General features: G+C 49.1%; 1 protein-coding gene and 1 non-coding gene across 4 annotated transcripts; one reads left to right on the forward strand and one right to left on the reverse strand.

The window, feature by feature from the left end:
* The first annotated feature begins 3,259 nt into the window (after positions 1 to 3,259).
* Positions 3,260 to 54,439, forward strand: LOC119966413 (glial fibrillary acidic protein-like). 3 transcript variants are annotated; one of them, XM_038798030.1, is made up of 9 exons: positions 3,260 to 3,839; positions 14,532 to 14,592; positions 21,278 to 21,373; positions 28,289 to 28,450; positions 35,535 to 35,660; positions 52,429 to 52,649; positions 53,385 to 53,431; positions 54,093 to 54,181; positions 54,301 to 54,439. In XM_038798030.1, exons 1-9 carry the CDS (start codon positions 3,373 to 3,375, stop codon positions 54,370 to 54,372), a joined length of 1,341 nt encoding a protein of 446 aa, XP_038653958.1. In that variant the 5' UTR covers positions 3,260 to 3,372; the 3' UTR covers positions 54,373 to 54,439. The 3 variants fall into 3 exon arrangements, with proteins under 3 accessions (XP_038653958.1, XP_038653960.1, XP_038653959.1); XM_038798032.1 differs by lacking the exons at positions 54,093 to 54,181; positions 54,301 to 54,439 and adding an exon at positions 53,528 to 53,940; XM_038798031.1 differs by lacking the exons at positions 54,093 to 54,181; positions 54,301 to 54,439 and adding an exon at positions 53,548 to 53,940.
* On the reverse strand, positions 16,929 to 17,001 carry trnav-uac. Its single transcript has one exon. It is a non-coding gene; the product is annotated as a tRNA-Val (tRNA).
* Positions 54,440 to 72,089: the final 17,650 nt, after the last annotated feature.

The following is a 72,089-nucleotide window of genomic DNA, read 5'->3' on the forward strand; positions in this document are numbered from 1 at the left end:
CCGTCTCCGATGCCACCACCCAATCACTGTGGTCCAACATTACCCTCTCAGTCTCTCGGATCTGCAACAGCTGTGCCTCTAAGCATTTCTCCACCCTCCCCATTGATCCCTTCAGGAGCATTATACCCCCTTGAATGGCCTTCAAGGCATCCCCCTGCATCACCTTCCTCTGCTGGTAGAACTCTTCCTTGATAAAGGCCATTAACTGTTCCATCTGGGGCTTTGCTACTTGCACTAGCCCTTCCCCCTCTGCCATCCTTGCACTAGCTGCTGTGCCAAAGGTCTCTTCCAACTCCTTGGCCAAGTCCTTCACCTACTTCTGCCGGGTTTGACAACCAGCAGACATAACACTCCCGGGGAGAACTTCTCCTCCGGCCTTCAGTTACACTTTTCCGTCAATGTTGCCCCTGATTTTGGGTAAAAAGAGCTTTTTTTATACGCCTTCAAGTAGGAGCTGCCCTGTGTGCGACTACTCACACCATGGTCGCCACCGGAAGTCCCGGTTTTGCAATTTATTTTGACATTGCTGGCTGGTCCGGATGGTGTTGACCATCTCTGCCACCCGCGTCCAGGCCTGGTGAATGGCGGTGGCTGACAGCCTCATTCCCACCCCAAGGTACAGGTTCCACTTTGGTGAATCTTGCTGTCATAGAACTCCACTAATGCTGCCCTGATGTCAATATTTAATCACAGGAACGGAGAATGCAGCCACATTTTCTTCAATGTGAATATTGCCACATGACATGCCCCCGTCTCTTTCACTTGGTAGTGTATCAGAAAGATCCAAGTGATGCACTTCAGATTCAGCCTCCCAAATTCCAAACCATTAAAATCTCCAGGATTTCCCAAATTTTGAAAACCAGTAACTGCATCAGATTATTTCAGATGACTGCGAGCCAAAGACTGAAGTGGTTAATGTAAGCACAGCAGAAGTGATATCTGTTCACAGCATATTTTCTCCCGACACATGATGTGAGACAATGACTGAAGCTGCTTCTGTAACATGCAGTGTTCCACAAATTGTTTGAACCAGAACAGATACAACATGCTACCGGCTGTTGACTGAATAGCTGGGCTCATGTGTACTTAAGTAGATCTTCGGGAGTGTAGAGTCAGATTGTGATAATGATTCAGTTGGAGCAAGTTTTTAGATATTGGCCATTAAGGTTTGGAACAGACGATTTGTCATGCAACATAAAGAATTTGCAAAGTTATAGCAATCCTTCTATTTTGTCCCTTCAGATGTTTTCACAAACTTTAGAGAAGCGATCTTTGCGTATTCTCATTTAGCCTCTTGACACGTAGAAATTGACCTAATAAGGAAAAAACACTAATTGCGCTGAACAAAATCACCACAGCTAATTTGCAAAAGTACACTGGAAACTGTATCAGAAAGGCAAGAGGGAAGTGTGTGCATACTGCAATATGGCGTAATGTGGTTATCAGGGTTGAATAGTTGTCAGTGTTTGTGAGCTGTCAGCAGTGGCTGCTAATGTACAAGAGTACAAAGTGTTTGTGATGGGGCAAAGTATATGAATTTTAGGATTGCGTACTGGTTGATAGAGATTGTTGGTAGATGGATGACGGGATGTCATGGATCAAGCAGTGCACAAGGCTTGTGGTGCAGTTGGTAGGATTTGCCGTGACACCATTCCAAGACAGTTGACAACTCATACCAGACTGTTGAAATTCTTTGTGCACTGCACCCATGATCTTTGAGCAACACCCCTTGATCTATAGTACTTATTGCCACTGTTTCCTGAGCATGTTTCAGCAGGGCCTCTTGCCTGACCACATCCTAACCCCACCCCCCAACAGCTTCTCGCCATCTTCCCCTGGGGGTTCAGGATAGCTCTCTTTCTTTCAATCTTTTACACCAAGACTTTCAGTACATTTCCTGACAATCTTGCTGCACACTTCCTTGGATCCTGAAAATCTTAGAGACCAGTTAGACATCTGAAAAAACGGCAACAGTTTTTGTTGCCCCAATCCCCCTCCCTGTTAAGAGGTGCAGGTTGCATGGGTTCAATTACGGCCTTGGGTGATTGCCTGTGTGGAGTTTGCACTTTCTCCCCGTGACTGCGAGGGTTTCCTGCGGGTGATCCGGTTTCCTCCCACAGTCCAAAGATGTGCAGATTAGGTGGATTGGCCATGCTAAATTGTCCTTAGTGCCCAAAACGATTAGGTAGGGTTACTGGATTATGGGGATAGGATGGAGGCGTGGGCTTAAGTTTAAGTAGGCTGCTGTTTCCAAGGGCCGGTGTAGACTCAATGGGTCGAATGGACTCCTTCTGCACTGTATGGATCCTATGATTAAAGTAAGGCTAGCCACTCACAACATCAGGCCTCCCGCAGATGTGTGCAGCCAATGAACAGCATAGGAAAGAGCAAGCTACACAAATTAAACACGGTGCCTGTAACACAAGAAAAGGGCATGAGTTAATCCCCCGTCTGTTTTTGAGGGTAATCCCATTTCTCCCCCCTCCCGCTGGTGTCAAGAGCTCAGTAAATTTATTGAGTAACTGTCAAAGAGGCTTCTAGCTGTTTCTCCTCAACTAACTTAAATAAGCTCGAATGTAAAGGCACTGTGTTGACCACAGCCTCCATCACTGTCTGTAAAGAACTTCTAACATAATGCAATCAGTATAGAAGCAGATTATTTAAACTATAGACTTTTCTTTGAGAATATCAGTCTATTATTTCCATCAAATAGCATCTAAAGGGTCATTCAATGCCAGTAGTGACAACATGATCTGGCACAGTTTGGCCCTGAAGTGCATCTGTAGATGAATTTGGTGTTAGTCAGTAGCAAAAATGACAATAAAATGTCCAATTTTGCTCCGACTTGCATTATCTTTTCAGGTACAATGTGGAGCAGGCACAGTGGAGAATCAACAATACTAGTTCAAAGTAGTCACAAAAATTTATTCTTGTTGATGAGCAAATTATTTTGAACATAACTTTTTAACAGATTTGTTTTCTGTCTGTAAATAATTTGAATGGGAATGACTGACTTGTGAAATCTTGTACAGGAAGGCCGATAATAACTGAGGTGGAAGTTAGGCAACAAGTAACGAACTTTTGTTCCACCTCACAAAATTGAATATTCAACATACCAACAGGCATACCAGCCCCCAACCACAATGATTGTCCAAATAAGCTCTGATTGATGGTTGCTCAGAGCCAATTTCAACTCCTGGTTGGTTAGTTCCACGTCAGTCACCTATCAGCTGCCACCTCCTAATCGGAAACCATTTTTGGAGAAGTGTGTCACCTCACTGAAAAATAACAAGCAATTCTTGAGACCTGCCCTGTGTCACTGAGTTAAAGCTTGTGTTCTGGAAGAACCGTTGCAAAGATTATATATATAAAATGGCTTCATACCATAGATTGACTCTACGGTCAAAATCAAGTTCTCAATCTGCCCTTTTCTCACCAACTCATCGCTCCTTCACAAAATCAATATCCCACTCAAGTTGGCTGAACAAGAGTGCTCCTGGAAAAATGTCTGCTAATGATGACCCGTTAGACTTTTCCCTACTGGACGCTGTAAGCGACGAATTCAAAATCAGCCGCACAGATGAGAAAGAAAAACTGATTGACTTGAACAATCGCTTTGTCAGCTACATCGAGAAGGTGAGGTCTGTGGAGCAACAAAACAAGATGCTTAATGCTGAACTGCAAGAATTGAAGGGCAAAGGCAATTCCAAAATTGGCTCCATCTACGAACAGGAGCTGAAGAAACTGCGCCAAGAAGTGGATCAGATCTCTAAGGATAAAACCAAAATTGAAGTTGAACGAGACAATTTGTTGGATGATGTCCACACACTCAAAGCCAAGTATGATTTTTTTTTACTTTCCCTTTTTAATTTAAGTGTGTGTGCACGCGTCTGTGAGTGTATGCCTGTGTGTGTATGGGGGTGGAGTGATGGAGAGGATCGGGTGAGGTGGAAACTAGTTTCTTTCCATTTCAAACGGGTAAAAAAGAATGATATTTTATTAATGATTCTAATTTCTTGTCATTTTCAAATATTTCATACACTTAACAATCTATTTATTCTTTCCTGTTGAAAAGACACTCATAAGGTTCGAAAACAAACAACAAACAGATTCTGAGGCTCATTTTGTTGCCCTGTCCCAACCAGCCTAAATTTTAAAAGCCTGCAAAATAAATACATCACAGTTGTCCCATAAAGCTGACATTGTGGTAACTTGAAAAGTCCACTGGAAGCAGAATATTTTGACAGGTTTAAAATAATCTTGTTCAATATTCTATAAATGTACATGAATAAAATTATAGTGGCTATTCCAGAGTTATTTCATTATTATCTTTTTCCGGCGTATAATATGAATACAGCTTATTAAATTAGATTTGCCTGGCAATCTATTTGCTGTAAGTTTTCTTCTTCTTAAATTCTCTGCCTGTTCCAAATGACCTCCACCACGGGTAGGTCAAAGGGGCAAGCTCTCTATCCCAGCCAACCAGAATGGGGATCAAATCCCATGCTATTGAAACTAATCTAATGCGCTCCGGCCATCCAGCCAAGTAGGCCACTCAAAGTTGTGGCCTGGAGTCATGAATAGTGATGCTGGAGTTTTCAATTTTGATCCATCACACGGCTAACCTGCAGGAATCTTTCCCACTCTAACCACCTGCATTACGGTATGTTAGAAGATTTAACACTTTCTACTCAACCGGTTTGGCCACGTTATCTTATGCAGCTTCTTTGGCTATCATGACCTGGAATGGGACCGGAATCCAGAGCTTAGGTTCAGAGGCAGGGGCGCCTGCCACAAGCGCTCCCTTAGTTTTAAACTTTAATCTGCTCTCTTAAAAAAAATTATCCTGAGAAAAGTAAAACTAAATCCAAAATAGTGACTATTCAGTCCCCTTGACAATTATATTGCTGGAATAAAAATCATAAATGTTTTATATCCAGTGACTGAATCACACCACCACATTAAAGCCATGTTATTGGGTCTATAACAGCTTGTGTGGTGGCCCAGCTGCAAAGGCCATTTTTACGTTCATATTTTGAAAAATGTGGATTTCCTCCGGGTGCTCCGGTTTCTCCCACGGTCCAAAGATTAGGTTAGATGGATTGACCATGCTAAATTGCCCATCATGTTCAAAAATGTGCAGGTCAGGTGGGGTTACAGGGAGTGGGGTGGGAGCGGCCTAGGTAGAGTACTCTTTCAGAGGGTTGGTGCAGCCTCGATGAGCCAAATGCCGTCCTTCTGCACTGTAGGAATTCTATGGTTCTATTCTATTCTACTCCATGTCTGCGTGGGTTTTCCTCTAGATGCTCCGGTTTCCTCCCACAGTCCAAAGAATGATTCCTGGAATGAAAAGCTTGTCATATGAGGAACTGTCGAGGACTCTGCATTTGTACTCGTTGGAGTTTAAAAGGATGAGGGGGATCTTATTAAAAACTTACAGGATACTGCGAGGCCTGGATAGAGTGGACATGGAGAGGATGTTTCCACCTGTTGGAAAAACTAGAACCAGAGGACACCATCTCAGACTGAAGGGATGATCCTTTGAAACTGAGATGAAGAGAAATTTCTTCAGCCAGAAGGTGGTGAATCTATGGAATTCTTTGCCGCAGAAGGCTGTGGAGGCCAAATCACTGAGTGTCTTTAAGACAGAGATAGATAGGTTCCTGAACAATAAGGGGATCAGGAGTTATTGGGAGAAGGGAGGAGAATGGGGATGATAAAAATATCAGTCATGATTGAATGGCAGAGCAAGTGGCTTAATTCTGCTCCTATGTCTTATGGTCTTTATGTGCCGGTTAGACCATGCTGAATTGCTCCTCAGTGTCCAAAGGTTAGGTGGGGTTAGGGGATGGGGCAGGGGAATAGGCCTAGGTAGGATGCTCTTTCAGAGGGTCAGTGTAGATTCGATGGGCCAAACGGCCTCCAACTTCAGTGTCGGGATTCTATGATTCAATAAAGTTGCTTCCTTTTATGGCCTCTTGCGTTTCAGACTGCTGGAATAAGAATGACCAGAAATAAGATGCCAGAGAACCCCCAGTTTCAGAAGATGTTAGTGGCAGATGTGAGGCCAAGGGAGGAACTCACGTTTCCGATCCTTGCTGGAAGAGAGATTTAGGATGCTGTCGAGGCAATACTGCAACTCTCCAGTTGGAAAATCTATTATTTGGAAATGTCAGTGTCCAGAAATTATTGATCAACTCATGGCAACATTTTAGCATCACCTTTTGGGAGCAGAAACATGGAAGATGCAGTATTTGGATAAATTAAATAATTTCTATTACTGTTTCGTAATGTTTTATCATTGTTTTATGGTTCAGGTAAACATTTATAAACCTACGATGTTTCCAGTTCCATTCTTGTGGTTAGCCATTATAATGTCATTCAATAATCCAGAAAATTCTGAAACCCAGAAATAACTTGACTCAGACGTTCTGGACTGAAGAGGTTACATTGTAAAGAAGCATCAGTCACCAGCCCCCCACACTCCCACGGTTTCAATACAGTGTAGAAAATCCTTCAATAGTGTTACTGGAATACTGAAATAGCATTTAGCTCACTCTGCAGAACACACGGCAGCAGTTCTACACTCCCGTAATGAGCAAACTGAATACTACACGGTAGCATGGTGGTTAGCATAAATGCTTCACAGCTCCAGGGTCCCAGGTTCGATTCCCGGCTGGGTCACTGTCTGTGCGGAGTCTGCACGTCCTCCCCGTGTGTGCGTGGGTTTCCTCCGGGTGCTCCGGTTTCCTCCCACAGTCCAAAGATGTGCAGCTTAGGTGGATTGGCCATGCTAAATTGCCCGTAGTGTCCTAAAAAAAAAAGGTAAGGTTAAGGTTAAGGGGGGGTTGTGGGTTACGGGTATAGGGTGGATATGTGGGTTTGAGTAGGGTGATCATTGCTCAGCACAACATCGAGGGCCGAAGGGCCTGTTCTGTGCTGTACTGTTCTATGTTCTATGTTCCCTCCACCAGTTACTTCACAGGTCAGCAAAAGGAGCAGAATAAATGTTTCCCTTAAATATATATTTCATATATCACTGTTTCCCCCTCCTCCTTACCAACCCGTTATAGGGTAAAACCAGTAAGTGTGCTCTGAACAATAAGGTCATAAATTTCTGCAGCAAAGAAAATTGGTGCAGTATAAATTTCACAATGTTTTACCCAGAAAAATCTTTGCACAACATTGCTTTCGGAACTGAACTTTAAGAAGACATATTTGTACAATGCTGATTGCACGATATCCACGGTGCAATCCATGCCACGCGCAAATGCCACACGCAATCATGAGGATGCATAGAATGAGGGAAGCCATTTATCTGATCCTTCCACAAGTATGAGAATGAAGACAAAACTGTAATGATATGTATATTGACTGGGATGTAAAGAGTTAACAAGTTAATGTTAATGCTTCTTACCACTAGAGGGAATCACAGAACAGTCATACATATATCTTGTGACTTCTGGGATTCTGGGAGAAGATGGTGTGGCATGAGAGACTGCACTTGTGTATTTGAGAAGTTCTGTTAGTTAGAGATAGCATCGTTTAACACAGTAACCTTTTACTTTCGGAATATGAACGGATCTTAGTTGTTAGTGTAATAACTTTAGAGCTTTGTTCATTAACAAAGCTTTGTGTTCTTTATTCAACACTACGTATCCAAGCTACCCATGAAAAGCAAAATAGAGAATACAACAAAAACCTCACAGGTTATCCAGTAAAAGTATATATCTCCAAACCAGAGTTTATACTGTGTCTATTGTTAGGGCTACAAGTGTAATACCTTCCATTAAACACAATAAATATACAAGTAACAGATTCCATTCTCTCTCTTCAAGTAAAAATCAGAGTTGCAAATCCAACCAAAATTTCAAATCAAGTACAGGTATTTCCATTTCTATACAAAGCATTCTGTTCTGACACATGCCCTCTTTTTGGGCACCTACCAATTTCTTTGTACTTGCATTTCTTTTTGTAAAACAACCAGAAAGTTGATAACTTGCATCCACCCATCTAATTTAAAAGTTTTCTTTTGTCTCCAGCATTTGTTTCAAGCCAGCAAGGTTAATAAATAATCTCTTCTCACTCACTTTTTTTTTAAGAGTGCATATCATTCCACAATAAATGATTGTCTACATTACATTCATTGGGTACATAATCTTCAATAGGTCCATTAAACAATATGTCACTTGAAAATTTTGAGAAATAAAATCCTGTATCCACAAGAGTCAGTCTTTCAGCAACGAAAAAGCTTTTAACAACCTTTTTTATTTTCTTAGCTTCCCATGTTAAAGGACAACATTTTCACCCATCAGAACTATTATGAAACCAGCTGCATTAAAATAACTATTTGAAAGATTAGCATGTGAAGCATTGCTAAAAATGGCTGATTTAATGTTCTTTGGGTCACCTAAAAAAGGGAACTTGAGTAAGCATTTTGCCAATTTTCATTGTTTCAATTTTTATTTTCCCTTCAAACCTCTCAACTTTAAGGTGTTTCAACATAAGGGGCAGCACGGTAGCACAGTCCAAAGATGTGCAGGTTAGGTGGATTGGCTGTGCTAAAATTGCCCTTAAGTGTCCAAAAAAAAGGTTCGGTGGGGTTACGGGGATAGGGTGGAGGTGTGGGCTTAGGGTGCTCTTTCCAAGGGCCAGTTCAGACTCAATGGGCCAAATGACCTACTTCTGCACTGTAAATTCTATAATATTTAACTCCAACACATCAAAACCAGCATTTAGTCTGGGGTGAGTGCCCTACCAATTCAACTGATCAACTCATTTCACATTTGTTCTATCCATTCCTTAAATATAGCATCATCTTTCTGTTAGGACCTGGGATGGGAGTAACATTCTCTGAATACAATTGTTATTTTAAAGCTCTGTCTAAAGTCTAAACCAATTTATTTAAAAGCCTGACTCCCAATTTTAAATTCTATCCATTCTTGTTAATAGTATCTTCTCATATTCTCTGTCGCAATCCATAAGAAAGCATCCTCATACATCATGAAAATGCCTCCAGGTTTTCCTTTATGATGAAATATTGCGTCCAGTTCTGGGTGTCGTACTTTAGGAAGGATGTGAAGGCACTGGAGAGATTGTAGAGGAGATACATGGGAATGGTATCACAGGTCATAGAATCATCAAAACCTTCCAGTGCAGAAGAAGGCCGTTTGGCCCATCGTGTCTGCACCAACCCTCCGAATGGGCATCCTGTGTTGATATGCCTGTGCGCAGTTTTGCAGATAGTTAGTGATGCGACCTCCAACCAGCTGGTGGCGTGAACCACTCCGACATCGGGCCGCCCGAAGTTGCGGAATCCTCCGCACCTTCAGGGGCTAGGTGGTTTGCGCTGCACTGGCCGACGCAGAAGGGACATGGCACCACGCCAACCGGCGCCAAAGGGCCTCTGCTGGCCGGCGCGAGTTGGCACATTGCATGCTCGGGAGCACCAGCAAGTGCTGGCATCATCCCAGCGCATGCGCGGGGGGGGGGGGGGGGGGTTCATCACCGCACCGGCCATCACGGACCGTTACAGCGGCCGGCGTGGAGGAATAGAGTCCCCCCACGGCACAGGCCCATGCGCAGATTGGTGGGCTCCGATCGCAGGCCAGGCCACCATGGGTGCACCCCCCAGGGCCAGATCCCCCCGAGGACCCGAGAGGCCGCCCGCGGAGCCAGGTCCCGCCAGTAAGTACCTGTCGTAACATATGCCAGCGGGACCGGCCTAAAACAGGCAGCCACTCTGCCCATCGCAGGCTGGAGAATCGCCGGGGGGCCCGCTGCCAGCGGCCGCCAACCGGCGCAGCACAATTCCCGCCCCGCCAAATCCCCGGCGCCGGAGAATTCGGCAGCCAGCGGGGGCGGGATTCACGCCGTCCCCCGGCGATTCTCTGACCCGGCGGGGGGTCGGAGGATCCCGCCCATGGGGAGAAAATATAAACTGCGCACAGACGCGCTTCAGGACTCACTGTCAGCAGGATATTCTGCCTCACTGGCAGCACACCCACGTTTCCTGTGGTGTGGCCCACGATGGGAAACCGCATTGATCGGCTATGGGAACAGAGAATCCCGCTGCCAGCAAGGGGGGAGGGCACCCCGTTGGAAAACGGGCTGGCGGGACGGAGAATCCCACCCCCAAGGTCTGAATTGAACCCGGGTCCCTGGCGCTGTGAGGCAGCAGTGCTAAGGAACTGAGGAATTTCAGGTATGAAGATAGTTTGGAGACGTTAGGACTCTTTTCCTGAGTACCCATTCTAGCTATTTCGCCTTTGGATGTGTGGTGAATGTGATTCACACCGGATTATAATCTGGATATACATGTGTCTGTATTGTATGTGCAGTTGCACTACCTGACCTCTAGGGGGAGTAGCTCTGGGAATGCTCGAGTTGTATGGGGCTTCTCCATTGGCTCTGCCCAGGACTCCTCCCCCGGAAGCTGCTGTATATAAGATCAGTGCCACATGGTCAGCCGGCCAGTTCACCGAAAGTTCAATGGCCAACCGGCTGGCTCTGTTGTGAGTATATTAAAACCACTATTCTAATCCTACAAGCACGTGTCCATAGAATTGTTGGTTCCAACAGGATGTCATAGCTTTGTCCTGTGTATTATGATCACTTACATCACCATTATCCTGCTCTCAATCTATCCATTTAGGGGTCGCCCATATAAGATAGAGATGAGGAATTTCTTCTTTCAGAGGGTAGTAAATCTGTAGAATTCTTTACCACAGAGGTATTTAGAGGCGGAATCATTAAGTATGTCATTAAGGGGCGGCATGGTGGCACAGTGGTTAGAACTACTGCCTCAATTTGTTGTTGTATGTGGCAGACCCGGAGGGGGGAATGCCGGAGGTAATGGGGATACTAGCGGAGTTCGGGGACTTTTCGGGATATAAATTAAATCTGGGGAAAAGTGAGGTCTTTGTAATACACCCGGGAGACCAAGGGGAGGGAATTGGGAGGCTCCCCTTCAAAAGAGCAGTTAAAAGTTTTAGGTATTTGGGGGTGCAGGTGGCAAAGAACTGGGGGACCCTACACAAGTTGAACTTTTCCAGACTGGTGGAGCAGATGGAGGAGGAGTTTAAGAGGTGGGACATGGTGCCGCTGTCGCTGGCAGGGAGGGTGCAGTCAGTTAAAATGACGGTCCTCCCGAGGTTCTTGTTTTTGTTCCAGTGTCTGCCCATCTTCCTCCCCAGGGCCTTTTTCAAGAAGGTAACGAGTAGTATCATGGGGTATGTGTGGGCACATGGCACCCCGAGAGTTAGAAGGGTCTTTTTGGAGCGGAGTAGGGATAGTGGAGGGCTGGCGTTACCCAACCTTTCAGGATATTACTGGGCGGCAAATACATCGATGGTACGAAAGTGGATGATGGAAGGGGAGGGGGCAGCCTGGAAGCGCATGGAGAGGGCGTCCTGCGGCAACATAAGCTTAGGGGCACTGGTAACGGCACCATGGCCGCTCCCTCCCACGAGGTATACCACGAGCCCGGTGGTGGCGGCCACCCTCAAGATCTGGGGGCAGTGGAGGCGACACAGGGGGGAAGTGGGAGGTCTGATAGGGGCACCACTAAGAGGGAACCACAGATTTGCGCCGGGAAACACAGGAGGGGGATTCCAGAGCTGGCAGAGGGCGGGTATTAGACAACTGAGGGACTTGTTTATAGAGGGGAGGTTTGCGAGCCTGGGAGAGCTGGAGGAGAAATTTGGGCTCCCCCCGGGGAACACGTTCAGGTACCTCCAAGTGAAGGCATTTGCCAGACGACAGGTAGCGGGGTTCCCCGCGCTCCCCGACAGGGGGGTGAGTGATAGGGTGCTATCAGGGGTCTGGGTCGGGGAGGGGAAGATCTCGGACATCTATAAGATTATGCAGGAGGTGGAGGAGGTACCAGTAGAGGAGCTGAAAGATAAGTGGGAGTTAGAGCTGGGGGAACAGATAGAGGACGGGACATGGGCAGACGCCCTGGAGAGGGTCAACTCGTCGTCGTCATGTGCGAGACTAAGTCTCATTCAATTTAAGGTACTGCATAGAGCCCACATGACGGGGACAAGGATGAGTCGGTTTTTCGGGGGTGAAGACAGGTGTATTAGATGTTCGGGAAGCCCTGCGAATCATGCACATATGTTTTGGGCATGTCCGGCACTGGAGGAGTTCTGGAAGGGGGTGGCAGGGACGGTGTCGAGAGTGGTGGGGTCCAGGGTCAAGCCAGGATGGGGACTTGCGATCTTCGGGGTTGGGGTGGAACCGGGGGTACAGGAGGCGAGGGAGGCTGGAATATTAGCCTTTGCGTCCTTGGTGGCTCGGAGGAGGATCCTGATTCAGTGGAGGGACGAAAGGCCTCCGAGTGTTAACACCTGGTTAAACGACATGGCAAACTTCATCCAATTGGAAAGAATCAAATTCGCCCTGAGAGGGTCGGTGCAGGGGTTTTCCAGGCGATGGCAACCCTTCCTAGACCTCTTGGATCAGAGATAGAAACTGAGGCCATGACAGCAGCAACCCGGGAGGGGAGGGGAGGGCGGGAGGGGGGGAGGGGGGGGGGGGAGGGGGGACAACGACGAAGGAAGTACGGTAGCGGCGGTGGCACGGGCAAGGCCTGCCCGAGGACGCTGCTAGAAATGATAAGTTGGTCTGACTGTCGGTTCGCCGGCGGGGGGGGGGGGGGGGGGGGGGGGGGGGGGGGGGACGCGCGGGTAGGGGGGGGGGGGGATTTTTTTTTTTCTTTTTCTTGTTAAGTAGGGGGGTTTGACTTTGTTTTGTTATAATTTAAATGTAAATGTAGGGGGGGTTAAAATGTTTGTATTTTGAAAAATTCAATAAAAATTATTTAAAAAAAAAAAAAAAAGAACTACTGCCTCACAGCCCCAGGGACCCAGGTTCAATTCCGGCTTCGGGTGACTATTTGTGTGGTGTTTGCACTTTCTTCATTGTCTGCGTGGGTTTTCTCTGGGTGCTCCGGTTTCCTCCCACAGTCCAAAGATGTGCAGATTAGGTGGATTGATATTGCTAAATTGCCCCTTAATGTCCAAAAGGTTAGGTCGGGTTACTGGGTTACGGGGATATGTTGGAGGCGTGTGCTTAAGTAGGGTGCTCTTTCGGAGGTCTGGTGCAGACTCAATGGGCCGAATGGCCTCCCTCTGCACTGTAAATTCTATGATTCTATGTTCAAGGCTGAGTTTGACAGATTTTTAATCAGTAAGAGAGTCAAGGGTTATGGGGATAAGGCGAGAAAGTGGAATTGTAGATCAACATATCAAATCAGTCATGATCTCGGAATGGTGGAGCTGACGCAACGGCCGAAATACCTACTTCTGCTCCTCCATCTTATGGTATTGTGGTCTCTCATATTCTGTTGTGGAAGCCCTTCACCACAAAACGGGCCCGGGATTCTCCCCTACCCAGCGGGGCGGAGGGTCCCGGCGTGTTGGAGTGGCGTGAACCACTCCGTCGTCGGGCCGCCCCAAAGGTGCGGAGACATCCGCACCTTTAGGGGCCAAGCCCTCACATTGAGGGGCTAGGCCCACGCCGGAGTGGTTCCCGTTCCGCCGGCTGGCGTGAACGGTCTTTGGGACTACGCCAGCTGGGGCCGAAAGGACTTCGCCGGCCGGCGTAAGTCCGCGCATGCGCCGGAGCGTCAGCGGCTGCTGACGTTATCCCGGTGCATGCGCAGGGGAGGGGGTCTCTTCCGCCTCCACAATGGTGATGATCATGGCGAAGGCGGAAGAAAAAGAGTGCCCCCACGGCACAGGCCCGCCCACCAATTGGTGGGCCCTGATCGCGGGCCAGGCCACCATGAGGGCACCCCCCGGGGTCAGATCGCCCCGCGCCCCCACCCCCAGGACCCCGGCGCCCACCCGCGCGCCAATCCCGCTGGTAAGGTAGGTGGTCCACACCACACCGGTGGGAGAGGCTTGTCAGCGGCAGGACTTCGGCCCATCGCGGGCCGGAGAATCGCCGCGGGGGGCCCGCCGACCAGCGCGGCGTGATTCCCGCCCCCGCCAAACCCCGAGTGGCGGAGAATTTGGGACACGGCAGGGGCGGGATTGACGCCGGCCCCGGGCGATTCTCCGACCTGGCGGGGGGCTGGAGAATCCCGCCCTATATGAATAATTGTGAGACTGCTTACAATCAGAGATTATGTTATTATTTCTGATTAATTGTGAGGAATGAATTTTAACAGTTTCATTGCCATGTTTCATCATGATCTCTTACCTTATCGTGGCTTTCCCAAACCTATGACCCTCTCTAATATAATAAACCAAATCTGCTGAATTAAATTACTGTCCCAGATGTTTTTATGCGACACCTCGGAAAAATTTGCGGAAAAAATGTAAAACCTGAATATGCACAAAGAAAATCCAACCAGGCACGCCATGAGGTGCCTGGCTCCAGGAAAATCTGGATTATTAATGCTCAGTAAAACACAACATTTAACAGCAGACACCCGGACTGATGGAACCTGCAGACAGTCTGGTCGTAGTTGTCATGACAATGTTCTGTGATCTTCAACTCATCATGTGAACTGTTCTTTCCAGGTTGAGAAGTGAATTACAACAACGGGAGGAAGCTGAAAGCAATTTGACAGATTTCAGAGAGGTAAAAATAATTAGGAAATGGCAAGAATTATAGTTGTTAAAAAATAAATTGCCAAAATTACAAATTTTGTTGAATTTCCTCCTTGGATCTTTGTAAGTTAATATGTATAACACGTTTGCTATTTTAACAGTCATTAAACAGATTAATGACTGAAATAAAGCAGAACAAATAAAATATACACGCAAACACATTAGAAAGCGTTGAAGACATACTTTGCAAAGGAAGTAAGCAGTGAAGTACTTTTTGAAGTGTTGTAATATAGGAAACACAGCAGCCACTTTGTGCTCAGTAAACTTTCACAAACCAAACATCAATGTGATAATGACCAGATCATATGTTTTTCGTACTTTGGATTGGGGTAAATATTAGCCAGGACATTGGGCACTCCTGCTTTCTTTCAAAATAGTGCCATTGGATTTTTAAAAAACTATTATTCATAGAATGTGGGTGTGGCTGGCTAGGCCAGTGGACATAGTGAGTGTTAGGACAGTCATGATGTCAGAACCCGAATGAGCAGGACAAATGTGGGCGGTGCCAGAGGGACACGGCCAACCACACCCACATGTTTTAAGACCATAAGACCATAAGACATAGGAGTGGAAGTAAGGCCATTCGGCCCATCGAGTCCACTCCGCCATTCAATCATGGCTGATGGGCATTTCAACTCCACCTACCAGCATTCTCCCCGTAGCCCTTAATTCCTCGCGACATCAAGAATTTATCTATCTCTGCCTTGAAGCCATTCAGCGTCCCGGCCTCCACTGCACTCCGCGGCAATGAATTCCACAGGCCCACCACTCTCTGGCTGAAGAAATGTCTCCGCATTTCTGTTCTGAATTTACCCCCTCTAATTCTAAGGCTGTGCCCACGGGTCCTCGTCTCCTCGCCTAACGGAAACAGTTTCTTTGCGTCCACCCTTTCTAAGCCATGTATTATCTTGTAAGTTTCTATTAGATCTCCCCTTAACCTTCTAAACTCCAATGAATACAATCCCAGGATCCTCAGCCGTTCATCATATGTTAGACCCGCCATTCCAGGGATCATCCGTGTGAATCTCCGCTGGACACGCTCCAGTGCCAGTATGTCCTTCCTGAGATGTGGGGCCCAAAACTGGACACAGTACTCCAAATGGGGCCTAACCAGAGCCTTATAAAGGCTCAATAGCACATCGCTGCTTTTATATTCCAACCCTCTTGAGATAAATGACAACATTGCATTCGCTTTCTTAATCCCAGATTCAACCTGCATGTTTACCTTTAGGGAATCCTCGACTAGCACTCCCAGATCCCTTTGTACTTTGGCATTATGAATTTTCTCACCGTTTAGAAAGTAGTCTATGCTTGGATTCTTTTTTCCAAAGTGCAAGACCTCACATTTTCTCACGTTGAATTGCATCAGCCATTTCCTGCACCACTCTCCCAAACTGTCTAGATCCTTCTGCAGCCTCCCCACTTCCTCAGCACTACCTGCCTGACCACCTAACTTCGTATCATCGGCAAACTTCGCTAGAATGCCCCCAGTCCCTTCATCCTGATCATTAATATATATGGTGAATGCTGTGGCCCCAACACTGAACCCTGTGGGACACCGCTGGTCACCGGCTGCCATTCCGAAAAAGAACCTTTTATCCCAACTCTCTGCCTTCTGTCAGACAGCCAATCCTCAACCCATGCCAGTAGCTTACCTCGAACACCATGGGCCCTCACCTTACTCAGCAGCCTCCTGTGTGGCACCTTATCAAAGACCTTTTGGAAATCCAGATAGACCACATCCACTGGGTTTCCCTGGTCTAACCTACTTGTCACCTCCTCAAAGAATTCTAACAGGTTCGTCAGGCACGACCTCCCCTTACTAAATCCATGTTGACTTGTTCTAATCCGACCCTGCTCTTCCAAGAATTTAGAAATCTCATCCTTAACGATCGATTCTAGAATTTTACCAACAACCGAGGTTAGGCTAATTGGCCTATAATTTTCCATCTTTTGTCTTGATCCTTTCTTGAACAAGGGGGTTACAACAGCGATCTTCCAATCGTCCGGGACTTTCCCTGACACCAGTGATTTTTGAAAGATCTCAACCAACGCTTCCGTTATTTCTTCAGCCACCTCTCTCAGAACTCTAGGGTGTAGCCCATCGGGGCCAGGAGATTTGTCAATTTTAAGACCTTTTAGCTTTTTTAGCACCATCTCTTTTGTAATGGCAACCTTACTCAACTCAGCCCCCTGACCCTCTATAATTTTTGGGATATTACTCATGTCTTCCACTGTGAAGACAGACGCAAAGTACTTATTAAGTTCTCCAGCCATTTCCTCGTCTCCCATCACTAAAAGCCGGACTGATTCCACTGGGGCTCGAACCAAGGACCTTCTGCGTGTAAAGCAGACGTGATAACCACTACACCATGAAACCAGCTTTTGGGCTTGCCCCAAGCTTTCTGGGTTCTGGACAGCCTTCGCCGAGGCAATGTCCAAGGTTGTGGGGGTGAGGGTGAAGCCATGCCCAATAGTGGCAATCTTCAGGGTATCGGAGCAGCCAGAGTTACACATGGGGAAGGGGGCCAACCTCCTCCCTTCCGCCATAGACCGATCCAAAGGGCAATGAAATGCACATAGGGTCAGTTAAACAAAGGACAAAATAAACATCTCTGTATAATAAAGGAAATTAGTGCGGGCGAGAAAAATGTGATATACAACTGTTTATAAATATGAGAAATGCCAATAAAAAGATTTTAAAAAAAGAACAGTCATGATCTGATTAAATGGCAGAGCAGACGCGAAGGGATGAATAGCCTACTCCTGTTCTTATTTCTTATGGTCTTATTGCCCATCCCTGATTGCCCTTGAGAAGTGATGGTGCGCTGCCTTTTTGAACCACTGCAGTCCATGTGTCATAAGAACACTCACAGTGCCCTTAGGAAGGGAGTTCCAGGATTTTGATTCAGTGACAATGAAAGAAAGAAGAAATATTTCCATATTAGTTTACATTCACCCGAGCAGATAGATGGGGCCTCAGCTTAATATCTAATCTGAAAGATAACACTTCCAACCAGCCCCCCCCCCCCCCCCCCCCCCCCTCCAGTGCTCCCTCAGTCATAAACTGTCATGTCAGCCTTGATTTTTGTGCTTAAGCCCAGGACTTGAACCCAGGGTCTTCAGGGAATGAGAGAGAATGTGAATCTTTGTCTTTACTGTCTGAACCCTCAGACTCACTTAAAAAGGAACAAATGGTGTGACGTTTTTGAGCCGTGTTTCAATGCTTGGAGACATTGTTGAATCAGGTCTGATGGTTGCTTAACCAATCACGGTAATTTTATAACAGTAAGATACAATGCTCCAAGAGTAATGATTTTTTTGATCCATCTGATAGAGGGCACTGGAGGAAGGAGGAAGAACATCCAATTATGACCAGGACATGTTTCCTCTAATCTCCCTTGTGCTGATGTAACCTGAATTCTCTCTGTTTATTCGGGTGTGTATTTTGGAGCTGTACTGGACCCGAGCACATTACTTTTAGCTCTCTCTTCAGCTATTCTCTCCTGCCTCAAGCCATCTTGTCACCCAGTCATTCCTCCTTTCATTTCTATGCTCTTGGATGCTTTGCCTCCTCAATACCTACCGTTCCTGTCTTCCTCACACTTGCTTCCTCACCAGGTTTAAATCTCCCTGGGGTAAGACCACCATTACCTCTGTGCCTCTCTCCGTGTTCTCTGCAGGATAACCTGTTGCTATCTCCTGACATGCAACATTCCAACTGCCCTATCCTCCTCTCTTGTACTTTCCACCCAGCATGCCTGCTGATGAGTTAAAATGGCCTTGGCATCACGTGGGTGAGCTATGCCATTCTGATGTTGGCCCCCTTAACCCCATTGCTTAACACCTCCCCTCAGTTAAAATCAAAGTATAGAATTGAAACTATCTGATCTGCTGCCTTTGCCACAACACCCACTATCCTTATCTTGAAGTTAATAGAAATGAAAATTCGGATAGTCAGGATGCTGATCCATGATCACCAAATTTAATTGATTGCCGTAAATATGACAGGGTGACAGGATGTGGGGCAAGGGTGGAGGGAGTAGCTGATGAGATAGAAGTGATATGCTTGGGTCCAATATACTCAAAAATACACCAATAAAATGAACATCTTAGTGATGTAGTATGTCTGCACAGCAGTCCTGTTTTTTTCCTGACACCCATTAATGACATGCTTTATTAAATGGTTATAACTGAACAGAGACCTTTCCTAACTAAATATAAATTAGTGTAGTGGTAATTAGTGCTGGCCCTCTATCCAGCTCCACATCCCCTCACAACAGTATAAATCTGACCCTATTTCCAGTTCTTCCCAGCTTTGACAGAGTCATCCAGACACGAAAGGTTAGCTCCCTTCTCTCTCCACAGATGCTGTCAGACCTGCTGCAATTGTCCAGTATTTTCTGTTTTTGTTTCAGATTCCAGCATCCGCAGTAATTTGCTTATGTAAATTAGTGTACTTGAGACAGGGATGGGGAGGTGGGGCTGTCACAAAGGATTTTCTTAAACTGCAAGTTATTCAAGCTTCATTTGTTTTTCTTATGCTTTTCAGAGAATCATAGAAACATAGAAAGTAGCAGTAGGAGCAGGCCATTCGGCCTTTCGAGCATGCTCCACCATTTATTATGATCATGGCTGATCATCCAACTTAATAGCCTAATCCCACGTTCCCCCCATGTTATTTGATTCCCTTTGTCCCAAATGCTATATTCTTGAAAACATACAATGTTTTGGCCTCAACTACTTCCTGTGGAAATGAATTCCACAGCGCACCACTCTCTGAGTGAAGGAATTTCTCCTCAGCTCTGTCCTAAATGGTCTACCCTGTATCCTCAGACTGTGACCGCAGGGCTGGACACTCCCATTATTGGAAACATCCTTCTCATAAGACCATAAGGCCATAAGACACAGGAGCAGAATTCGGCCACTCAGCCCATCGAGCCTGCTCCGCCATTGAATTATGGCTGATAATTTTCTCATCCCCATAATTCCTGATCCCCTTATTAACAAGAACCTATCGAACTCTGTCTTAAAGGGGCTGGTTTAGCACAGTGGGCTAAACAGCTGGCTTGTAATGCAGAACAAGGCAGCAGCGCGGGTTCAATTCCCGAACCGGCCTCCCCAAACAGGCGCCGGAATGTGGTGACTAGGGGCTTTTCACAGTAACTTCATTGAAGCCTACTTGTGACAATAAGCAATTGTTATTATGATTAAAGACACTCAGTGATTTGGCCTCTACAGCCTTCTGCGGCAAAGAGTTTCACAGATTCACCACCCTCTGGCTGAAGAAATTCCTCTTCATCTCTGTTTTAAAGGATTGTCCCTTTAGTCTGACATTGTGGCCTCTGCTTCTAGTTTTTCCGACAAGTGGAAACATTCTCTCCACGTCCACTCTATCCAGGCCTCGCAGTATCCTGTAAGTTTCAATAAGATTTCCCTCATCCTTCTAAACTCCAACGAGTACAGACCCAGAGTCCTCAACCATTCCTCATATGACAAGCTCTTCACTCCAGGAATCATTCTTGTAAAACTCCTCTGGACCGTTTCCTCGTGCAGCACATCCTTCCTTAGATATGGGGCCCAAATCTGCTCACAATACTCCAAATGGGGTCTGACCAGAGCTTTATATAGCCTCAGAATTACATTCCGCTCTTATATTCCAGCCCTCTCGACATGAATGCTAACATTGCATTTGCCTTCCTAACTGCCGACTGAACCTGCACATTAACCTTAAGAGAATCTTAAACAAGGACTCCCAAGTCCCTTTGTGCTTCTGATTTCCTAAGCATTTCCCCATTTAGGGTCTGGTTTAGCACAGTGGGCTTAACAGCTGGCTTGTAATGCAGAACAGTGCAGCAGCGCGGGTTCAATTCCGAACAGGCGCTGGAATGTGGCGACTACGGACTTTTCACAGTAACTTCATTGAAGCCTACTTGTGACAATAAGCAATTTTTTTTTTTTAGATTCATTTTCCAAGGGGCCAATCCTCTATCTAAGCCAGGATGTTACCCTCAACACCATGAGCCCTTAACTTATTTAACAGCCTCCTATGTGGCACCTTGTCAAAGGCCTTGTAGAAATCTAAATAAATCACGTCCACTGGTTCTCCTTTGTCTAACTTCCTTGTTACCTCTTCAAAGAACTCTAGCAGACTTGTCAGACATGACCTCCCCTCGACGAAGCTGTGCTGACTTAATCCTATTTTATCATGCACTTCTAAGTACTCCGCAATCTCATCTTTAATAATGGACTCTAAAATCTTACCAATTACTGAAGTCAGACTAACGGCCTATAATTTACCGTCTTCTGCTTCCCTGCCTTCTTAAACAGCATCTTAAACTTGCATCTACCCTGGCTAGTCCTGTTAGAATTTTATAGGTTTCTATGAGATTCCCCTTCATTCTTCTGAATTCCAGCAAATGCAATCCTAACTGAATCAATCTCTCTCCTCATAACTCCACCGGCCAGTGATACCACCAGGTTATGTTGAGGGATTTGAGATGAAAAGATCTGAGGTAACTTTGCCCAACTTCAAGGACGCTGTATAAGGTTTAAAGTTGCTTTGTGCACTTCTGCAATGGCTTTATGAATAAATTCACAAATATTTTACTCAACCTCTTTTTAAAATTACTTTTTACACAATTCTCTTTCAACAGGATGTGGACGAAGCGACACTGGCATGTGCAGATCTGCAACGTAAAGTTGATGCATTGCAGGATGAAATTATCTTCTTAAAGAAACTTCATGAAGAAGTAAGGATGCATAATTTCAAGTTCCAACAATTCATACACTTGTAATATTTAAATACTTTTTAACTATCTTAGAAACTGGTTGTCAGAGTTGTGCAGGGGACTGAGAGGGTTTTCCACTGTATCTTGGATTTGAAGCCTTTAATTATACCACAGAAGTAATTCTATTGGTCTTGTAATGTGGATTAGCTGTCAAATCTGAGCTTTTTACACACTGAGTGGACACAGCAAGAATGAAATCACCTCATACATAGGAGGTGGTATTTAATGGGATAAGAGTAGGAAACGAAACAAGGTTGAGAAATACATTAGATAGGAGACAAAATCTCAGTTTCCTGACATTGGGTTGAATGTGGGAAATTCATTCGCTGGTGTGTCACCAGCAAAGTTGCCATCACACTGCCAAACTGAATCTTCCAGACCCGCCGCGGTGGAGGCTTTGAACAACAGAAAAACCCATTGACAGCAGTAGAAATTTGAGCAGAAATTCCGCTCACCGGCAAATGGCAAGCCACCTCTTCCGCAACACAACACGCTGCAGGGGGATGGGGTGGGGGGGGGGGGGGGGGGGGGGGGGGGGGCCTAGTGGTGAGGAAAATCCTGCCTGCCCCATGGTTCAACATGCCTACCTGCAGATTCTCCTCCAGGCCATCAGGGAGTGAAAGAGGTGCTCTTTACTGTTTACAACAGCAGAGACCCTCCAGCCTGCCCAAGGTGGTCTGGATGGGTACCGCAGAGAGCTAAGCAACTGTGAGGTCCGTATAAGAACCTGAATGGAGTGGAGGCTACAGGGCATCAAACTCATCAGCCTACCTCCATCAAACTCAGCAGCCTACCACAGTAGCATAGTGGTTAGCCCAGTTGCGCCACAGCTCCAGGGTCGCAGGTTCGATTCTTGGCTTGGGTCACTGTCTGTGCTGAGTCTGCATGTTCTCCCCGTGCCTGCGTGGGTTTATTCCGGGTGCTCTGGTTTCCTCCCACAGTCCAATGATGTGCCGGTTAGGTGGATTGGCCATGCTAAATTGCCCTTAGTATCCAACAACGATTAGGTGCGGTTACTGGGTTACGGGGCTAGGATGGAGGCATGGGCTTGGGTGGGGTACTCTTTCCAAACGCCGGTGCAGACTCGATGGGCCGACTGGCCTCCTTCTGCCCTGTAAATTATGTGATTCTTTGATCTCAGCTGCCGATGTCGGGTTCGCACATAGATGTCATGATAGAAAGAGAAATTTGAAGAATTCATGAGAGTAAGATGGCATGGGTGTTTCAACAAATTCACTTTTGTGACGACTGGAAGATGTTAGGAAATTGGATCGAAGATGCAGTGGGCGATTTCGCAGTTACCCAAGAGCAAAATTGCGAGCACTGAGGCTGAGGTATACGCCCATACCTGGCCTGAGTTGCATTGTCCCATTCAGACTTAATAATTTTAATGGGAATAAACAGGTTACCACTTTTGCCGTTCTATCTGGTAGTTAATACAGGATCCCAAGTTGCTGCTGGGTCTAATCAACTGCACACATGACCATTTGAGTTCTCTTGGAAAAGCCAGCTGCATTTGTCATTCTGAAGGGTTTTCACTCCCTTCATGGTCAAGTTATTTGTTCCCACCGGAAAAAAATATGCAGCTGTGTTCTCGAATTCCACGGAGCTCCCATGACTCATACATCTTATGGACTCTCAGCTGCCACAATTATTTGAGGCCCTGGTTTGGACCCTGGGTGAGAAGGGCTATCTGCTGAGGATGTGATTCATGACACCAGTGCATCACAGCTTCATGGAAAATTGTGGCAGATCAGCCCAGAGATTGGCCAATGCCATAATAAGAGAACAACAGGAGTGGCGTAGTCTGCCACGCATTGTGCAACCTTGCATCACAATGGCATTGGAATTGCCATGCAAGGAACTGCTAAACTCCTCAGATGATGACAAGGGGAAGGAATATGAGGACGAGGACAGAGATATTGCTGCATCTCTCCAGTTCAAAAGATAAGGCTGAAGTATTTGCAACAATCTTCAACATGATGTGCCAGCTTCCTCCAGAAGCTGCCAGTATCACAGATGCCAGTTTTCAACCAATCTGGTTCACTCCACATGATATCAAGAAACAGCTGAAGGCACTGGATGTTGCAAAGGTATGGGCCCTGACAACATTCTGGCAATAGTACTGAAGACTTGTGCTCCAGAACGGAGCATAGAGCAATGCTGGCATCTACCCGACGATGTGGAAAATTGCCCAGGTTTTTCCTATGCACAGAAAGCAACGTAAATCCAACCTGGCAAATTACCACCCCATCAGTCTACTCTTGATTATCATCAAAGTGACTAAAAGTATTGTGAACAATGCTACCCAGCAGTACTTACTGTACTTACCCAGCAATAACCTGTTACTGATACTGACGCTCAGTTTGGTTTCTTTAGGGTCACACAGCTTCTGATATCATTACAATCTTGGTCGAAACATGGAAAAAAGAGCTGAACTCAAGAGGTGAAGTGAAAATGACTGCCCTTGACATGAGGGCAGCATTTGACCAAGTGTGGCATCAAGGAGTTTGAGCAAAATTGAAGTCACTGGGAATGAGAGGGAAAATTCTCCACTGGCTGGAGTCATGCATAGCACAAAGGAAAGTGGATGCAGTTGTTGTAGGACGATATTTTCAGTCCCAGGGCAACACTGCAGGAATTGCTCAGGGCAGTGTCCTCGACCCAACCATGTTCAGCTACTTTGTCAATGACCTTCCTGTCATCATAAGGTCAGATGTGGGAATATTCGTTGATGATTGCACAATGTTCAGCGCCATTTGTGATTCCTCAGATAATGAAGCAGTCCCACTACAACTGCAAAAAGATCTGTACAATATCCAGGCTTGGGCTGATAAATGGCAAGTAACATTCATGCCTCACAAGTGCAAGCAATGACCATCTCCAACAAGAGAGAATCAAACCATCTCACCTTGACATTTAATGGCATTACTATCACTGAATCTCCCATTATCAACCTCTTGAGGGTTACCATTGACCAGAAACTGAACTGAACTAGCCACATAAATACTGTGGCTACAAGAGGAGGTCTGAGGCTGGGAATTCTGCTGAGAGCAACACATCTCCTGATTCTCCAAAACCTTTCCACCATCTACAAGGCACAAGTCAGGAGTGAGAGGAAATACTCTCATCTTGCCTGAATGAGTGCAGTTCCAATAACCCTAGAAACACAACACAAAGCAGGAATAAGCATCCCTCTTGATTGGCACCTCATTCACGACCTTCAACATTCACTCCCTCCACCACCGATGCCTAGTGGCAACAATGTGTGCCACCTACAAGATGCACTGTAGCAATTCACCAAGGCTCCTTCAACAGGACCTTCCAAACCTGTGACCGTTATCACATAGAAGGACAAAGTTAGCAGATGCATGAGAAGTTCCCCTCCAAATCACACACCATCCTAACTTGAAAATATATCACCGTTCCTTCACTATCTCTGGGTTATAATCCTGAACTTCCTCCCTAACAACACTGTGGGTGCCCTATACCATGTGGACTACAGCAGTCCAAGAAGGCAACTCACCACTACCATATCAAGGGCAATTAGGGATGGGCAACAAATGCTGGCCTAGCCAGTGACACCCGGATCACATGTGCGAATAAGAAAAAATGTCAGGGCCATGGAGAAACATGCCAGGCTGTCAGAAGCAACCTTATTTTCAGTCATTTTTTTCCCAAGAATGAGGCACCTAAATGAGCATCAGTATTTCATCTGCAAACCTTTTCCAGCTCTAAATGTGCGCCCACCTCTGCCAGTCTCCATCTGAAGCTACTTCACTATCCACGCCCTCTACCCACTAGAGGACCAAGGGGAGCAGACCTTTACCACACAGAATGAACAGAGATGTCTGGCCTCGAGGATACAGGCTTTGGTTCAGACTGGCACATATTGATTGAAGCTATTATAAGCCATCGTTTTGCTCTTTGCACAAAGTGACATGGCAATGAGTGCAGAAGTAGCACATCATTTATTGTGCTCGTATGTAACCTTGGACAAACTCCTTGGCATGTCATTTATGGGAAAACCACCAGATGCAACACATTCCTTCATGTCGCATTGCCTTGAGAATAGAAAGTTAGCATCCAAAGAACAAAGAACAGACTGGTACAGAAGGTGAAGTCACACGGGATCAGAGGTGAGCTGGCAAGATGGATACAGAACTGGCTCCGGGCATAGAAGACAGAGGGTAGCAGTGGAAGAGTGCTTTTCTGAATGGAGGGCTGTGACTAGTGGTGTTCCACAGGGATCAGTGCTGCGACCGTTGCTGTTTGTAGTGTATAAAAATGATTTGGAGGAGAATGTAACTGGTCTTATTAGTAAATTTGCAGACGACACAAAGGTTGGTGGAATTGCAGATAGCGATGAGGACTGTCAGAGGATACAGCAGGATATAGATCACTTAGAGACTTGGGCGGATAAATGACAGATGGGGTTTAATTCGGACAAATGTGAGGTAATGCATTTTGGAAGGTCCAATAAAGGTGGGAATTATTCAGTAAATGGCAGAACCCTTAAGAGTATTGACAGGCAGAGTAAACTGAAGATGGCTTTGCTAAACGTGACAAAATAACCTGCATTTGGTAATTATCTGCTGGATTTAACTCATAGAGTTATGTAATATTAGATGATGCTTGGGAACAAAGGGGCTTCTCAGAGTTCAGGAAACGTATGTAGTTGGGAACCAATGGATAATTTCATGTAATACCGTGTGTGTATAGCCATCAGTGTAATTAAGTGTATTATAGTCTTTCTTGTCTTGTTTTTTTCTTTTAAGTTAATAAACATTATTTATTAATTGATCACACAACAACGGGACTATTCCTCCCTTGTTCACATATCTTTTCTCACAGTATACCAAATTGAAAATAAACACCACTAAGAACCTGGATTCTGAGTTTCCCTTCTGGGTTTTAGGATACCCTTGCATTTAACTTCAGCAAGGATCTTAACAATAAGTTTATTATGTCTCAACACCCAGACCAGGATTATGCTCTCATAATGTCTTAGTAATTTGTTTATGCTGCCTGTACCATGGTGAAACCCCACTGTCAGTAGCTGATAAAGAGGCAGGATGCTGAGTGAGGTGTCAGACGGCACACAATCACCTTGGCAGACGTCCTCTCGTGGTATGAGGCCTTGAAGGCTTCAACCAACTGAGGGTCTCCTGCATGGATTCAGGGCACCTTCCTCATCCTCACCTGTTGGAGTCTCTGTGGTCACAGACAGAGGGATGTGGAGAGACCGCTCACCCTGGGAGTGCCCTGAGGAGACACTCTGAGGCGGCAACACCTTCCACTCCGTTGCATTAGCACCTCCATGTATCCCTGAAGAGAAGAGGGAGGTCCAGGTATCTTGATCCCCTCTCGCCAAGCCACTGCTTTACTGAGCCCAAGACCAGAACGATGGATTGCATGTCCTCACACATATGGCTCGTAAGATAGACCCAGCTATTCTTGGCAGTTGCATGTGAGCGCATGGAGGAAGCCATGAGCTCACATGCTGGAACTATGGCAGATCTCAAGGCTTGCATGGACTCCTCCACCATCCACACAAGGTTCAACATAGTATCTGGCACCTCCGCCAGATTTTCCATAGCCAGTCTCTGTATCTCCAGCAGGCTTCTTTTGCCTGAGACCACAGGCCAGCCATCAGTCTGGACCTGATTTCCAACAGCCCTCCTGCTGTTAGGGACCTTGGCTTCCACAGCCTCCCTTAACTGCTGGATTATAAAGTGACCATCAGCATGGACCCCCAATTCTATACAGGAACCCTCTGAAATCTGTGTAAATGTAACTGTGCTAGTGGAGGATGAGAGAAAAGCAGGTGAAGGTGCATCTTCTCATTGTTGTTGGTCTTCACCAGAGGTGGAGATTGATGTGTTGGGTACTCTGGATCTGTGGAGACTGCGTTTATCTTAGCAGTAACATAGACAGGCTACCAACACTTGTAGAAGTACAACTCTATTTTATTTAACTATGAGCTGTTAAACATACTTGGACTGTGGGTCAACACTATGTTAGATTGACTGAAGACCTATGCCTAACCTGACCAGCCTATACTGCTAGCACATGGTGGATGTTTGTGCTACTGACTGCGGGTTCTGTCTGTCTCAGAGGCTGCATCCCGAATGAGCGGGAAAACTAGTGCCCTCTGGCTTTATAGTGAGCATGCTCTAACTGGTGATTGGCTGCTGTGCTGTGTGTGTTGATTGGTCTTGCAGTGTGTCAGTCAGTGTGTGTCTCTGCACCATCATATACTGATGTGTATATTATGACAGAGATGTTGATTTCCACTGTGGGCATTGGCCTACCTTGCCTCTGGCGGTAACCTGCAATGATGAACAGCTGGAAAGGGATTAAGGAGAAGCTCAGTGTATTAGGATACCACAGTTTCACATGTATCTCTCTTTACAAGCTCGTTGTTGCTGACAATCCTGCCAAGTAAATGGGTTTTAAACTATTGGAAAGGGTATGTACTCTATTTTGAAATTACAAGGGCTCTAAGTGGAGTACATTTGAGCAGGCAATTTATTTCCTAGTTGGAATCAATATATAACACAAAATTTCCCAGGTACAATTCCAACTACTATTAAATTGTCAATTTAATTCAACTAGATGGATAGTTCGGGAAAAATAAAGATACGACACTTTATCTTGGAGCTCGGCTTAAATTGCTTTATTGAGGCAGTATAAAGCAGTTTCATCCTCCATTTAACTCAAAATATATGTCACAAAAAGCAGTGGGAAAGTAAGCATTCTTTTCCATTCAGGATTTGTAGCACTTAGCTCCTTGAACACGAAATTTCACAAGAAATAAACATCAAATGTCGGAGTTTGAATAAATGGTGACCTGAATTTATCATTCTTCTGCAGGAAATTCGCAACCTGGAGTCTCAAGAACAAAATCAACAGGCCAAGATTGAGCTGGATGTGGCTAGGCCTGACCTTTCTTCAGCCCTGCAAGAAGCTCGTTCTCAGTTTGATAAACTTGCCTCCAGGAACATTTCTGAAACTGAGACTTGGTACAAGTCCAAGGTATGTTTACTGATTTGTTAATTTGTTGCTTAGCACTTCCTCACTCAGTGCAACTCCCCATGAAGAGGATGCGGTGGTCTGCACAATGTTCGATCAGTGTCTTTCCCCTGCTCAGCATTTAGACAGCCAGCAACATAGGGCACGATTCTCCCAGAGGGGGAGAAATCGTAAGGCTGGCGTCAAATCCGGGCGGGTTTGACGCCAGCCTCCGCCCCCCCGACCGGGAACCGATTCTGGTCCCCGGTCGGGGCTAGCATGCCGCGGCCGTAAACTCCGGCATCGCGGGCTTAACGAATTTCGTTAAGCCCGCTTGCCAGAGTTTGCGCCGGCTGACGCGTCATATGACGTCAGCCGCGCATGCGCGGATTGGAAGACTCCAACCCGCGCATGCGCGGATGACGTCATCGCGCATTCGCGCGAAACCCGCGCATGCGCGGGCCGGGATGCCCCTCAGCCGCCCCGCGAAGTGATACAGCGGGGCGGTGGAGGGACAAAGAGTGCGCGGGCATCGGACCCGCTGCCCACGATCGGTGCCCACCGATCGCGGGCCCATGGCACCCTTGGCACAGCCGTGGTACTGCCGTGCCAATCGGTGCCATGGTTTTAAAAATCAGGACTTTACGGCCAGACCAGGTGTGTTTGCCGTTCGTAAAAACAGCCGTAAAGGGCTGGGAACTCGGCCCATCTATCAGCTGAGAATCGCTGCTGGCCGTAAAAAAACGGCGGCAGCGATTCGTATCGGGAGTCGGGCGTGGGGGGGGGGGGGGAGAATAGCGGGAGGGCGTCGGACTAGCGTGGCCGTAAAATTTTACGAGCCACGCTATTCTCCGCACCGTCGTGAGTGCGGAGAATTGCGCCCATAGTCTCTGCTTGGACCAACATTATAGTTTTGTAAATGAGGATTCAGCTCCCAATTAAGTTGTTACTTGTCTCAACTGGAACGGGCACTGTCAGGTCACAAATCATGATCTCTACGCCCAAAATTAGATTAAGATCAATTTTTATTTTTTGACTTCATCGGCTGTCGAATCCAAAACAGCATGCTCTATCGGGAAACTATTAGGTGTGTGGGTAGAACAAACACCATTGCGGTTCTTCAACCTGTCTGACTGACAAATCCCCAGTGAGACATGGAGAATTTTAAACCAGGAAGTATAAATTATATTTAAATCTTATGTAGAAGCAAAATAAAGAGAGGCAAAGAAAAATGGAATTAAAAGACAGATAAAAGAGATGAATAGAAAAATTAAATAAAACTTTTGTTTTTCTTAATACCGCCTTCACTGATTAAATTCTGATGGAATAAGACTCCACACTTATAAATATAAATTTTAGTGCTGGACCACCCATGACGGCCACAGTGGGAGTGGTAGCATATTTTGCAGCTCCCGCTTGAGGCGGGTTTTTTTAGTCCTTTTCCCTGGTTGCTAGGTGGTTGTTTTTATGCAAAAAGGTGTGGAGGTGGTGGAGGAAAGCTATACTCCACTGGTGAGGTTGGTGGATGGATCTGAGAGCCAGAAGTGGGTCTAGAAGAAAAGAGCTGCAAGAACAAAATACTCTTTGTGCGACACAGGGGAAGATGGCGGAGGGTAAAGGGTTGACCCTACCAGCTCAATGGTCGATGGAGCGGTTGATGGACTTTCAAACGAAAAGTTCAGCCAACAATCTTCAAAGCTCAGGAGGACCTGGAGGTGGTGGACCTATAGAAAGCGGGGACCGACCATGTGGAGCTGAGGCTGGAGACCCAGAGCCAGGTGATCCAGAAGGTGGAGGAGGCGGTGGGGGAGCACGAGGAGCAGCTTACCTCATTGGCGGCCGAAATTGGGATGTTGAGGGAGACCCAGAAGCGGCTCAAGGAGAAAGTAGAGGATTTGGAGAACTGCTCCCGGAAGCAGAATCTGAGAATAGTGGGGATACCAGTGGGTACCGAGAGAGCAGATGCAGGTTCTTATATGGCCAAGATGTTGAAGCAGCTAATGGGGGAGGGGGCCTTTGACCGGCCTCTGGAGGTCGTCCGGGAGCATAGGGCGCTGATGAGGAAACCGTAGGTGAACGAGCCGTCGAGGGTGATGCTGGTGAGGCAACACCAGTTTTTGAATAAAGAGAAGATCTTGTGGTGGGCCAGGCAGATGAAGAGATGTACCTGGCAAGGTAATGAGCTCTGGGTATATCAGGAACTGGGTGCGGAACTGGCAAAGAGTAGAGCGGGTTTCAATCCAGTCAAGGCTGCCTTCCTTCAGAAGGGGGTGAGGTTCACGATGCTGTACCCGGCCTGCTTATGGATGACGCACAATGGCCGAGATCATTATTTTGGAACACCAGAGGAGGCAACGGAGTTTTTGAGAGATAATCAATTGGCAGGAGAGGGAGGACACTGAACTTTGGAGGAACTGTGAGTGGTGTTGGTTCTCCCTGTCCTTCTTTTTGTTCAGTAAGAAGTCTTACAACACCAGATTAAAGTCTAACAGGTTTGTTTCAAACACGAGCTTTCGGAGCACTGCTCCTTCCTCAGGATTCACCTGAGGAAGGAGCAGTGCTCCAAAAGCTCATGTTTGAAACAAACCTGTTGGACTTTAACCCGGTGTTGTAGGACTTCCTACTGTGCTCACCCCAGTCCAACGCCAGCATCTCCAAATCATGGCTTCTTTTTCTTGTATTGCTTTATGTTATTTTTTGGGTGATGGTCAGGGAAGAAACTCTCTTCTCTTAGAGGCTGTTTAGCTTTTTATGGGGTTCTTTGGTGGGAGGCCAGAGGATGGTGGAGGGTGAGTACACCTTTTTTTCTTCTTTTCATTGTTATTGTTGTTTGCACTATGGCAGTGAGCAAGCGGGAAGGAGGGGAATCTGGGGGGTAGGATGCTTGGTGTCATGGGCGGGGGCTTCCAGGTTAGCTGGGCGAGCTAGTTCATGGGGTGCAGTGGGGGAGGATCAGGTGGTTCGAGCTTTAGAGGGGGAAGGGATTGTTGTTTTGTTTGGGAGGGAACTGCTGACAGGGGTGGGGCTGTTGATGTGCAATAAGGAGGGAGTTGATGACGGTGGACATCCGAGGGTGGGTCTGGTGGGTTGCGGGACACGTGCCAGGGCTGGCCCAGGGAGAGTTATGGTTGATCAGCAGGGGAGGGGGGCGGCGTGCACTCCGACCAGCTGGTCACATGGAATGTGAGAGGGCTGAATGGTCCAGTCAAACGGTCGCGCGTGTTCGCACATTTTAGGAGCTTAAAGGTGGAAGTGGCATTTCTACAGGAAACGCACTTGAAGATTGGGGACCAGACTAGGCTGAGGAAAGGGTGGGTTAGACAGGTTTTTCACTCGGGGTGGGGTATGAAGACGAGGGGAGTGGAGGTGCTAATCAATAAGTGGGCTGCGTTTGAGGTGGGGAATATAGTGGCGGATTCAGGGGGAAGGTCCGTGACGGTGAGCAGGAAATTGGAGGGGATTAACGCCAGTGGTCTGGTGAACTTGTATGCCCCAAATTGGAACGATGTCGAATTCATGAAGTGGGTGTTGGGAATATCCCAGACCTGGACCCGGACCTGCCTCACGGCGCAGTGGACCCGGGTTCAATCCCGGCCCCGGGTCACTGTCCGTGTGGAGTTTGCACATTCTCCCCTTGCCTGCATGGGTCTCACCCCACAACCCAAAAGATGAGCAGGGTAGGTGGATTGGCCACGCTAAATTGCCTCCTAATTGAAAAAAAAATTGTGTACACTAAATTTATTTTTAAAACACGAGCCGAGATTGGATCGGTCGAGTCTGCAATCGGGGAGGGTGTTGGAGGTCGCAAAGGAGCTAAAGTGGTTCATGGAGCGCATGGAGGGGGGTGAATCCGTGGAGTATTTGGGAGGTCGAGGGCGATTTTTTTTTTTTATTTCTTCCATGTACAGAGGGTGTCCTTGCAGATCTACTACTTTGTGGTGGACAAGGCTCTGCTGTCGGGGGAGGGGGGGTGTCGGCGCGGGGTATTCAACGATTATGGTCTCTGACTACACGCCAAACTGGGTGGACTTGCAAGTGGACTGGTGGGGAGCCCAGTGCCTGTATTGTAGATTCAACATGGGGTTGCTAACAGACAAGGAGGTGTGCAAGCGGGTGAGAGCTGCCTGCCAGTCATGGGTATGTGGATATGAATGACATGGGTGGGGTTTTGGCCACCAGCTATGGGAGGTGCTTAAGGCAGTGATCAGGGGGGAGTTTATATAGGTCCGGGCGCATAGGGATAGGATGAAGCGAGCAGAGATGGCTAGGCTGGTGGAGGAGATCTATGGGTTGATAGGAGGTACTCGCTTTGTTGAAGGAGCAGCAGAAGCTCCAGCTGGAGTTCAGGGTTGGCAGCCACGGGAAGGCAGTGGAGCAGTTATGAAGGACCAGGGGTGCAATGTATGAATATGGGGAGAAGGCGAGCAGGATGCTGGGCCACCAACTTAGGAAGCAGGAGGTGGCAAGGGAGATTGGAAAGGTGAAGGATGGGAGGGGAAGGGCAATCTTTGACCCAGTTTGGGTGAATGGGGCGTTTGAGGAATTTTGTAAGAGGCTATATGAATCGGCGGCCCTGGAAGGGGGAGTGGATATGCGCCGATTCCTAGAGGGGTGGAGTTCCCTAAGGTGGATGAGGATCTGGGATAAGGGCTGGGGGCACCCATTGGATTGGTGGAGGTGATGGAGGACATGGGGGTGATGCAGGCAGGGAAGGCCCAGGGCCCAGATGGGTTCCCGGTGGAATTATCCAGAGGCCTGGAGCCCTTGCTGGTCAAGGCATACAATGAGGCGAGGGAGAAAGGGGAACTTCCCCCGATGTTATCGCAGGCTTCGATATCCTTAATTTTGAAAAGGATAATCCTACCACCCGATGTCACTACTAAATGTGGATGCCAAGCTGTTGGCCTCATGGATTGAGGATTGTGTGCTGGGGGTGATAGGGGAGGACCAGATGGGGTTTGTAAAAGGGAGGCATCTGTTGGCGAACCTTAGGCGCTTATTGAATGTGACTATGATGCCCCCGGTGGGACAGGAGGTTGCTAGGATGCGGAGAAGGCCTTTGATCAGGTTGGGTAGAATAGGAATATCAGTGCGAAGTACTGGGACGGTTTGGGTTCGGGCAGGGGTTTGTGGATTGGGTCCGGTTGTTATACAAGGTGCCGGTAGGACGAATCGGGTGAGTTTGGGGTATTTTGGATTGCATCGTGGGACAAGGCTGGATTACTTACTCTCCCCGTTGGCGATAGAGCCATTGGCATTGGTGCTTAGAGCGTCAAGGAGTTGGAAAAGGATAGTGCGGGGGGAGGGGGGGGGGGGGGGGTGGAGCATAGAGTTTCGCTGTATGCAGATGATCTGTTGCTTTACATTTCGGACCCATTTGGAGGTATCGGGGGGGATCATGAGCATTTTGGAGGAATTCGACCGGTTTTCGAGGTATAAGTTAAACATGGGGAAGAATGATGTCTTCCAGTTCCAAGCAAGGGGACAGGAGGGGAGGTTGGGCGAGGTACTGTTTAAAGTGGTGGGGTGAACTTTAGATACATGGGCATCCAGGTGGCACGGGGATGGGAAAAATTGCACAAATTGAATCTGGCATGGTTGATAGAGCAGATGATGGGGGATTTTATGAGATGGGACGTATTCCTGCTGTCGCTGGTGGGACGGGTGCAGACCGTGAAAACGCCAATGCTTCCGAGGTATATATTTGTTTTTCCAGAACCTTCTGATTTTTATCCCAAAAGCCTTTTTTTAGGAAAATTAATGCCATGATTTTGGGGTTTGTGTGGGCTGTGAAATCCCCACGGGTAAAGAAAATGTTGCTGGAATGGGGACATGAGGAGGGGGGTGGTTGCTGGTCTTGCCAAATTTAATAAACTATTACTGGGCAGAAAATATAGCATATAAGTGTTAGTGGGAGAGAGGTCGGTGTGTGAGCGGACGGAGACAGCCGCTTCTAAGTCACTAGTTTAGAGGCACTGTTGATGGCACCCCTGCCGTTCTCACCAGCCAGGTGCTCCACGAGCCCGGTGGTGGAGGCGGCCCTGAGGACGTGGGGACAGTGGTGGCAGCACCTGAGGTCAGAGGGTGCCTCGGTTTGGGCACCAATTTGTGGGAATCATAGATTTCCACCGGGGTGGGGTTGGAGGCAGGGGAGGGGGTTCCGGGGATGGCGGCAGGCGGGGATCGAATGTCTTGGGGACCTATTTGTGAGCGCAGCTTCTCGAGCCAAGTAGAATTGGAAGAGGAGTATGGGCTGCCCAGCGGGAATGGGTTTTGGTACTCTCAGGTACGGGATTATGTGAGGAAGCAGGTGGTGTCTTTTCCCAGGGCTGTAGGACAAGATGGTCGAAAGCAGGAGTTGGTGAGGGTTGGGTGATTTATGGGAAATTAATGGATTGGGAGGGAACCCCAATAGAAGAAGTTAAACGGAAGTGGAGGAGGAGCTGGGGAGGGAATTGGAGGCTGGGTTATGGGAGAAGGTTCTGACGAGAGTAAATGCATCCTCTTCATCTGGTGGGCTCAGCCTTGTTCAATTCAAAGTGGTTCATTGGGCGCATATGACGGTGGCCACAATGAGAAGGTTCTTGGAGGGGGTGGAGGACAGGTATGGGCGGTGCGCGAGTGGTCCCGCAAACCATGTCCTCATGTTTTGGGCTTGTCCAAAGCTGGAGGGATTCTGGCGGGGATTCGCTGACGTTACGTCCGAGGTACTGAAGGTGAAGGTTGCCCCGAATCCAGAAGTGGTGATTTTCAGAGTGTCGGAAGACCCGGGCGTCCAGGGGGCGAAAGAGACCGGTGCCTTGGCCTTTGCCTCCCTGGTAGCCCGGAGACGGATGTTGCTGCAGTGGAGGGACAGAGCAAAATGGGGGGGGGGGGGGGCAGGGGTGTGGGCGAGTGTACTCATGGAATTCCTTAAGTTGTAAACATCAAGTTCCCCTTGAGAGAGCCTGTGGGGGGAGGGGGGTGTTGCCCAGAGATGGAAGCCGTTTATTTACTTCTTCAAGGAGAGTTCAGACGTCATGAAAAACTATCCAGTGAGGAAATTAAAGAAAGGGCGGTGTTTAGATATTGTGATAAGTTGCAATGGCTAACATTGTACATTGCACAGATTTCAGACCTTTCTCAATCTATTACTCGCAACAATGAAGCCCTTCGCCTGGCAAAACAAGAAGCGAACGATAACCGCAGAGAGGCACAGACACTCAAGTGTGAAGTTGAAGCACTTAAAGGCGCGGTAAGTTGTCTGAGTGTTAGTAATTTGTGCATCCAGATGTTGTTTTGTTTATTATTTGCCTTCGCAAAAAATAGACTCCCATATGCAGAGATACAGAGTGTATGTCAAGCGGTTCCCAGCATCATATGAAATGTAAGTCACAACTTTGCATGATGTATTTTCTTTTGAATACATGGTTGGTTACCTGCTATGCTACTGACATTAAAATTATACAGGTGGTTCTGCTTCAATCAAAATGACTGATGGTCGAAAAGCAAAATACTGCAGATGCTGGAAATCTGAAATATAAACAGAAATTGCTGGAGAAACTCAGCAGGTCTGATCACACTTATGGAGAGAGAAACAGATTTAACGTTTTAAGTAGGGGCCTCACGGTAGCAAGGGGCCTCACGGTAGCATGGTGGTTAGCATCAATGCTTCACAGCTCCAGGGTCCCAGGTTCGATTCCCGGCTGGGTCACTGTCTGTGTGGAGTCTGCACATCCTCCCTGTGTGTGCGTGGGTTTCCTCCGGGTGCTCCGGTTTCCTCCCACAGTCCAAAGATGTGCGGGTTAGGTGGATTGGCCATGCTAAATTGCCCGTAGTGTAAGGTTAATGGGGGGATTGTTGGGTTACGGGTATACGGGTTACGTGGGTTTAAGTAGGGTGATCATTGCTCGGCACAACATCGAGGGCCGAAGGGCCTGTTCTGTGCTGTACTGTTCTATCTAAAAAGTACATAAGACTTCTTCAGAGCTGAAGAGGGGCAGAAATATTATTGATTATATAGTTGGAGAGGAGGGTGGAGAAAGTGCAGCAGAATAGAAGGTCTGGGATAGGTGGGAGCTAAGGGAAGATTGATATGGGCACAAGACAAAGGGAGTGTAAATGGTAGCATTAAAGACAGAAGAAGATGCTGATAGTGGCATAAAGGTAAGATGGGAGAACAAATGTCAGTGGTCAATGAAAGCAAAACTAAAGAACAAGTGACAGATGGCCTTGTAGGAGTGGATGTTGGGGAGGGTCGGTGCGGACACGATGGGCCAAATGGCCTCCTTTTGCACACATGGGATTTTATTATTCGACAATAAGATGCTATGCAATTACAAGTTGTTGTCGTTCCTGGTCAGATGCCATTTCATGACTTGTGCTTTGTGAAAATTCAGATGAATTGACTCAAGCCAGCAAAGCTCAGTATATTTGAATATTGCTGAAAAAGAGAGACATTTTGTAAAAGCTTCTCGTTATGCACTCATCAGGACACTTTTCAAGAAAATACCAATGTGAGGAGAAACAATGGGCGGGATTTTCTGTTGGCTGGCGCAAAATCGGGAACGCGATTGGGAGGAGAATAGGTTCCGACGCTGAAAGCGCAGAGGGCGCAGATTTGACAGCAAATCGCAATTCTCCGTCACCTCAACAGCAACGTCAATGGGGTCCGGAACGCATGTACAGTAAATACCATTTACATGTCATTAGCGGCCCTGCCCCAGTATTCTCCGGGGCCTTAGCGATTCTCCTCCTCCGATGCAAGTTCCTGACCGCATAGTTCATTTTTGCTTTTAAAAATTGTGAAACCGGCATGGTGGCTGATGAGGGAGAGAGAGGAGGTAGGATGCAGAGAGAAGGGATTGTGGGCTGCTGGCCTGGACACTGGCCAGACTGGCTGGGGTGGGGGACCCAGCCAGGGCTGGGGGAGGGGAGGGCTGACTTGGGAACAGGCCGGGTGGCTGGGGTGACCCCCACGGGACTGGGATGGTGCCCAGGCATGGACCGCCATCTTGCTGTGCAGCCACTGACCACCCACCTTGTCCCTTGGTTCTGCAGAGTGACACTGACTGTTTGGCAGCTCCCAGCCCCCACCCCACCATCCAGCATCCCCGTTCCCGCCACCACCCGCTGGATGTCCACCCAGGGCTAGGCCCACAGTAGCCCCTACAGGGACGTGGGCTAGGGGCCGCAGAGCATGCCCCTGGCAAGGGCAGTGCCAGCCGACGGTACCCCTGGCATCAGGGACAGGCACAAGGGCCAGAGGCCCCCACGGTACCAGCCGACGGGGCCAGGGGTGAGGTGATGGGGAGGGAACATGCAGGGGCAGAGCCCACAGTGCGAACTGGGACCACCATGCAGGCCGTTGAACCTGGTTGGGCACAGGGGGTACGCACCATGCTAACACGTTGGCCTTTCACCCGCTGCAGACAATGGATATTGGAATTCAACCAGTAATGGTGGCCTTCCTGCTAGTCGTCGCAGCCCTTGGTGATGCCGTGCGGCTCTACGAGCTGACACTGCTCGAGGAGGAAGAGGAACCTACAGCAGCAGAGGGGGCAGCAGCAGAGCATGCAGCAGAGCAGTGTTCCGCAGTGGGAAAGGTGGCAGCAGTCCACGTTGGAGAGCCGGCTGCCCAACCAGGAGGAGGAGGTGCTGCATGACGCCTCGTGTGTACCGGTGTCATTTGAGGACCTGCCGGACTGGGTGTGTCGTCGAAGACTCCGGCTGAGCAGAGAGATATGGATATGGGGAGGACACCCGTTCAATGGTCGTCAAGGTGGCAGTTGCCCTGAAGCTTTACGTGACAGAGTCCTTCTGGGTGCCAAGAGGGGTCCTGTCCGAGATCTCACAGGCCTCGCCGCACAGGTGCATCCGCACCAGCACAGAGTCCCCCAGGCGGCTCAATACATCCATTTCAACATTGACCGAGCCCTACAGGTTGCTCGGGCAGCGGGTTTGCCGCAATCGACGGGATTGGTAGGGTGCATGTGGCCCTACAAGCACCTGCAGATGACAGGCCTTTCTTACCAAGAATCTATCTGCCTCCACCTTAAAAATATTGAAAGAATCTGCTTCCGTTAGTTTTTCAGGAAGAGTATTCCAAAGACTCACAACTTTCTGAGAGAAAATATTTCACCTAATATCAATTTTAAATGGCAACCCTTTATTTTAAATGTACCCCTAGTTCTAGATTCTCCCAAAAGAAGAAACATCCTCTCCACATTAACTCTGTCAAGAGCCCTCAGGATCTCATATGTTTCAATAAAGTCGCCTCTAACTCTTCTAAACTCCAGCAGATATACACCTAGCCTGGACCAATCTTTCCTCATAAGACAACCCTTCCCTTTCAAGTATTTATCTGGTAAACCTTCTCTGAATTGCTTCCAATGCATTTACATCCTTCATTGAATAAGATGACCAATACTCTACATGGTACTCTAGATATGTTCTCAATAGTGCCCTTTACAACTGAAGCATAACCTCTCTACCTTTGTATTCAGTTTGCCTCACAATAAATAACATTCAATTTGCTTTCCTAATTACTTGCTGTTCCTCCATACTAGCCTTTTGTGATCCATTGGCTATCTCACCCAGTTCCCTCTGCATCTCAGAACTCTGCAAACTCTCACCGCTTAGATAATATTCTATTCAGTTTTATTCTTCCTGCAAAAATGGGCAATTTTCTTCATTATGGTTCATTGGCAGATATTTGTCTGCTCATTAACCCATCTATATATTTCATAGCCTCCTTATGTCCTCTTCACAATTTACTTTCCTACCTAACTTTGTGTCATAAGCAAATTTGGCAGCCAACCCATCCATCTCTTCATCCAAAACAGTTTAAGGCCCCAGCACTGATTGATCCCTATGGCACAGCATTTATTCCATCTTTCCACCTGAAAGAGACCCATTTGTGCCTACTCTCTGTTTTCTGTTAGCTACCCAATTTTCTATCTGTGCCAATATGTTTTCCCCATACTTTGAGCTTTTATTTTCCATGATAACCATTGATGTGCCATTTTATCAAATGCCTTCTCAAATTCTCTTTCTTTCATTTAATATTTTTCCATTTCTCCTTCTCTTTCTTCCATTTCAAGTTTTTTTATTTCTCTTTCAAAATCTAGTTGTTTCATTTGGAACTGAATCCTAACCAATTCAAATAATGCATCCCCTGGAAAACTTGATCTCTCTGGTATCCCTTTTGGTTTCAAATGAACAACTATGCCTGCTTTCCTTGGGTAAGTTTAACCGCAGCTTATCTGCAAACTCCATTTGCTGACTTTTGATTACTTGTTGTAAACCAGTTAGGGTTACATGTTCCATCTTTAGAAAAATCTTAGCAATTATAACGCTAATTCTGATTCTATTCCCTTCTAAAATACCTCACAGGAGCTCCAATTCCTATGCCCAGTACATCGATACCTCCACGTACTTACATATTTTTAAGCAGTCTCAGATCTCACCTTATAATGATAAATCGCAGACCGGGTTTTACTATTCATCATTCAGTAACTTGGTGTCCATATTGTCATAATATCCACTCATGTATATCTTGAGATGCAAACAGGCAGTGATTGACACACAGGATAACCAATGAACACATACGACACGGAACAACCAATCACCAGACAGGACTCACCACTAAAAAGCCCACAGGGCATTAAGGCTCTCACTCACAGGACACGGCCAGGGACACAGTCGCAGTGCACAGGCCAATGAACATCATCACCATGTGATAGAGAGCTAGTCTGGTCAAGCCAGTAGGAGGTTATCAGTTAGGTTAATAGAGTGTCAACCCATAGCAAATTATGTACAGCAATCAACAGGTTCAATAAAACAGTGTTGGACCATCTCCTGTGTCGGAAGCCTGTTTCTCGTTTTACTGCATCCAGTTGCAGTCGATGTTAGACCAACACAGATAACACATCACGGTACCAGAGAGCTATTAACTCTAACGAACCTACCTCGAGTGAATCTGCAATGACCAGCACGCAGCCATCCAGCCGCATGGAAAAGATCCAACCTCCTCCGTAACTCCGGATCTCCGGCAACCTCGGCGCCAACTGGAAAGTCTTCAAACTGAAGTTCCTCCTGTATATCGAGGCCTCCGACCTCGAGGCAGCATCGGATGCCCGAAAGATCGCGCTGTTCCTGTCGACTGCGGGGGACCACGCCATCCACATCTATAACTCGCTCACGTTTGCTGATGGCGAAGACAAGATGAAGTTCATGACAATTCTGCTGAAATTCGACAACCACTGCGACATTGAGGTGAATGAGAGCATTAAACGGTACATCTTCCAGCAGAGGCTTCAGGGTAAGGATGAACCTTTTCAGTCCTTCCTGACCCAGTTCCGCATCCTAGCGCAGTCATGTAATTATGACTCGACGGCTGATTCCATGATCCGGGATCAGATCGTTTTCGGGGTCCAGTCCGACTCCCTGTGGGAGCAGCTCCTCAAAATCAAACAGTTGACCCTCTCCGTCACCATTGAAACGTACGTTGTCCATGAGCATGCCAGGAATTGTTACTCCCACATCAGGGCGGCAGAAAATGCAAAACTAGTCTCCCACGAGCCAGAAAGGGTGCAGGCCATCGCAAAAATGCAAGGCCTGAGCATCAAGGAGAGTGGCCATTTTGCGCACTTTTCCCGGGTCTCTACGCATGCACGCCACAACCGGGTGGACGACGAGGCCAAAGACCCGGATGCACATGTGTGAACATTGGCCGTGCGCAATGCGCACGCGTGATGGCGCACGGAACGCGCTGACGTCAGCGTCATGACGTGTCCAAATTGTGGCTCCGCCCATTTAAAGTGGCAATGTCCAGCCAAAGGAAGACGATGTCTACAGTGTGGAAAGCCAGGGTTTACGCGGCCTTATGCAGGTCCGCTCCACTGACCAACAGCCAGCGATCCCAACTGCAGCGCAAACGTGTCCGCTGCGTACAACAAGGCATGCAGGATTCGGATCCCGCCAGCCCAACGGACCCCGATGCTGACTGCCTCGAGTCTCCATACCGGGTGGGCATAATCACCACGCGTGAGCTGGCCTCCACCGTGCCTGCAAACCGCCTTTCAATCCTCACTATGGATCCTGACGACGAGTGGTGTGCTGTCGTCACAGTTAACCAGTCTCGCATCCGATTTAAATTGGACACTGGCGCATCTGCAAACCTCATATCACAGTCAGACCTCGACAGCATCCGAGACCAACTTAGCACTCTTCCACCAGCCTGCCAGCTCCTTGACTACAATGGCAATGCCATAGCTGCCAGTGGATCAAGATCGTCAGGCCTGAGAAGGCATCCCTGCTCGGTGCTCGCGCCTGCAAACTCCTAAATCCGGTCCAGCGCGTCCATGCCATGTCCTCGACACCGGCGACTGCCTCGCCCAATGTAAATCTCCAGGCTGAGATAGACGACATTCTCATGCAATACCACAACGTGTTTGATGGAATGGGCACGCTCTCATATCGTTACAAGATATTGCTCAAACCGAATACCATCCCAGTCATCCATGCACCGTGCCGGGTGCCGGCTCCGCTCAAGGATCGTCTGAAAACGCAGCTACGAGAGCTCCAAGGCCAGGGTATCATCTCAAAGGTCACAGAACCAACAGACTGGGTCAGCTCCATGGTCTGCATCAAGAAGCCCTCTGATGAACTCCGCATTTGCATCGATCCCAAAGACCTGAATCGTAACGTCATGCACGAGCACTACCCGGTCCCGAAGCGTGAAGAGTTAACCTGTGAGATGGCTCATGCCAGATTCTTTACCAAGCTGGACGCCTTCTGTGGGTTCTGGCAGATACAGCTGGACGAGTCCAGTCGGAAGCTGTGCATGTTTAACACTCCGTTCGGCAGGTATTGCTGCAACCGCATGCCTTTTGGTATCATATCAGCTTCCGAAGTATTTCATCGCATAATGGAGCAAATGATGGAGGGCATCGAGGGGGTGCGAGTCTATGTGGACGACGTGATCATCTGGTCCACGACGCCCGAGGATCACGTCGCTCGCCTCAAACAAGTTTTCCAGAGGATACATGAAAACAGCCTCCACCTCAGCAGGGCCAAATGCTCTTATGGTAGGTCCGCTGTCAAGTTTCTGGGTGACCACATTTCACAGCAGAGTGTGCAACCTGACACTGACAAGGTGCTGGCAATCAATGCCATGAAGACCCCAAAGGACAAAAAGTAGGTCCTCTGTTTCCTCGGGATGGTGAATTTTCTTGGGAAATTCATTCCCAACATGGCATCCCACACCACAGCCCTCCGGCATTTCGTAAAAAAGTCGACAGTGTTCCAGTGGCTTCCAGCACATCAAGCGGAGTGGCTTGAGCTGAAGGCGAAGCTCACCACAGCCCCATTATTGGCATTCTTTGACCCAACCAAGGATACCAAGATATCCGCAGACGCAAGCCAGGACGGCATTGGGGTGGTGCTCCTCCAGCAAGATCTGTGGCATGAGCATCATACGTGACCATTTGCTAGTCACTGCATCGCTGCACCTTCTGCAGCACCGTGAGGTGGTCAAGGTCTGGAACATGGATGGCTCGAATAGTCGTCGTCAGGTTGCAGTTCGTGAGCAACTGCGCCGGAGACAAACCAGTCGACAGAGGGGTTGCCCTGTCTGCCAATAGCGCCAGGTTGAAATCCGGAGGTGGCAGAGGCCATCAGTGCCGTAGCCGTGACAGCAAGGACATGCGTACAGAGTCACAGGAAGATAAATGACCTTGTCAGGGCAGCTGGGGTGAGTACCCGCCCCTCCCCCCCCCCCACCCCACCGATGTGCGGCACAGTCCTAGGTACAACCAACATGGCTGCACCCACCCATGCAGGCTGCAGTGGTAGGATGGGTTGTGAACCTCTGCCAACATACACACAACTACTGGTCCGCATGTATGTGTGCCTAACACTGTTACTCTTTATCCCTGCCACCCACCCGCCCCCCCCACAGGAGAAGCGAGCTCAGAACCACCGGGAGCGTGAGAGGACTGGAGGGGGTCTACCTGAACTGTGACCACTCACCATCCATAAGGAGAGGGCCCTGGACCTTGCAGGCTGACCCGAGGACCGGGAGGTTGCGGATGCAGAGGTCAGGGTGCACCACCAAGTTAGACCCCCCCCATGGCCTGCCCCCTTCCTCCATAGCCCCAATATCCCCCATCCCGCATATCCCCCTTCCCCCATATCCCCCTTCCCCCATAGCCCTATTCCCCATATTCCTCTTCCCTCATATCTCCCATATCCCCTTCCCAAGATCCCCTTCCCCTATTTGCCCCTTCCCCCATATCCCCTCCCCCCATATCCCATTCCCATATCCCCCTTCCCCCATAGCCCTCTTCCCCATATTCCCCTTCCCTCATATCCCCCATATCCCCCTTCCCCCATATTCGCCCTTCCCCCATATCCCCCATATCCCCCTCTCCATATCCCCTTTCCCATATCCCTCATATCCCCCTTCCCCCATATCTCCCATCCCTTATATCCCCCTTCCCCATATCCCCCATATCCCCCTTCCCCCATATCCCTCATATCCCCCTTCCCTCATATCCCCTTCCCCATATCCCCCTTCCCCCATCCACCGTATCCCCTTCCCCATATCACCCATCCCCATATCCCTCATATCCCCCTCCTCACATCCCCTTTCCCCCATATCCCCCTTCCCCCATATCCCCCTTCCCCCATATTCCCCTTCCCCCATATTGCCCATATCCTCCTTCCCCCTATCCCCATATCCCCCTTCCCCCATATTCCCCTTCCCCCATATTGCCCATATCTCCCACATCCCCCTTCCTCCGTATCCCCTTCCGCCATATCCCCCATGCCCCCTATCTGCGTGTCTAACCATGCATGCCGTATTGCAGGACCAAACGTCGACCCATCCGTCCCCGTGGATGCCGACCGCCCCCAGGACGATCCAGGGCAGCCACGAGCTAGGGACAGACCCGGCCCATCAGGTATACGACACCCCCAGGACGATCCAGGGCAGTCACGAGCCAGGGACAGACCCGGAGCAGCAGGGAGACGATGCCCCCATCTAGTGCGAGTGCGGCGACGCCAGCGGGCAACACCCAGCGACGAGGGGGGCAGCCACAGGAACAGATCTTCGTCGCAGCCAACCTAGGACACACCTACCCAGGACACACGTACCCAGGACACATCTACCCAGGACACACCTACCCAGGACACTGACGCACAGGACACTGATGCACAGCACACTGTTGCACACGACACCCACACACAGGGGATGGATGGACCCACTCCAGGGGACCCTGGACTTTGGGTCGGATGAGGAGCACGACACTACGCCACTGCTATCTCCTACACCCTCCACCATCACAGAGACACTCACCTCAGTTGGGCACTCTAGCGATGAGGCATCTGGGACAGTAACTGGTGCGCACAACACAGCCATCCCGGTACAGCAGGTGGAGGCAGGAGCAGCCGAGGGGCCGGGCGGTCAGAGGGCAGCCCGGCGCAAGCAACCATGTGCTGCCCAGACGGGTCCCAGGTTCCTGGAGTTACCACACCCTTTCATAGACCCTCTCATAGTCAAGGACCAAGGAACGATCGAAGGGGGTGACGGCTGGCTTGCGGCAGCTGCAGACGCAGGTGGACGAGCAGGGAGTGGTGCCAGTCATTTGTGCTATCTAGGCCGAAACCGCAGGGGTGGCGTCCGCGGTGGAGGCAATGGGTGCGACGGTACGCACCTTCGCCTCCCCGGCCCCCCCTCTCCCCGGCACAGGCCCTCTCTTCCCCGGCACGCGCCCTCACCTCCCCAGCACTCGGCCTCCCTCCCAAACATGCGCCCTCCTGTCTCCCCCTGCCCCTTCCACCTCACCCTCCACACACCCCCCTCCAACCCCCCCTCCAAACTCCCCACACCCGCCCTCCACACCCCTCTCCACACACCCCCCATCTACACAACCCCCCGCACTCCACAAACCCCCCCCACTCCACACCACCCCACTCCAGACCCCCCCACTCCACACCCTGCTACTCCACACACACCCCCATTCTGCACACCCCGCCCCACTCCACACACCCCCCCACTCCACACACCCCTCCCACTCCACACACCCCCATTCGACACCCCTCCCCACTCCAAACAACTCCACCCCACTCCACACCCCCCACCTCCCCACCAACTGCGGCCGCGCCGTCACTTCTCCTGCGACCACCCCACAACGAGACCTACCTCCGCGCTGGCCGACATCAACCATCACAACTGGTTGACGCCGTTATATAGGTGGTTTAATTTACGCCGACGTGACCTATGGTCATGTCGGCAGGACTTCGGCCCATCCAGCTGGGAGAATTCGGATGGCCCCGGGGCCCATAGTGTCGCGCCGGTCCTCACCATTCTCCGACGCGGGCGGCGCGATTCACGTCAGCGGGATTTTTGGGGGGCCGGGGAATTCGGCAGCCGGTGGGGCGGGATTCACGCCGCCTCCTGGCGATTCTCCGACTCGGCGTGGGGGTCATAACTTTTATTTTTTATTCAGAGATGTGGATGAACAGAGTCAAGGAGTTGGATTCTCCGAAAATGAGACTATGGGCGGGATTCTCCGTAGCCCTTCGTAACGCGGGTTGCCTGCGAGAAAAATCGGTGTCAATCACTCCGGCGCCGGGGCCTTCTTGAAGGCCGCTATTCTCCGTTCCCGGAGGGGCTAGCAGCTGACTGACGCTATAACGCGTCAGTTTCACCAGCTGCGGAAGTGGTGAGACCCGGCGTTTTTTGGAGGATAAGGAGGAGAGAGACAGACCCGGCTTTTGGGGGGGTGGTGGTGTGTTCCGGCATTTGTGGGGGTGGGGTGGGGTGGGTTCCGGCATTTGTGGGGGGGGGGGTGTGTGTGTTCCGGCATTTGGGGGGGGGGTGTGTGTTCCGGCATTTGGGGGGGGTGTGTGTGTTCCGGCATTTGGGGGGGGGGGTGTGTGTTCCGGCATTTGGGGGGGGGGGGGGGTGTGTTCCGGCATTTGGGGGGGGGGGGGGGGTGTTCCGGCATTTGGGGGGGGGGGGGGTGTGTTCCGGCATTTGGGGGGGGGGGGGGTTTGGGGGCAGCGGCGGGCAGAGAGGGGGGGGCGACGGATGCCCGGGGCCAACGCACCGTCGCCCCCCCCTCTGTACGCCGCTGCCCCCTACCCCAACCCCAACCCCCCCCTCACCACCCCTACCTCAACCCACCCTCACCACCCCTACCTCCCTCCCCACCACCCCTACCTCCCTCCCCACCACCCCTACCTCCCTCCCCACCACCCCTACCCCCCTCAACGCCGGGTCCCCCCCCCCTCAACGCCGGGTCCCCCCCCCCCTCAACGCCGGGTCCCCCCCCCCCTCAACGCCGGGTCCCCCCCCCCCCTCAACGCCGGGTCCCCCCCCCCCCCCTCAACGCCGGGTCCCCCCCCCCCCCTCAACGCCGGGTCCCCCCCCCCCCCTCAACGCCGGGTCCCCCCCCCCCCCCTCAACGCCGGGTCCCCCCCCCCTCAACGCCGGGTCCCCCCCCCCCTCAACGCCGGGTCCCCCCCCCCTCAACGCCGGGTCCCCCCCCTCCCCTCAACGCCGGGTCTCCCCCCTCCCCCCTCAAACGCCGGTACCCCCCCCCCCCCCTCATCGCCGCACCCCCCCCCCCCTCAATGCCGGTACCCACACCCCGTCCCCCTCCCTCTGAAGGCCGGTACCCACACACCCCCCTCTCCTCCTCCCCCCCCCCTCTCCTCCTCCCCCCCCCCTCTCCTCCTCCCCCCCCCTCTCCTCCTCCCCCCCCCCTCCCCTCCTCCCCCCCCCTCCCCTCCTCCCCCCCCCCTCCCCTCCTCCCCCCCCTCTCCTCCTCCCCCCCCCTCCCCTCCTCCCCCCCCCTCCCCCCTCCTCCCCCTCCCCTCCCCTCCTCCCCCCCCTCCCCTCCCCTCCTCCCCCCCTCCCCTCCCCTCCTCCCCCCCCTCCCCTCCCCTCCTCCCCCCCCCTCCCCTCCCCTCCTCCCCCCCTCCCCTCCCCTCCTCCCCCCCCTCCCCTCCCCCCCCCCCTCCTCCTCCTCCCCCCCCCCCCTCCTCCTCCCCCCCCCCCCTCCTCCTCCCCTCCCTCTCTCCTCCTCCCCTCCCTCTCTCCTCCTCCCCCCCCTTCCTTCCTCTGTTAGTGGGGGGGGGGGGGGTGCGGCGTTAGTGGGGGTGCGGCGTTGGAGGGGGGTGCGGCGTTGGAGGGGGATAGGGGTGGTGAAGGGGGTAGGAGTGGTTAAGGGAGGGGGTTGGGGTAGGGGCAGTTGCGTGCAGAGGGGGGGCGACGGTGCGTTGGCCCCGGGCATCCGTCGCCCCTCTGCACCCCGCTGCCCCTACCCCAACCCCCTCCCCTCACCACCCCTACCCCCTTCACCACCCCTACCCCACTCCAACGCCGCACCCACCCCCCACTAACGCCGCCCCCCCCCCCCCCCACTAACGGAGGAAGGAAGGGGGGGATGGAGGAAGGAAGGGGGGGAGGAGGAGAGAGGGGGGGTGTGGGTACCGGCCTTCAGAGGGAGGGGGACGGGGTGTGGGTTGCGGCGTTGAGGGTGGGGGGGACCCGGCGTTGAGGTGGGGGGGGGGACCCGGCGTTGAGGTGGGGGGGGGGACCCGGCGTTGAGGGGGGGGGGGACCCGGCGTTGAGGGGGGGGGGACCCTGCGTTGAGGGGGGGGGGGGGTTGCGGCGTTGCGAGAGATGGGGGGCGGCGTTGGAGGGGGGTAGGGGTGGTGGGGAGGGGGGTAGGGGCGTTGGAGGGAGGTAGGGGTGGTGAGGGGGGGGGTGGTTAGGGTAGGGGGCAGCGGCGTACAGAGGGGGGGGGCGACGGATGCCCGGGGCCAACGCACCGTCGCCCCCCCCTCTCTGCCCGCCGCTGCCCCCAAACCCCCCCGATGCTGCAACCCACCCCCCCGATGGCCGCAACCCACCCCCCCGATGGCCGCAACCCACCCCCCCGATGGCCGCAACCCACCCCCCCGATGGCCGCAACCCACTCCCCCGATGGCCGCTACCCACTCCCCCGATGGCCGCAACGCAACCCCCCGATGGCCGCTACCCACTCCCCCGATGGCCGCAACGCAACCCCCCGATGGCCGCTACCCACTCCCCCGATGGCCGCAACCCACTCCCCCGATGGCCGCAACCCCCCGATGGCCGCAACCCACCCCCCCCCCCCCCCCCAATGCCTCAACCCACCCCCGACACTGAACGGCGTCAACCATCATCAATGGTTGACGCCGTTTTAAATCAACTCTGATTTGCGCCGACGTGACCCGTGGCCACGTCGGCGGGACTTCGGCCCATCCGGGCCGGAGATTTCAGGTCAGTGCAAATAAAATGAAATCCCGCCGGCGCCAGCTGTTTTCACAGGCCGCCGGCGGGATTTGCACAACGCCGGTTTTTTTTCCGGCGGGAGAATTACGAAACCTGCGGGAGCGGAAATGACGCCGCTTCCCGCCAATTCTCCGACCCTGCGTGGGGTCGGAGAATCCCGCCCCATGTCCCCACGCCAGTGTACAAACGGTGGGGTTTTACTCCTGAAATTCCTGGAAAAAAGTTAAACGAATTCTTAGCTTTGCTGGGGGTTAGCAGGGACCCGGAGTGAATCTTGCAGCTTTTGCTGCAGGTCTGGGCCCCGCACTTCCGGTTCAGATGTCGCGCATCTGCACAGCGGCGATGTCCACCGGCCGCGCCGTGCTCCACAGCGGATTCGGACCGCGGAGCCAGACCGAAGAAAGAGACACCCGATCGGCCACGTGCCCGAGCCTCAAACCCCGCACATATAATCCTCGGCCGCCTATAAGGCCTCCCCCCGGCCCCAGTCTCCGATCCGCCCGCCCCGACCAAGACGACCATCGACTGAGTCCGCAGCCGCCTCGCGAGCATCCCGACCGGCAATAGATGGTTAGTTCCACGCCGTCGGGAACTCGGCCAGTCGTTGCAGGACTCTGGCAGTGGGCCCCAGTGGCATGGCGTACTCCATGGTGACGCCGCTTTTCGGTGCCCGGAGAATCGCCAGATCGGCACCGGGCCTAATTACAGTGTCAAACTGGATTCTCGGCCCTGGCACCGGCCGCGATTACAGCGTCAGGCTGTGGAGAATCCAGCCCAGGACTGCCAATTAATATTTAACAAAATAACAAAACATTTATTAAACATGAAAAGATTGACCATAAGACAATACTCCTTCACCCCACCTGTATCTTCACAGGCGTACACAGATTTCCAAGGATAACACAAGTTACAAAATATATCTTATAATATAACGTTCTCAGTAAGTACACAGTCCCTGCAAACCCTGCCTTTGAGTACCCTTCACTGCCTCACTTGCAGTCGCACTTTCCTGTCCCTGACCTCTGACCAATTTAGGAAATATTGTTCTAAGGAGTGTGACTGCCTTGTGGTATAAAAAGTTAACTTTCTCTCTCCCTGATGTGCCGCAGTATAGGCAGCTTGACCTCCAGATCAATAACTCTCAGCTGATATTCTTGTAGCTGCAAACACCACAGATGTGTTTGTCTTGGATCACACCAGCATCCAGGAGCTCCCACATCCTGCAATTGCAGCTTATTACCTGTCCTACCATCTCCAATATGTGTTAATTAATTAACAATAACTAATTAATGAACTGACAATTAATTAAGCCTATACCTCCTAATCGATTTTGACATTGGCAATAAACTTTACAATATTCACAAAACTTCAGTATCTAATAATACCAGGGTCGGGATTCTTCGGAAACCGGCGGGGTGAGCAACTTCGGCGCGAAGGAGTGGCGTGAACCACTCCGGCGTCGGGCCGCCCCGAAGGTGCGGAATCCTCCGCACCTCCAGGGGCTCGGCCGGCGCCGGAGTGGTTTGCGTCTCGCTGGCCGGCGCGGAAGAAGCTTGGTGCCATGCCACCCGGCGCCAAAGCGCCCCCGCCAGCCGGGACCGCCAACGTGTACTGGCGTCATCCCAGTGCATGCGCAGGGGGGGGTTCATCTCCATGCAGGCCATCGCAGACTGTTACACCAGCCGGCGCAGAGGAATAGAGTGCCCCCACTGCACAGGCCTGCCCGGGGATCGGTGGGTGGGCTCCAACCGCGAGCCAGGCCACCATGGGAGCACCCCACCCCGGGGCCAGATCCCCCCGCACCCCCCTGAGGACCCCGGAGGCCACTGTCGAAATAACTGTCGTAAATACACCGGCGGGACTGGCCGAAAACGGGCAGCCACTCGGCCCATCGTGGGCTGGAGAATTGCCTGGGGAGCCGCTGCCAATGGCCCCTGACCGGCGCGGCGCGATTCCCGCTCCTGCCAAATCCCCAGCGCCGGAGAATTCGGCAGCCGGTTGGACGGGATTCATGCCGCCCCCCGGTGATTCTCCGATCCGGCGGAGTTCGGAGAATGCCGCCCCAGGTATTGATTCATCTGCTCCTTATGCTGCACCAAATACTGGAGGCTGAAAAAGAGAAGTAAAAAGCACCTCCTCCCCACCCTTCGCCGAACTCTCCACTCAGCACACTTTACTTCTTGAAGTAAGCCATACCAAAAGCACCTTTCTTCCTCTGTGCCAAATTCTAACTTGGAGCCAGTTTCTCATTTATAGTCACTCTCTTTCTGTTTCACTCAAGTGAAGTCTCCCTCACTCATAATTACGGAAGCATAGCCTACATACCTAACAGCACACTGGCACTGAAATTCATATATCACATTAGTCATTCATGTGAGAGACAGAATTACCTTTTGGCTTGACAACAGCATCTTGCTCCTGCATAGTAGCAGCGTGAATCAGGTAGCTTCATCTCTTGCTCTATTTTTGACATCCTTTGCCGTTCTGGGGTAAATTGAAGTAAACTGGGCATTTTTCCAGGGTGACCAATCAGAGTTAAGTTGCTGGGTTTAAAGTTCAGACAATGTCTGGCAGTTAACTATCAATCACCATCAACTGATGTATTCTTCATGGCACGGTAGCACAGTGATTAGCATTTTTGCTTCACAGCTCAAAGGTCCCAGGTTCGATTCCTGGCTTGGATCACCGTCTGTGCGGAGTCTGCACGTTCTCCTCAAGTCTGCGTGGGTTTCCTCCGGGAACTCTGGTTTCCTCCCAGTCTGAAGACGTGTACGTTAGGTGGATTGGCCATGCTAAATTGCCCTTGGTGCCCAAAGGGGTTGGGTGGGGTTTCTGGGTTACAGGTATGGGGCGGAGTTGTGGGATGCTCTTTCCAAGGGCCGGTGCAGACTCGATGGGTCGAATGTCCTCCTTCTGCACTGTAAATTCTATGTTCAATGCCTCCACCAATCAGAGTCCACTTGCCATTCAATCAGCGTTCTCTTTTCGTAGAGTATAAATATATTGCTTTCCCTGACATCGGCACTTTCTTGTGAATTGTCCTGATGAATGCAAAATAAGAATCTTTGACAAAAAAAGTCTCTTTTCAGAAATTCTCAAGTTCTGTACTACCAAATGACTAAGTTACATTTATTATGATGCTGCATTAAACAATGTTCTGATACAATGAGGTTTTATTCAGTCACAATTTGCCAATAGCTCTTTTCACATTCTGAGGGTTGACAATACTTCATGTGTTCCCACAGCAATACAATAGCCAGCTTAATTCTATTCACTAGATTATTGACTTCCAATTTAATCACAAGAAATCAGGTTTCCACTCTAGTTTTACTGATCAGTACGCATGCTGTAATTTGTACTAGAATTTTCAATTAATCTAATTGAATCGTGTTGTGGGTACAAGGGTGGCTTTGGGGGTGAGGAGGGGAATCAAATGCCAACCTGATTTGTCAGAAATTAACAGTGAACTGGCTACTATACGAGTGCTCTGTGATAAGACAATAGGTACTGCAATTTATGCAGTGAAAAGTAATTGATGTAAACTCAGTTTAATGCATGTACAAAATCTGCATGGAGTGATTTGGAATCAGAAAAAGGATGGTTCCCACCCACAGTGCACACACATGAATAAAACAAATGTGATCGCAAGGAAAATGTAAGAAAATAAATGCCTATGTTATCCTTGAAACAGAAAGACTTTCTTGAGCGTCAGAAGAATGAAATGGAGGATCGGTTTAGCAAGGAAGCAGCCAAATTCCAGGAAACTGTCACTCAGTTTGAGAATGACATCCAAAATCTGTCTGAACAGATGAGCTACCGTTTGTCTGAATATCAGAATCTACTGAAAATTAAAATGGCTTTGGATGCTGAGATTGCAACATACAGGAAATTGCTGGAGAGTGAGGAAACCAGGTAAGATTTTCTGTAAATGCCGTGTAATGTTATTGAAAGTATTTGGCAATATAGGGCTGCTTTATCAGCTCAGCAACTAAGTAATTATTTCTGAGACAACCTATTGCATGACTTCTATACCTGAGAATTGTCATACGTAGACTACATTGTTGAGCACTGTAAGTGGAAATACCTTTCTATAAGTTAGGAGTGTAACACTGCCAACAATTTGTTCTACTGTATTTTCATAATACCTAATGTCAGTCATGAAGGGATATTTTTCACGTTAATCTAATGCCAGTTTTCAAACCATGCTCTGCTAATAGTTGATTTGTAGACATTTTGTTAATTGTTGTCTAGATTACTGTGCACTGTGTTGCTTCTCACTTGAGCTCGAAGAAAGTTCAATAAGAAACCAGAATACTGGGAGTGAAAATGCACTTTGATGGTAGCACAAAGTATTGGGTAATGCGTTTAATGTGCCACTGATTCACTATGCTAACCAACAGAATTTCCCCATTGTCTATTTAAAATAGTGACAAGGGCAAAACCTCTGATTTTTTGTCACCATGGGGTTTAACTGTTGAATGTAGAAATGCATGGCTGTATGTATCTTATGATATCAAGCTATCTAAAAAAGCTTCACACAATGAATTACAATGGAATGTAGTTACATATGTTGGCATGAATAATTTAAAATTTCAGGTGAAAGGTGTCAACAAAAGTGCTACATTAACCAAGTTCTTTACTTTGTAGGTTTTCCACGCATTTTTCTCCAACACCTACCCCTTTACACCTGCAAGGTAGGTTGTTTGTTGCATTCGTAAAATTTGAATAAGAAGACGTTACGTTCTATTTTGTTTGCATACATAGAAATAATATTGTATAAATTAAAATAGATATTCTTTATAACTATGAGTCCGCAGCCGCCACGCGATGGTCCCGGACGGTATGAGCACACGTAACCCATGCCATTGGGAATTCGACCGGTGGGCAGCGGAGCATCACAGTTGGCAGCAGACAATGGCCGGAGGAGGTGGATAATCGGCGTGGCATACTCCTAGGGAATGACGCATTTCAGGGGACGGAGAATCCAAATACTGGCACCACTCCCGATATGGGCATCAAAACGGATTCTCTGCCCCGGTGCCGAATGCGATTTCAGCGTCGGGGAGTGGAGAATCCAGCCCCTTATATTTCTATTCTCTGTTTTCTTGGTAGCATCCAATGTATGATATTTTCATTTGAAAATCATTTGTTCCACTACTGTCCACAAAATCTTCCCCATTAAACATTTTTTAAAATGGCTACAGCATGCTTATCCATCCAATCCACTGAGAGTTTATTTTGATATAAATAGCTCATCTGTTCAGTAAAGAAGAATTTTTTAAGTCGTTAAAAGTTCAATCCAGATACGAACATTTCACATTAAGACCACATGTAATTTTCTTCCTTGACTTCCAGAAACAGAATTTGAATTGGACAATCAACCTGAAGTTCATTCCCCCAGAAGGACATTGCGCTTGAAAACGATTGAGATGAAAGATGGCGAAGTTAGTTAGCGCCTGATAATGATTCTCCAAAATGGAACAATTTTAAATGAATGTTCATCATGGGGTTTAAATGAAATATTAAAAAATGCATGTATTTCTTCTTTCTTTTCCATTCACAGGTAGTCAGCGAAGCTTCACACCAATATGAACTGCAGCCAGCCAGTGAACTGACTGAATTGACTGAAGATTAAACTTGGCTAAATATGTGAATAGGAATTGCAATTTTCTCTTTATGAAGAACAAGCAAGGAACAAAGAACAAAGAAAAGTACAGAACAGGAACAGGCCCTTCGGCCCTCCAAGCCTGTGCCGACCATGCTACCCGTCTAAACTAAAATCTTCTGCACTTCCGGGGTCTGTATCCCTCTAGTCCCATCCTATTCATGTATTTGTAAAGATGCCCCTTAAACGTCCCACTATCGTTCCTGCTTCCATTACCTCCTCTGGCAGCGAGTTCCAAGCACCCATTACCCTCTGTGTAAAAAGTGTGCCTCGTACATCTCCTCTAAACCTTGCCCCTCGCACGTTAAACCTATGCGCCCTAGTAATTGACCCCTCTACCCAAGGAAAAAGCCTCTGACTATGCACTCTGTCTATGCCCCTCATAATTCTGTAGACCTCCATCAGGTCGCCCCTCAACCTCCGTCGTTCTAGTGAGAACAAACTGAGTTTATTCAACCTCTCCTCATAGCTAATGCCCTCCATACCAGGCAACATCCTGGTAAATCTCTTCTGCACCCTTTCTAAAGCCTCCAGATCCTTCTGGTAGTGTGGCGACCAGAATTGAACACTGTACTCCAAGTGTGGCCTAACTAAGGTTCTATACAGCTGCAACATGGCTTGCCAATTTTTATACTCAATTCCCCGGCCAATGAAGGCAAGCATGCCGAATGCCTTCTTGGCTAATTTCTCCACCTGTGTTGCCCCTTTCAGTGACCTGTGGACCTGTACACCTAGATCTCTGTGACTTTCAATACTCTTGAGGGTTCTACCATTCACTGTACATTCCCTACCTGCATTAGACCTTCCAAAATGCATTACCTCACATTTGTCCAGATTAAACTCCATCTGCCATCTCGCCGTCCAAGTCTCCAAACGATCTAAATCCTGCTGTATTCTCTGACAGTCCTCATCGCTATCCGCAATTCCACCAACCTTTGTGTCTTCTGCAAACTCACTAATCGGACCAGTTACATTTTTCTCCAAATCATTTATATATAGTATGAACAGCAAAGGTCCCAGCACTGATCCCTGCGGGACACCACTAGTCACAGCCCTCTAATAACAGAACCGTGCTGCCTCTCGCTAATTTTGCTTCCAAATGGGAGTGGATCCTGTCTCAAAGAATTCACTCCAGTAATTTCCCTACCACTGACATAAGGCTCACCGGCCTGTAGTTCCCTGGATTATCCTTACTAACCTTTATAAACAAAGGAACATAATTGGCTATTCTCCAGTCCTCCGGGACATCACCTGAAGACAGTGAGGATCCAAGGATTTCTGTCAAGGCTTCAGCAATTTCCTCTCCAGCCTCCTTCAGTATTCTGAGGTAGATCCCATCAGGTCCTGGAGACTTATCTACCTTAATATTTTTCAAGACGCCCAACACCTCGTCTTTTTGAATCTCAATGTGACCCAGGCTATCTACGCACCCTTCTCCAGACTCAACATCCACCAATTCCTTCTCTTTGGTGAATACTGATGCAAAGTATTCATTTAGTACCTCGCCCATTTCCTCTGGCTCCACACATAGATTCCATCCCCTGTTCTTCAGTGGGCCCATCCTTTCCCTGGCTACCTTCTTGCTTTTTATGTACGTGTAAAAAGCCTTGGGATTTTCATTAACCCTATTTGCCAATGAATTTTTGTGACCTCTTTTAGCCCTCCTGATTCCTTGCTTTAGTTCCTTCCTACTTTCTTTCTATTCCACACAGGCTTTGTCTGTTCCCAGCCTTCTAGTCCTGCTAAATGCCTCCTTTTTCTTTTTGACGAGGCCTACAATATCTCTCGTTATCCAAGGTTCCCGAAATTTGTCGAATTTATCCTTCTTCCGCACGGGAACATGCCGGTCCTGAATTCCTTTCAACTGACATTTGAAAGCCTTCCACATGTCAGATGTTGATTTACCCTCAAACATCCGCCCCCCAATCTAGGTTCTTCAGTTCCTGCCTAATATTGTTATAATTAGCCTTCCCCCAATTTAGCACATTCACCCTCGGACCACTCTTATCCTTGTCCACCAGCACTTTAAAACTTACTGAATTGTGGTCAATGTTCCCGAAATGCTCCCCTACTGAAACTTCTACCACCTGGCCAGGCTCATTCCCTAATAGCAGGTCCAGTATAGCCCCTTACCTAGTTGGACTATCTACATATTGTTTTAAGAAGCCCTCCTGGATGCTCCTTACAAACTCTGCCCCGTCCAAGCCCCTAGCACAAAGTGAGTCCCAGTCAATATTGGGGAAGTTAAAGTCTTGCATCACAACAACCCTCTTGCTTTTACTCCTTTCCAAATCTGTCTACCTATCTACTCCTCTATCTCCCGCTAGCTGTTGGGTAGCCTGTAGTAAACCCCCAACATTGTGACTGCACCCATCTTATTCCTGATCTCTACCAATATAGCCTCGCTGCCCTCTAAGGTGTCCTCCCGCAGTACAGCTGTGATATTCTCCCTTAGCTTTTAAACATTATGGTTTTCTGGATTTATTTAAAGTGCTACATAGTAAGGAAGTATCAAATCATTTGAAAAAATTGTAATACTTCTTTAAAAAGTATTTAAATATATTTCATCAAACAGGTTTAAATTTGAATTACAAATTTATATTGCTTCACCTTAACTATTAATTGTGAACTGCCGTCATTGCTTCAATAAAACTCACTACTTAAGTAAAACTCGGGGGAAAGAAATCAGTATTTGTCATCCTGAATACTTCAGTAATATTTAAGTAAATTTTAAAGGACCTGTATTGTTCACTTTTTATGGAATTTAGTTGTTTCCGGTAATAACATCATATTTCTGAAGTAAACAGCTGAAAAATATATGGAACCAAGAACTAAGCAGCAAACCTTTAAAGATACTTTGACATGACAAAGACATTCATGATCTTTTGTTGTAAGTCACTGCATCATTCTGAAGTTGTTGGTCAACTTTCACCAGTTTTCCAGGTTGGCACGTGTGTGGTTAGGAAAATTGCATGCAGTTCCTGGCACCCAATTATAGGATGCATATTTAAAGAAATACTCACCTGTTTTCATTTCAAACATTGTAGAGGGTTTGGGAGATTAATGTTTGCAGTTCATAGAGGTTTTTTGGCTTCTTCTGGGAATTGCAATCATTTTAGAGGAAAAAAGAACCAAGCTTCCGATGCAGGGGGATCAGATAAAAAGAGGTATGCTTGTGGGAATCTTTCCCCTTCAAAGAATGTACAGGCCCAGGACAACACTTACCTAAAGAGCAGTGAATAAAGAAGTTGGTCTTTTCTTGGAAGGGGGTCACAGAGTTGTGGTGTTTGCTGCAACAAGAACTTCATCACTACTTGCACCTAATTGCCTGTTGCATTCAAGGTCACTGTAGCACTCCAACAACTACCATCCTACAACTGGAGATGTTGGTGACAATAGGCAATCTGAAGCTCATAAATACATAAGAAGACCACGAGAAAAGGAACAGCCCCTCAATACTGACTGATCCGATATTCCTCACGTCCACTTTCCTGCCTTTTCCCCGAAACCCTTGATTTCCTTTCTGATCAAGAATCTATCTCAGCCTTAAATATACAGAAGGACTCTGCCCCCACAGCTCTCTGTGACAAGGCCAAAGACTCAGAACCTTCTGAAAGAAGAAATTCCTCCTCATCTCAGCCCTAAATTGACAGCCCTTTATTCTGAGACTGTGCTCTCTGGTCCTAGACTCTCCCATGAGGGGAAACATTCTCTCAGCATTTATCCTGTCAAAGCCCCTTGAGAATCATATATGTTTCAATGTAATCACCTCTCATTCTTCTAAATTCCAATGGGTAGAGTCCCAACCTGTTTAACCTTTGCTTATAAGACAATCCCTCCCTATCGGGGATCATCCTCGTGAACCTTCTCTGAACTGCCGCCAATGAAATAATATACTTCCTTAAATAAGGGGACCAAAACTGCTCACAGTACTCCAGATGTGGTCTCACCAGTACCTTGTAGAGTAGCTTGCTTTAAGCAAATGACTGATGTCATCTTCACCTCTTTTCCCCATGAACAGCCAGAAGCAGTGCCATGGGTCTCTGGAGTTAGTGAAAATTGCAGGCTTCTTCCAAGAGCAGGATCTAATTTATGAATAATGGTAGGGCTTCCACTCCATTAATGTGGCAACTCATGTGTGATCACCAGCAGAGCATCATTCAGGTCTGTTGCCAATATCTGGCAGCTGTCATGACACATTTCTTTTGATGCAACCCTCAATTCCCCTATCTTTGACCTTGCAAAGAATGGCTGATATCTTGGGGATAGGTGCTAACACCTGCACACTTGATTCATGGTTATTGATGGTTGAACAGTGTTATACATAGATACACAGAAGATAGGAGCAGGAGGAGGCCTTTTGACCCTTCGAGCCTGCTCCGCCATTCATCACGATCATGGCTGATCATCCAACTCAATAGCCTAATCCTGCTTTCACCCCATAGCCTTTCATCCCATTCTCTCCAAGTGCTATATCTAGCCGCCTCTTGAATATATTCAAAGTTTTAGCATCAACTACTTCCTGTGGTAATGAATTCCACAGGCTCAACATTCTTTGTGTGAAGAAATGTCTCCTTATATCTGTTCAAAATGGTTTACCCTGAATCATCAGACTTTGACCCCTGATTCTGGGCACACCCATCATTGGTAGCATCTTCCCTGCATCTACCCTGTCTAGTCCTGTTAAAATGTTATAAGTCTCTATAAGATCCCCCCTCATTCTTCTGAACTCCAGCGAGAACAATCCCAACCTAGTTAATCTCTCCTCATATGACAGTCTCGCCATCCCTGGAATCAGTCTGGTAAACCTTTGCTGCACTCCCTCGAGAGCAAGGACATCCTTCCTCAGAGAAGGAGACCAAAACTGTACACAATACTCCAGGTGTGGCTTCACCAAGGCCCTGTATAATTGCAGCAACACATCCCTGTTTCTATACTCGAAGACCCGCGCAATGAAGGCCAATATACAATTAGCTTTCTTTACTGTCTGCTGCACCTGCATGCTTACCTTCAACGACTGGTGCACAAGGACACTCAGGTCCTGCTGCACACTCCCTTCTCCCAATTTATAACCATTCAGGCCGTAATCTGCCTTCCTGTTTTTGCTTCCAAAGTGAATAACCTCACACTTATCTAAATTATACTGCATCTGCTATTGATTTGCCCACTCGCCCAACCTGCCCAGATCATGCTGTAGGATCCCTGCATCCTCGTCACAATTCACCCTCCCACCTAACTTGGTATCATCTGCAAACTTTGAGATGTTACATTTTGTTCCTCCATCCAAATCATTAATATATATTGTGAGAAGGACAGCATGGTGGCACAGTGGTTAGCACTGCTGCCTCACGGCACTGAGGTCCCAGGTTCGATCCTGGCTCTGGGTAACTGTTCGTGTGGAGTTTGCACATTCTCCCCGTATTTGCGTGGGTTTCGCCCCCCACAACCCAAAAGATGTGCATGGTAGGTGAATTGACCACACTAAATTGCCCCTTCATTGGCAAAAATGAATTGGGTACTCTAAATTTATAAAAAATATATATATATTGTGAGAGATTCATTAGACAACTCGAGCCCTCACGAGCAGACCAATTGAGCCTTCAAACAATGACATTGCTGCCTCGATAGCTAAAGCTCCTCAGTAGCAGCTCATTGAAGAGCTGTTCAACTGATATTATCAGTCATTTCTAATATCAGTTCCAGCCTTTCAATCCTCCAAGAACTGCATCTATTCAATGACCAACATCAATATTCATGTCACCTGATATTGCCGTGTCAAATACACAACAGGAGAAGTTTGCACAGAAAGATTTCAAAAGGTTTCTTCATTTTATTGAGAGTTACAAATGTCTATACACATTGTCACACAAAAGTGTCTGTCTTATATGATCTGTAGTGCTCGAAGAGATGATGCCTTTAGTATGGAAGGTGTAAAGTTGCTGCAACTCAGATGAGGACTTTTAACATGCTGAAGGCTGATAACACCCAGGGGCTGGATCCCAGCACCAGGCTCATATCGGTAAACAGAGGGTGGGTGTGTGCACCAGGGAGGGAACCAGCACCCGGTCCAGTTAAGGTTACGTGCAGATACCTGGGGCACATCATCTAGGTTCCGGTGAGCAGGGGCCCTTGCTGAAGCTGGGGATGCTTGGGCAGGGCATGTTGGATGGGGGGGGGGGGGGGGGGGGGGGGGGGAATGGAGGCCAGGACGTCCATGTCTGGGAGATGGGACATGGGATTGGTGCTATGCCCGCATTGCGAAAGGAAGCGCCAGAGGCGTCATATTGGTCAGTCAACAGATTTTAATGCTGTCATAAGTGTCCCCAACTGACCGACTCTCCCAATGGTGCCGCCCCACTCACACCACCCCTCCCAGACCCTACCCCACCCTTTCCCCCATCCTCCCTGACCCTCAACCCACCGCGATCCTCATGTGACCATCAGTGATCCTCGATGTGCTTATCCTTCCGTGGTCTACTGCTGCATCTAGGTGTGGCCTCAGGATGCACATCAAAGGTGGAGGCAGCCTGCTGCTTACTACATTCCAAAGCCTTTGATACACCTGGCAAGCGTCCTCTGGGGTTCTGTGGTCAGAGGGCCATGGCGCACTTGCCGGCGGCACATGCCCTGTTCTGGGTGCTGACTGCGAGACACACCGTCGTCAGGGGGGGTGGAACTCGGGGGAGCTGGTGGCCACTTTTGCCACTCAGTAGGATAGCTCCGGGTTGACATCCAGCACCGTCTCCTCCTGATAGTGCCCTGGGGTTCACCTCAGGACAGAGAGGCAGCTGAAGCGAGCCCTGGCTGCCCCTGCATCATCTGCTAGCCCGGTCCAGCTCCCCAATGCCTGCTGTCTTACCTGGGCGTTCCTGCCTCCACCTGATCCACAGCAGCAACTGTGTGGTGCTCATCAGAATGTGCTCCAGAAGCCTGACCACTAATGCTACCCACCGAGGTATGTGTCTCTGCGCTGGTGGAGGGTGGGGATAGCAGCTGTGCCACAATGAGGGTGGCATTCTCGGAGATTTCCTCCGAGGTGTTCTCTTGGGAGGCAAGAGGAGAAGGGGGGCATCCCAGATGGGCCGGTGCCATCGATTGCAGGTCACGTGGGAGAATGGACATGTGCTTATTGGGAGGGATGGATCAGTCTGTATGGCATTGACAACTCACATTTGATAGGTGATCTGGGTGGGGGCTGGTGAATCATCTCTGCGCTGTGTGCCGACCTCTACTGCGGTCACTGCTCTGTCCTCCGCCACCCCTGTGACCTCTAAGGCCTATTCCTCATAGCTGCAAGCTGAGTGGGGTTGGCTGTGCAGGATGGGTTTATGTGCTGCTCTCCCTTGTTAGCGAGGGACTGGCAAGCACGGTCCTGGTGAATCAGCCGGCGGGACTGTGATTTGCAGCAAGAAGCCTGTGGCATTTGTTAAGTGGACCAATTAACGTTTTGTCACGGTGACGACCTCGCTGGGACGAGCGTCGTGAAGCTCGCGGCAGTTCTGCTCGCTACCACACTGAGAAACGTGTCCATTAAATCGCACCCAATATGTTATTTTCAAGAACTTGTTATGTGCAGCTTGGCTGCTGCAATTCCTACCTTACAACAGCAAAGGGCATTGGGGTGTCTCGGGTTGTGAAAGGTGCTCTGTAACTGCGCGTATTCCGTTCTTTTTTCTTGGCCTGTCCAACCATCTCTCTTGCTGGATGATCTTACAGCGAAATCGAAAGAAGGAGGAGCTGCTTCCTTGCTGCAAGAGCACATCAATCGGAGAATTGGCATATTCTTAGCTCAATTATCCTGGTTGTTGCCCCAGTTATGCATTAACAATTAACCATCCTTAAAAATGCACCTTTCTTTCATAACGGCGGCCTGTCTTTAAATGATGGCAGACACATTTTCCAAAGGGCAAGCTTGCTACAAGCAGCATAACTGATGGCTACAGCAGACCACATCAACGTGTTTAATCCTTGACCACCAAAATCAATCAATGCCCTGTTGTATCCTGGGCAACAACCAGGATAATCTAGATAAGAATCTGATGCCCCGCCCAGAACCCGCCTGGTTTCCACCACATATCAACAGTCAATCTGTCATTTATCCACTCCAATGTAGCTATCTTGGTGTTCTCCCACTCTCCCAGTTCCAACTGATACTCTTCCCTTTACTCAAAGTTCAAGCGAGAGATGAAAGAGAAATAATAGCCCAAAATATATGCCTTATATAAACATGCAAGAAAGTTCCTACATAATGAGCAGCCTTGCACTAAATTATACACTTGACAGCAGTCAGGCAGGAAATGAGAGGAAAATCGTAAAGAGGTGTTGTTTTACTGCAGTATTCTAGTTCTCGAGCAGGATGCTTCAACTTTAAATATTTGGTTTTCACATTCCACTATCTTGAGTTCATATCTTATTAATGAATCAATGGTTCTTTAAAGTAGGAACTGTGTTTGAACTCAGAGCCACTCTGATCCTTTGGAGCAGAGCATCAACTTTCAGTTCCTGTTGCAGATATTTGTTTTGCTATTTTGCCATTTTTTCCTCCAGCTCCCTTCTTCCTTTCCTGAAGGCATTGACACATGCAAGCAACAGGGTGCAGTTTCAGGGCGACTAGGAGGCCTTCGGCCTGTTCCTTTGTGAACTCAAATGGTGAGACCGGCGATCTGAGTAATGGGAAGGGCTGATATAGCTTGTCCCATTGTTATTCAACATCAACGCAGGGGTACTTTCCAGGCATCACTGCAAAGCAAAATCGTGGATTTTCGATTTCCTAGTCATGGGGATTTGAAGCCATTTGGAATGCTCTACTACTAATACATTAAAAACACAGTCCAAAGGTGTGCAGGCTAGGTGGATTGGCCATGCTAAATTGTCCCTTAGTGTCTAAAAGGTTAGATAGGGTGACTGGGTTACAGGGATAGGGTGGAGACGTGGGCTTAAATAGGGTGCTCTTTCTAAGAGCCGGTGCAGACTCGATGGGCCGAATGGCTTCCATCTGCAGTGATGAAACATTTGATGTTGTACCCAGGCCTCTCCAGACTTGCGTTTTAGACTGTGCTGTTCTCAACTAGGGCAGTGATGTGACACTGCAATTTGCCTCAATAACACTGAGCTGGAAGGAAAAAAATATATAAATATTTATGTTCCGAATCATCATCCACTGACCCTGGATGGAATGTGTTTGAGTGGAATTGTCAAATCAGAATAAGGCTGGGGCTTAATTTATTAACTCTGTAGACTGGAGTGATATAGGATCAGAAGGCATAGAATCTCTTTTGGTAGAGTTGAGGAATCTTAAAGGTAAAAAGACCCTGATGGGAGTTATGTACAGGTCCCCTAGCAGTAGTCAGGAGGTGGGGCAGAAAATAAATCAGGAGATAGAAAAGGCATGTAAAAAAGGCAATATCACATTAATCATGGGGGTCTTCAATATGCAGGTGGACTGGGAAAATCAGGTTGGTGGTGAATCCCAAGAAAAGGAATTTGTGGAATGTCTAAGAGATGGTTTTTTTGGAGCAGCTTGTGACAGAGTCGACTAGGGAACAGGCAATTCTGGATTTAGTGATGTGTAATGAGGCAGACTTGATTAGGGAACGGTGAAGGAACTCTTAGGGAGCAGTGACCACAATATGATAGAATTTACCCAGCAGTTTGAGAGGGAGAAGCTGCAATCAGATGTAACGGTATTACAATTAAATAAGGGTAACTACAAAGACATGAGGGAGGAGTTGGCCAGAGTTGATAAGAAAAGGAGACTAGCAGGGAAGACAGTGGAACAGCAACGGCAGGAGTTTTAGGGGATTATTTGGGAGGTGTGGTGAATTATACTGCATTGTAATTCACACTTGTTCTGGAAAATACAGAATGTGTCATTTGAAACATAGAGGTCTGCCAATATCTGGTCTGGGAGAGTGCAGGGAAAGATCCCACAAGAGGTTGGTGGCAGCTGAAAAGGGCAGAAACTGTGGCCAGCTCTTCTGTGCAAAAATGCAGTCAATTTCAGTCTGTCAGAATTGTTATTACAACCTGCAGCAGGAGAAAGGGAAAAGAAAAAAGAGAGTTTGCATAGATTTCTTTGTGCTGTTGAAATATTGTAATGGACTGCCCCTTTAAGCCCCGTAGCCCATCCCCTATCGGAGGTCCCGATCTCTCCCGCCAAAAATCACTAAGCGCGGGCTTCCCTCGCTCCTCCCCCTCTCCCCACGCGCGAGGCAGGAGAAGAAGGCAGCAGAACGCGAGGCAAGAACAGCTGACGGCCCGGGGGAGCTCCGCTCCCCTCAAGGAGGTGGAAGGCTCAAAGAAACGGCAGCAAAAATGAGGAGAATGAGAAGGAAGAGGTTTGTTGGTGGATTCAGCTGGGAAACAAGTAAGAAAGATTTAAGGGACTGCTTTTCTGGAGGTGGAGAGATTGTAGACTGCTTAATTAAAATGCATCCTGAAAGAGTAGACAGGGTATTGAATGGGGAGCACAAACTTGATGGTAGAGTTATTGATTCCAAGAAAGCTCAGGCTATGAAGGGCAAGGTTGAAATTAAATTGGCCCAACCTAAGGAAGTGTACCAGCAGCAGCAATGGGGAGGACACAGGACAGAACACAGAGAACAGAGAAAACAGTGAAACAGCAACAGGAGAGAAGGGGAGGAGAACTACAAGAGAGAGAGAGTTTGAAGGTCCCTACAACAAACCAGCAGCATCCAGAATCACTAATCGTTTTTCCTTTCTGTAAAGAAAGTGTTTGCAACTTATAAAAAAAAGTATAATAATAATAAAATAACTTAACCTGAAAAAGTGGTTATTAGCTTACTTCACTTCCTTAGCAATGCAGGACCCAGGACATCGATGCTACTAAGGGGTAAGTAGGTAAAATTCTTCGGTGAAGGTATGGGTTATACCGGGGAATAACTTGGAAATATAGTTTGACCTGAATAGCACCCACAGAAGCCTGCATCGGAGTCAGGGAGTGAGAATCCCTGTTCACCATTTGGAATATCGGCCCTTTTTGGTATAGGGGGAATTCTAAGACAGAGTGGTGGATTTACAAAAACACACTGTATTGCATTGCGTTGTATTATGTCCTTGTGGGCTCTGTATGTGAGCCGTTGCGCGGCTCTGCCCATCGGGGGAGATGAGGAGCTTGTACTGGGCTTCACCCTTGGCTCCACCCATGGCTCCTCCCACTAACCGGAAGTATAAAGTGCTGCAGCCGTAAGCCTGCTCTCAGTTCCTTGGTCGCAGGCTGGCTCAGTTGTAAGACTATTAAAACCACAGTTTACTTCCAATCGTGTGTCTAGTGAATTGATGGTCACATCAGGAGGCACAACAGAAATTCATCCCAAGGAGGAAGAAACATGCAAAGGGGAGGACAAGGCATCCATGGCTAACAAGGGAAGTCAAGGACAGCATAAAAGCTAAAGAAAATGCATACAAAGTGGTGTGTATTAGTGGGAAGCCAGAGGATTGGGAAGCTTTAAAAGCGAGCAGAGGACAACGAAAAAAGCAAAAGGGGGAGAAGATGAAGTACGAGTGCAAGCTAGCTAGTAATATAAAGGAAGATAGGAAGATTTTTTTTCAATATATAAAAGGTAAGAGAGAGGCAAAAATAGACATTGGACAACTGGGAAATGTGCTGGAGAAGTAATAATAGGAAACAAAGAAATGGCAGATGAACTGAATAGTTACTTTTCATCAGTCTTCATGGTGGAAGACACCAGTGGGATGCCAGAGCTCCAGGAGGACCGGGGACAAAGGTGAGTGCAGTGACCATTACTAAAGAGAAGGTTCTGGAAGGGCTGAAGGTGGATACATCACCTGGACGGGTTGGACTACACCCCAGGGTTCTAAAAGAGGTAGCTGAGGATATTGTGAAGACATTCGTGATGATCTTTCAGGAATCACTGGAGGCAGGAAGGGTCCCAGAGGCCTGGAAAGTGGCTAATGTAACACCACTGTTTAAGAAGGGAGGGAGGCAGAAGATGGGAAATTATAGGCCAGTTAGCCTGGCCTCGGTCATTGGTAAGATTTTAGAGTTCATTATTAAAGATGAGATCGCAGAGTACTGGAAGTGCATGGTAAAATAGAACTGAGTCAGCACGGCTTTGTTAAAGGGAGGTCATGTCTGACAAATCTGTTAGAGTTCTTTGAGGAAGTAACAAGGAAGTTAGCAAAAGAGAACCAGTGGATGTGATTTATTTAGATTTCCAGAAGGCCTTTGACAAGGTGCCGCATAGGACACTGTTAAATAAGTTAAGATTCCATGGTGTTCAGTGTTAGATCCTGACATGGATAGAGGATTGGCTGACAAGCAGAAGGCAGAGAGTGGGGATAAAGGGGTATTTTTCACGATGGCAGTCGGTGACTAGTGGTGTGCCTCAGGGGTCTGTGCTGGGACCACATCTGTTTACAATATACATTAATGATCTGGAGAAAGGAACTGAAGGCACGGTTACTAAGTTTGCAGATGATACAAAGATCTGGAGAGGGGCAGGTAGTACTGAGGAAGCAGGCGGGCTGCAGAAGGACTTGGACAGGCTGGAGAGCGAGCAAAGAAGTGGCAGATGGAATACTATGTGGAAAAGTGTGAAGTTATGCACTTTGGAAGGAAGAATGGAGGCATGGGCTATTTTCAAAATGGGGAAATGCTTAGGAAATCAGAAGCACAAAGGGACTTGGGAGTCCTTGTTCATGATTCTCTTAAGGTTAACGTGCAGGTTCAGTCGGCAGTTAGGAAGAAAATGCAATGTTAGCATTCATGTCGAGAGGGCTAGAATACAAGACCAGGGATGTACTTCTGAGGCTATATAGGGCTCCATTTGGAGTATTGTGAGCAGTTTTGGGCCCCGTATCTAAGGAAGGATGTGCTGGCCTTGGAAAGGGTCCAGAGGAGGTTCAGAAGAATGATCCCTGGAATGAAGAGCTTGTCGTATGAGGAACGGTTGATCACTCTGGGTCTGTACTCGTTGGAGTTTAGAAGGATGAGGGGGGATCGTATTGAAACTCACAGGATACTGCATGGCCTGGATAGAGTGGATGTGGAGAGAATGTTCCCACTTATAGGAAAGACTAGAAGCAGAGGACACAATCTCAGACTAAAGGGATGATTCATTAAAACAGAGATGAGGAAGAATTTCTTCAACCAAAGGGTGGTGAATCTGTGGAACTCTTTGCCACAGAAGGCTGTGGAGGCCAAATCACTGAGTGTCTTTAGGACAGAGATAGATAGGTTTTTGACCAAGAAGAGAATCAGAGGTTATGGGGAGGAGGCAGGAGAATGGGGATGTGAAAAATATCAGCCATGATTGAATGGTGGAGCAGACTCAATGGGCCGAGTGGCCTAATTCTGCTCCTATGCCTTATGGTCTAAGAAATATGGGACAGGATTCTCCAACAACCCCGCCGGGTCAGAGAATCGCCCGGTGCCGGCATCAATCCCGCCCCCGCCGTGTCCCGAATTCTCCACCACACGAGATTCGGCGGGAGTGGGAATCGCACCGTGCCGGTCGGCGGGCCCCCCCGCGGCGATTCTCCGGCCCGCTATGGGCCGAAGTTCCGCCGCTGACAAGCCTCTCCCGCCAACGTGGATTAAACCACCTACCTTACCGGCGGGAGCAGGTGGCGCGGGCAGGCGCCAGGGTCCTGAGGGGGGGGGGGGGTGACCCCACGGTGGCCTGGCTCGTGATCGGGGCCCACCGATTGGCAGACGGGCCTGTGCCGTGGGGGCACTTTTTTTTCCACCTTCGCCATGGTCTTCACCATGGCGGAGGCGGAAGAGACCCCCTCCCCTGTGCATGTGCCAGGATGACGTCAGCAACCCCTGACGCTCCGGCGCATGCGCGGACTTATGCCGGCCGGCAAAGTCCTTTCGGCCCCGGCTGGCGTGGCGCCAAAGGCCGTTCACGCCAGCCGGCGGAGCGGGAGCCACTCCGGCGTCAGCCTAGCTCCTCAATGTGAGGGCTTGGCCCCTAAAGGTGCGGAGACTTCCGCAGCTTTGGGGCGGCTCGACGCCGGAGTTGTTCACGCCACTCCAACATGCCGGGACCCCCCGCCCCGCCGGGTAGGGGAGAATCCCAGCCATGATATTATCTTGGCAAAATTTGACAGACACTGTGAATGGCAAATAAATGAAACCTTTAAGCGTTATATTTTCCGAAAAAGTGTCAAAAAGGCAGGTGAAACGATTGACTGTTTTCTCACTGATCTCAGGCTCAAGGCTCAGACCTGTCATGTTTCTCTAACACCAGACTCCCTGCTGCGTGATCAGATAGCATTCAGTATAAAAAATGAGAAGCTGGTGAGAGATTGCTCCGGCAACAAAAGTTAACCCTAGAAGAAGCTATCAGTATGTGTCCTGCGAGTGAACTTGCAAAGAGTCGGTACTCCGAAATGTTAATTCGAGCAAGTGGTACAAAAACAAACAACATAGCTAATGCCATTGAAGCTGCGGCCATTTTGTGAATGACGCGACCAGCATCATGACATGCAGATGTTGTGGCCACGCCCACCCGGTGACAAAATTCCCAGCCTTCAGGAAAGTGTGTGCAAAGTGTTGCACGCAGAATCACTTTGCTGCACAGTGTCGCACAGTTACAAAAACACCTCAGTTTACTAAAAAAAGGTTTAGTGAATGAAAAGAAAACAGTTCAGAGTGTTCATAAAGATAATAGTGCACTACAAATAAGCAATTGTTCCAGACATGTTAAACCTGGATGTTTTCAAGAAGCATCTAGATAGAGCACTTGGGGAAGTGCGGATCAAAGGATATGGAGGGGAAGGCAGGATTAGACTCCTGAGTTGGATGATCAGCCATGTTCATAATGAATGGCAGAGCAGGCTTGAAGGGCCAAATGACTCCGCCTGCTCCGATTTTCTATGTCTGTATGAGAGGAGGCTTGAGACTATCTGGATTCTGGGAGGGTACAGGTTTTCGCAGAGGCAAGATAGGATGGCCAATGGATGATCAGCGTTGAACATCACGCCACCTTCTTCCTTTTGATTTGCTGCACTCCTACCAGCAGAGCAGCGATTGAAGCACCTGACACTTCTGCATCGACTTGCTGCCCATATACATGGCCCCCAACCACCAGTCCTCCCTCACCATGCCCTACCCCACACCCTTGCCCTCTACCTGTTCATCAAGACACTGTAGCCCTGCCCCCATCAGAAACTTGCACCCACCACTTGACGTGAAAAAATTCTATCCTCACAATCCCTCTATCTCAAATGAGGACCCGGTGGCTGCAACAGGTGTCTGGTGAATTATAATCCTACTAATTCACACTGTGTTCCACTATATGTATTGTGTCCTTGTGGGCTCTGTATATGGGCCGTTGCGCGGCTCTGCCCATAGGGGGAGATGAGGAGTTTGTACTGGGCTCCACCCTTGGCTCCGCCCATGGCTCCTCCCACTAACCGGAAGTATAAAGCTTTGCAGTCGTGAGCCTGCTGCCAGTTCATCTCGTCGTAGGCAGGCTCTGTTGTAAGATTATTAAAACCACTGTTCACTTCCAATCACATGTCTTGTGAATTGATGGTCACATCAATTTAATAATCTTAGGAAACTTGAAGAAAACTACTATGGAATCAGCCCTCAAACCTGATCGACTAGAACTCGACCCACAGGCTGCTGAGGTGAAAGAAATCTTTCTACACTGGCTCAGATGTTTCAAGGCCTATCTGGCTGAATCAAGCACTTCAGAAACTACAGAGGAGCAGAAACTCAGTCTACTGCACGCAAGGGTGAGCCACCGTATCTCTACTCAACTGAACAGTACTTCCTCGTATACGGAGGCCCTGGCCATGCTCGATCGAATGTACGTGAGGTCCATCAACGAGGTCTACGCTCACCACATTTTTACGACCCGCCACCAGCACCCCGCGGAGTCGCTGGAAGAATTCCTATGCGATTTAAAAGCCTTAGCTCGGGACTGTAATTATCAAGCTGTATCAGCCGACCAGCACATGATGCTCGCTGTCCGAGATGTGTACGTGGCAGGGCTCAGGTCAAACTATGTGCGCCAGCGGTTGCTTGAAAAAGAGGCCCAGAACTTGGAGGACACTGTAGAATTGGCTACTACCATGGAGGTCTCGTTCCGCAGCCTCACCTCGTTCCCCGCGGACCAAGCGACCCCATCCTGAGCCCCCGACCAGCGACTGCCCCAGGCCTGCGCCGCGCGGCCACCCACTCACTATGCAGCCCCAGTGTGCCATTTTTGTGGGCAGCCCCAACACCCACGGCAAACTCTCCCGCAGCCCAGAGCACTCACTTCCAAAACTCGCAGGCCCGCAGGCCCCGAAATGCTGCGGCCTGTATGCCTACTCCGCCCCCACTCGTCACGTGCGACTCATGGGGGCCGCCATCTTGGCAACCCTCCTCCACGCTGCCGGCCACGTGCGACTCATGGGGGCCGCCATCTTGGAAGCCATCTTCCACGCCGCCCGTCACGTGCGATCCACGGGGGCGGTAATCTTGGGATCCATCCTCTTCGAACACTGAAACTCACCTCGAAGACTACGGCCTCAGCGGACAGTCATCACGGGGCCACTCCAGCACAGCTGATCGAGCCGTGGTCACGTTGGACCAGTCCCGTCCAAAAGACCTCCGCAACTCTTTGATGACCGTTAAAATCAACGGGTATAGGACACCGTGCCTCTTCGACTCCGGGAGCACCGAGAGCTTCGTACACCCTGAACTGGTAAGAAGCTGTTCGCTCCCTATCTTCCCTGCACGGCAAACTATCTCCCTCGCTTCGGGCTCACACTGTGTTCACCTCCAAGGATGCAGGGTCACGACCCTAACGATTCACGGCACCAGCTACTCGAACTTCCAGCTGTACGTACTCTCCGAACTCTGCGCCCCACTCTTACTGGGACTCGACTTCCAGTGCAACCTCAAAAGCCTCACACTCAGCTTCGGCGGGCCCCTACCTCCACTCACTATCTGCAGTCTAGCGAAGCTAAAAATCGACCCCCCTCCACTCTTTGCCAATCTCACTCCGGACTGCAAACCCGTAGCCACTCGCAGCAGATGGTACAGCCTGCAGGACAGGGTGTTTATCAGAACGAAAGTCCATAGGCTCCTACGTGAGGGGGTCATAGAGGCCAGTAACAGCCCCTGGAGAGCTCAGGTGGTGATCGTCACGACCGGGGAAAAATTCCGAATGGTAATGGACTATAGCCAGACCATTAATCGGTTCACGCTCCTTGATGCGTATCCCCTCCCCAGGATTGCAGACATGGTGAATCAGATTGCCCAGTATCGCATTTTCTCCACGGTGGATCTGAAGTCTGCATACCACCAGCTCCCAATCCGCCCGGAGGACCGCCACTACATGGCGTTCGAGGCTGATGACCACCTCTTCCATTTCCTCCGGGTTCCCTTTGGTGTCACAAATGGGGTCTCAGTATTCCAATGAGCAATGGACCGAATGGTGGACCAGTACGGGCTGCGGGCCACGTTTCCGTACTTGGACAACGTCACCATCTGCGGCCATGATCAGCAGGACCACGACGCTAACCTCCATCGATTTCTCCAGACTGCCCAGAAACTCAACCTCACGTATAACACAGAGAAATGCGTTTTCCGCACGATCAGGCTAGCCATCCTCGGCTATGTCGTGGAAAACAGAGTCCTGGGCCCCGACCCGGACCGTATGCGCCGCCTCTTACAAGTCCCTCTCCCTCATTGTCCCAGG

This window comes from Scyliorhinus canicula, chromosome 5 (genome assembly GCF_902713615.1).
Source record: "Scyliorhinus canicula chromosome 5, sScyCan1.1, whole genome shotgun sequence".
NCBI lineage: Eukaryota > Metazoa > Chordata > Chondrichthyes > Carcharhiniformes > Scyliorhinidae > Scyliorhinus > Scyliorhinus canicula.

Coding starts and splice junctions, on each gene's coding strand:
- LOC119966413 (XM_038798030.1), top strand. CDS start 3,373: ATGGCTTCATACCATAGATTGACTCTACGGTCAAAATCAAGTTCTCAA. Junction 21,374..28,288: donor TAAAGAAACTTCATGAAGAA/GTAAGGATGCAT, acceptor ATTCTTCTGCAG/GAAATTCGCAACCTGGAGTC. Junction 28,451..35,534: donor AGACTTGGTACAAGTCCAAG/GTATGTTTACTG, acceptor TACATTGCACAG/ATTTCAGACCTTTCTCAATC.